The sequence below is a fragment of the Impatiens glandulifera genome, chromosome 4 (assembly GCF_907164915.1).
Source record: "Impatiens glandulifera chromosome 4, dImpGla2.1, whole genome shotgun sequence".
Lineage (NCBI taxonomy): Eukaryota > Viridiplantae > Streptophyta > Magnoliopsida > Ericales > Balsaminaceae > Impatiens > Impatiens glandulifera.
The window spans coordinates 43,392,228-43,464,316 of NC_061865.1; the positions used below are offsets into that span (position 1 = coordinate 43,392,228).

At 35.8% G+C, this 72,089-nt stretch overlaps 4 protein-coding genes across 4 annotated transcripts; all 4 read left to right on the plus strand.

Annotated features, from left to right (window-relative positions):
• The first annotated feature begins 21,014 nt into the window (after positions 1–21,014).
• Positions 21,015–24,567, plus strand: LOC124935177 (homeobox-leucine zipper protein PROTODERMAL FACTOR 2-like). The gene is made up of 7 exons (XM_047475627.1): positions 21,015–21,259; positions 21,587–21,660; positions 22,653–22,720; positions 23,099–23,127; positions 23,549–23,699; positions 23,777–23,881; positions 24,001–24,567. Exons 1-7 carry the CDS (start codon positions 21,015–21,017, stop codon positions 24,565–24,567), a joined length of 1,239 nt encoding a protein of 412 aa, XP_047331583.1.
• Positions 24,568–43,034: 18,467 nt separating this feature from the next.
• LOC124935178 (uncharacterized mitochondrial protein AtMg00810-like) lies at positions 43,035–43,466 on the plus strand. The gene has a single exon (XM_047475628.1). The coding sequence runs from the start codon at positions 43,035–43,037 to the stop codon at positions 43,464–43,466; it is 432 nt and encodes a 143-aa protein (XP_047331584.1).
• Positions 43,467–45,614: 2,148 nt separating this feature from the next.
• On the plus strand, positions 45,615–48,943 carry LOC124935179 (homeobox-leucine zipper protein MERISTEM L1-like). The gene is made up of 4 exons (XM_047475629.1): positions 45,615–45,815; positions 45,893–45,990; positions 46,155–46,679; positions 48,607–48,943. The coding sequence occupies exons 1-4, from the start codon at positions 45,615–45,617 to the stop codon at positions 48,941–48,943; spliced, it is 1,161 nt and encodes a 386-aa protein (XP_047331585.1).
• A 16,680-nt stretch (positions 48,944–65,623) lies between these two features.
• LOC124935180 (homeobox-leucine zipper protein MERISTEM L1-like) lies at positions 65,624–67,600 on the plus strand. Its single transcript, XM_047475630.1, has 5 exons — positions 65,624–66,091; positions 66,182–66,286; positions 66,378–67,016; positions 67,093–67,191; positions 67,277–67,600. The coding sequence occupies exons 1-5, from the start codon at positions 65,624–65,626 to the stop codon at positions 67,598–67,600; spliced, it is 1,635 nt and encodes a 544-aa protein (XP_047331586.1).
• Positions 67,601–72,089: the final 4,489 nt, after the last annotated feature.

Here is a 72,089-nt window from a genome sequence, read left to right on the forward strand (position 1 = left end):
GTTCTAGAGGCGGTGAAAGCCTTCGGTGAATATAAAGAAGGCGAGGGTGAAGACAGAGACGAAGCAATCGTCGACGGCGAGGCCGACGAGGGAGAGAGCTCTAACAGGAGGAGGAGAAAAACTTATCATCGCCACACCCAATCACAGATTCATGAATTTGAGAAATATATTAATTTTTTCCCTTCAAATTATATCTCTTTACACACATTCTTAGAACATTAAATTAATTATTCATCATATTATTATATTTTTTTTATTGTTTGTACTTGCAAATATTTTTAAGGACTGTCCATGCCCTGATGACAAACAAAGGCGGATGTTGAGCCTCCAATTGGATATGGTGTAAGTTAAGTTCGGGTTTCAGAATAAACGGACTCAGGTGAAGGTATACTTTTATTTATTTATTTATTTATTTATATTTTCTTACATTTTGAACCATTTATTATCGATTGATATATGTAATATATATATGTTGGGAAAATCCTGACAGAAACATAAAAGAAGAAACACCTGAAAGAACACTAACAGAATTTGATAACAGAGTTCGGCCAAAATGTTGTCTACGTCTCCGAGCACTAAGACTATCAATTAATAAGGAAGAAGATATACAAATATTGGGTGCAATAAACCAAAGAGGAGAGAGTTTTTTTTATACACTAAGAAACTTCCTCTACTCCCATCATCTTCCGATGTGGAATTTATTCTAATTGTGAATATAGTTTTTTTATATACTAAGAAACTTCTTTCACTCTCATCATCTTCCGATTTGGGATTCTAATTGTGCCAAAAACAACAAATCTCCATCCAATTGGCGCTCTTCAGCGCCGACTCAAACGTGTAAGGTGTTTACCAAATCTAAACAATGTTTAGATTTGTTTTTTTACATGTCTTTCATATCAAACTCTTTACCCAATTGAGACTTTAAGTTGTCAATTTCATATTGGCTCTTTGATGCTATCAACATACCATCAACGTACAAGAGTAGATAAATGTAAGACTCATCTTTCAATTTGCGCAAATACACACATGAATTGAATCTGTTTCTTGTGTACTTGTGCTCCATCATAAACTTATCAAATCGCTTGTATTGTCTCGACAATTGCTTCAACCTGTACAATGATCTATTCAACTTGCAAACTCAATTTTGTTTATCAACAACTTTGAATCCATCTGGTTGATAAATGTAGATTTCCACGTTCAAATGACCGTGTATGTCTACGGTCTTCACATCTGGTTGAGCTAGCTCCAAATTCATCTGCGCTACCAAGGCCAACAAAATTTTAATGGAAGAGTGTTTAACAACATGACAAAGTACCTCATTATAATCAATCCTTCCTTCTGAGCGTATTCTTTAGCTACCAATGTTTCCTTGTAGCGAATATCAAATTTTTCGGAAAATCTTTCTTTCTTAGCAAAGATCCATTTACAACCAATATACTTCTTCTATTTTCGTAGATGCATCAACCTGCATGTCTCATTCTTCTAAATAGATTGCATCTCATCTTCCATAACACCTCTCCTTTTTCCATTTTTAGTATCATCTATGACTAGAAGTGCATAGGCCGACAAGTCAACAAACCGACCTGGTTTTTGAATAGCTCGTCTTGGTTTGTTTAAAAAATTGATTCACGTTGTTCTGAAGGTTCTTGAGCTAGAACCTCTTCCTCATTTAACTCTTCGTCTATCGTCGGAGAGTCACTTATAGTTGGGCTTATCTTTATCTGCTCAAACTCCACCTGTTGCGGAGTACAATCAATCGTGTCTGGTGTTACTTTATTCAACATTGAATAATAATCAAAAGTAACATCTCTACTGATAATGGTTTTCTTTGCATCCAAACACTAGAGGCGATATTCTTTAACTCCCATAATAAATCCCATAAAAAGAGCCTTCTTTTCTCGTGGATCCAACTTTGATTCAACTAAATGATAATATACAGTAGAACCAAAAATATGCAAAAAATAATAATCAGTTCCAGGTTTTCCAGACCATACCTTTAATGGAGTCTTGCCACCAAGTGCATATGGTGGTATGCGATTTACCAAATGTTGAGTGTATGACACAACTTCTGCCCAAAATTTCTTGTCTAACCCAGCATTAGACAACATACATCGAACTTTCTCCACCAATGTCCTATTCATACGTTCCGATACTCCATTCTGCTGTGGTGTTTTTCTAACTGTGAAGTGTCGAACTATGCCACACTTTTCACATAACTTCTGGAATGAATCATTCTTGTATTCTCCACCTTTATCAGTCTAGAGAATTTTGATCTTTCTTCCTGTCTCGTCTTCAACTTGAGTTTTTTATTTAACAAAAATCATGTATTCTTCATAGTAAACACTTCACCTTTATTCTTCATAGTAAACACCCATACTCTTCTAGAAAAATTATCAATAAAAGTAACAAAATAATGTTGACCTCTAAGAGAAGGAGTCTTGGCAGGTCCTCAGACATCTGAGTGCACATAATTCAAAATATCCTTGGTGTTATGGATAGTAGTGTCAAATTTTACTCGCCTTTGTTTTCCCAGAATACAATGTTCACAAAAATCTAATTTACAAACTTTTGTACCTTTCAACAATCATTGAATGACAAGAGTTTGCATAGATTTCTCACAAGCATGCCCCAATCGCATATGCCATATCTTTGTTGCCTTTAATTCCTTACTGCTCCCAAAAGTTGAAACACATGTTGTCCCATTACATGTACTACCTTGATAGTAATGCAAATTATTACTTTTCCTAGTAGCTTTCAACATCACAAACGCTCTAGAGGTTACCTTAAGAATTCCATTTTCCATTTTCACATGTAGACCTTCTGACTCTAAGGCCCCCAAAGAAATGAGATTCTTTTTCATATTCGGTGTGTACTGAACATCTCTGATAATTCTGGTGAATCCGTCAACATTTCTCAGCTTGATTGAACCTATCCTTTTTATTTTACATGAACTAGCACCTCCCATGTAAACAACTCCACCAAAAAGTTCCTTAAAGTCAAAGAACCAATTTCGAACTAGTGTCATATGATAAGTGTAGGCTGAGTCCAATATCCACGCCTCAGAATATGATGTTATGTGTGACATCGATAAAGAGTATTCAAAATCTGCAACACCTTTATTTTATGCAACATTCGCATCTTCAGAATCTTTCTCTATCTTCTTCAACATTGGGTAGTTAATCTTCCAATGTCCTTTCTCACGACAGAAAACACATTCATCTTTGACAACTCTACTTTCGGATCTTCTTCATTCCCTTTTGATTTGCTTTGCTGACGGCCTCTGACCATCAATGCTTAATCTGCTGTACCTATTTTCTTTTTCCTTTTGTCTTGATTTCTCAATTCATGACTATATAAAGCAGAACTTATAACATCAAAAGAAACATTTCCCTTCCCATGAAGTAACATTGTTTCTAAGTGTTCAAATTCATCAAGAAGAGACGATAGCAACATCAAAGCAAGATCTTCATCCTCAAACTTAACATCAAGGTTTAACAGATCTGCTACTAATTGGTTAAACTTATTAATATGTTCATTCATAGTAGTACCTGATTGGTAATCAAACCGGAACAATCGTTTCTTCATAAGGAGCTTATTCTGACCTCTCTTCTTCATAAATTTGTCCTCCAATGCTTGCCATAGTTTTTGTGTAGAAGTTTCATTCTTCACAACATATTTCTACTTCTAGACAAGCACGATCGAATTGTTCATCACGCTAATCGATTAATGATACTCCACTCTTTTTCTTCAATATCATTTGGCTTTCCGACCTCAATAGCAACATCTAGACCCTACTGAAAAAGACAATCTAGAACCTCACCTTGCCACATGCCAAAATTCCCAGTTCCATCAAAGATTTCCACTACAAACTTCAAATTCGACATCGATGTCCTCGTCCAGGATGACGAAGGAGTTGACGCTCCTTTTGAAGACTCCACCATGCCAAGGACGAACCTTCGGCTCTGATACCACTTGTTAGGAAAACCTGACAGAAACACAAAAAAAGAAAACAACTGAAAGAACACTAATAGAATTTGATAACGGAGTTCGGCCAAAATGTTTCCTACGTCTCCGAGAACTAAGGCTATCAATTAATAAGGAAGAAGAGAAACAAATATTGGGTGTAATAAACCAAAGAGGGGAGAGTTTCTTTTATACACTAAGAAACTTCTCCAACTCTCATCATCTTCCAATGTGGGATTTTAATTGTACCAAAAACAACAATATATATATAGGGAAATAATAGATAGAGGGAAAGAATTGACAGGAATATGTAGGGAAATGATGTTTCAACTCTTTATTGGATTGAAAATGTAATAGGAGAGAGAATTTAAAAATTTTCAATCAAATAGAAGGATGACACGTCATTTCCCTACATATTCCTGTCAATTTTTTCTCACTCTTTGTCCTATCCCTAAAATTTTATTTGCAAAACAAAACAAAAAATTAAATGTTTAGATCCTAGCAAAATAAAAAAAAATATGATATATATATATATATATATATATATTAATGTAATTGAAATATAATATTTGTGCTTCATTGCATAATTATTTGAAATCACACTTTTTGTGATTCTTGTAATATAAATCATTTTAAAAAAATAGTTAATATTAATAAATCATTTTAAGACAATTAATTAATTTTAGCTTTTAGATAATTACTCATAATAAAAAATGTGACGAGAATGGTCAACTGGGTAATGAAAATAGAAACTAAATGTAGACAATTTGAGGTACAAAAATTTAATAAAGAATTCCTTGTGTTATAAACCAGCAATGAACACACAGAGATCTCAACGGAGGAGGAGCAACTTTTGATCGCGAACAACGAGCGCATAAGAGAAGAAGTAAGAGTTTATTTGAATTGAAATCATGTATTATTCTTTAATTAATTTTTTGATCACGACTTAAAATCATTTCATTAAAGAAACAAAAAAATCGGTGAGAATCCGAAATGAGTCAAAATTAAAGCTAGACAAACCCTAGTTTTGATTAAATCAAATGAGTAAAAGCCAGAAAGCATACAAAACCTGTGAGTTTAAGTATTGATTGTCAAAAAATTGAAAGTTGTAGGCCTTTATTGTTGTTAGTGTAAATAATATAATAATATATTATATTGATATATTATTATATTATATAATATAATATATTATATTCTTATATTGTTTTTATACCATTAGGGTTTATTTAATTATTAATGGGATTGGGTCTGTATGTATAATCAATTTAGGGTTTTAGGCTAATTACTCCTATATAAGGTGTTAGATAAATTAGACCGGTTAAAAATAAGAACTTAACAAAACAAATTTTCTGTGCAGGAACGGTCAAGAACCAGGAACGGTCAAGAATTTGACCGGTCAAGAATCTAACCGATCAAAGAATCTAACCGGTTAGAAGAAGAAGTAGATGATGTATTCAAAACCAGAAAGTTATCCGGTTAACCTGAAGCTATGAACAACCGGTAGACATCTTAAACCGAAATGCATCCAACCGGAAAACCGGTGAAGAGACTACTTAGAGAAAGAAGCGAAGAATATCAAACTAAGTATAGTTTACAAATCGGTGCAAACAGATACTTTGAGTATCTGCGGAAGATGATACCAAAAGAACAGACTGTAACATTGTCATATCCATACAAGTCCGATGATACTCTGCAGGCTGTAGAAGATTGCCTTAAGAGATCTTTCCCCTCTGGGATAAGTCAGAGGCGCAACCTTCCAGGTGCAGACAACTGTCCAACCGACAGTTGCTATATTAAGTAAAAGACAAACCTAGCCGGTTTGACCTATGCCTTGGAAGATTAAACCGCTAGTACTGCAACACTAAACCTCTGCTCAACCAATCAGATTCAAGGATTACCCTAAAGGTATCCGTTGAAGAAATGTGACCATTGACACATTTCATCTATAAAAGGAGCTTAAGAGGCAAAACATACAAGATACGAAAAACAAAGATACAAGACAAGATAAATTAAGTGTGTTTATCTCTCTACAAGATTCAGAGCTTAAGTGTGATTACAATTTCTGTGAGAATTGTAAGAGTGGTTATCGAGTAGTAAATAAGTCTCGATCGTGTATTTGTGTTTGTGTATTCTTTAGTGAATATCCTTCTCGCGGTTTCGAGGAGAAGGGGTGACGTAGGAGTTTTATCTCCGAACATCCATAAAAACCTTTCTTGTGTTCTTTTTTTTCTGTCAAGTCTATTTTCCAACCGACTTAATATCCTAACCGACTCATACTAACTGACTTACATCGTTCTAACCGATTCACTAAACCTTAAACCGACCTCCTAATTTCCAAACTGATATTCTCCAGATTCTATCTTTATTCTTCCTGTGTGTGTGTTGCTTCAACCTAAAACAAACCACTTCCGCACTTGAACTCGGTTCAAGGGTTTGTGACAGTTTGTGTAGTATTGAAACCCGGTGTTAATCTCTAACCGGATTAGCGCCAACCGTTGAGTGAAAGTACTAACCGGTTAGACCCCGATTCCCCACCCACGATCTAGATCCTAACAATTGGTATCAGAGTAGTTAGTTTCAATACTCAAGCAACCCGAAGCAAGCAAGCATGACTTTCGAGAAGCCTCTAATGCTAGAAGGTGATGATTTCGCCAACTGGAAGATATGCATGCACTTGCACCTAATCACTATGGATGATGAGATGTCGCTCATTCTGTCTGAAGGACCGGTAATAATTGATAAGGATAGAAAAGATTGAACAGCTGAGGATAAGAGAAGAAACAATCTGGACAATCACGTCAGAAAACATATCTTCAACGGTTTGGACAGAAACACCTTCTATAAGGTCAGAGATTGCAAAACCTCAAAGGAAGTATGAGAAACGATGATTCAACTTCATGAGGGAAATGAAAGAACCAGGGAAACAAGATAATGGTGGCTACCCAGAAATTTGAAAACATCAAGATGAAGGTAGGAGAAACCATGAGGGAGTAAAGTGACCGGTTTACAAATGTGATAAATGAGCTCTCAACTCTTGGAAAGAATTATGATAACAAGGAAACTATCATCAAAGCTTTAAGATCTCTTCCGAGTGCATGGAACATAAAGACGATGGTGATGAGGGAATCAAACTGCCTAAGCAAGATGAAGCTACACGATGTATTCGAAGATCTGAAGGCATATGAGTTTGAAATGAGATATAGGATTGAAGATGAAGCATCAGCCTCAACCGCTACTAAGGCATTAGTCACATCCATGGAACCGGTTGCTCCTGCACCGATCAAAACCGCTGAATCTGAGGATGCTATGACAATGCTTGCATAGAAGTTTGGCAGATTCATGAAGAAAATCCAACCGACAAACAACAACTATAACTACGGTGATAAATCTAATATTAGATATTATAATTGCAATTGTTTGGGACATTTCAGGTGGGAATGCAGAAAACCAAGACGGGATGACCGGAAACCGGATGATCAGAACCAAAGAAACAACAACTATTCACAAACCTGTGAAGGAAGGGAAGTTCAGAAAGCACTGATAGCCGATGATGGAGGAAGTTTATGGGCTCACATTAACAGCGATGATGAACTCACCTGTCTCATGGCAAACGAAGAACATGTATTTGATACTTCTTGTGAAGAATTTACTAAAGATGAGTTATTTAATGCACTAAATGACATGGTAGTAGAGTACAAGAATCTATTAACCTTAATACCAACCCGACTTAACTTTGGAACCGAACCCATAGCACCAACCCTGTTCGAACCTGAAACCAATAGTATTCAACCTGATGAAATCTTAGAAACTGAGGCAGCACCTGAACTATCCTCTAAGACTAAACAGCTCAAGGAGCTAGTTCAAGAGTTGACCGAAGAAGTAGATGCACGAACCCGGTATCGAATAGCCGCATCGAAAAGGTCCAGTGAAATGGTGAACCAGTTGTCTAAGTATAAAAGACATCCCAAATGCAAATTTGGTCTTGGATACAAAAACAACAAATCTGACAACCGGAACCATTCCGACAAGATGAAGCTCACAAAAGACAATCTTCCCTTTTGTAAGATTTGTCAAGAGCTCTTCAACCGACGAAAGTGACTCAAAACCGGAAGAAGAAATAACCTATGTAAGTCCAACAGACTCCGAAAAATGGCTTCATCCTAAGAGAAGGAAAGCCAACCGGCCAAAAGGTAAACAAACCGATCCACGACCACATAGAATAAACCAAAGGCCATAACAAAATAAGGCACTCTTAGGACAACAGAAAGATGTCAGACCGAGTACAGGAAAACTAGTTAGAACTATAACCGGAAAATTTGTCCGACTTATCAAAGTCTTATACCCAAGGGACTAATCAATTGTGGACCCAAGTAAATGTGGGTACCAAATGGTTGTAAATATGTATATTTTATAGGATATGAAGAAACGGCTAGGAAATTCTGAGTGGTACCTGGATAGCGGTTGCTCCAGACACATGACTGGAAACATCAACCTTCTAACCGACATCAAAATAGAAACCTGTGCAATGATTGTCTTCGGTGACAAATTAAGAGGTAGAACTGTGGGCAAGGGTAAGATTGTCCATGGTAATTTAATAATTGACAATGTACTTCTAGTTGAAAATCTACATTTTAACCTGCTATGTATTAGTCAGATGTGTGATGCTGGATATACTATAGAATTTCTTAGGCATGCATGCTTAGTTAAAAACTCTCAGGGTAACACACTACTAACCGGAAATAGGTTAGGAAATATATACAAAGTAAACTAGAGAAATGAAGTGGAACATCCTGTTTGCATGGTAGCTAAAACCGATCAAACCTGGCTATGACATAAAAAGGCTAAACCATCTAAATCTCAAAACCTTAAACTATATCCGTGGTAAAAAGCTAGTTGAAGGAATTCCTGATATAGTATTTAATAAGGATAAGGTGTGTTCAGCATGTCAAATGGGTAAACAAACTAAATCAATCTTTAAGAGTAAAGGACACATTTAGTCTAACCGATGCTTAGATCTTCTTCACATGAATTTATTTGGACCGATTAGGGTCACCAGCCTAGGTGGTATGCTTTACAATATGGTTGTTGTTGATGATTATTCTAGGTATACATGGGTCACATTTTTGGCATCTAAACGTGAAACCGCATCAAATTTAATTACATTGCTTAAACGTTTACAAAATGAAAAATCAACACGCATAAACAGCATTAGAAGTGATAGAGGAACCGAATTTACAAATAGTACTCTAAATGCATTTCTTGATGAATCCGGCATTAGACACGAGTTGTCTAGTGGTAGAACTCCTCAACAGAACGGCATGGTTGAGAGAAGAAACCGAACTCTCAAGGAAGCCGCGAGATCTATGATAGCCGATTCGGGTGTTGGTCAGAAAGTTTGGGCTGAAGCTATCAATACTGCATGTTATACACAAAACCGGTCTTTGATTAACAAATTTCATAACAAAACACCGTATGAAGTGTATTTTGATAGGATTCCTAACATTCAGTATCTTAAAATTTTCGGTTGTAAATGTTACATTCACATTAATGGCAAAAACTACTTATCTGCTTTTGATGCAAAATCCGATATTGGGATCATGCTAGGTTACTCAGCAGTTAGTAAAGCATATAGAGTATATAATACTAGAATTTTAACCGTGGAAGAATCTCTTCATGTTGTATTCGATGAATCTGTTGAAAGTAACACTACATCATCCTTTGATCTACACAACATATTGAAAAATAATAATATTCATTCTGATAGTGAAGATGAGGTTCCGGTTTTTAGATGGTTTGTCCATGACCAAATGGGTGTTGTTGAAACCCAGCCGGATCAAGCTGCCACACAGTAGGAAGCTAACACCTCGGTTCAAACTGAGGAAATCAGTCGGTCTGACACTATTGATCAGCCTACCGATATGTCTAGTCTTGATCAAACAAACGGTCTTTTGGTAGACACTTCTGAACCGAATCTCAAAAGGAATACAAATCATCCTCCTAAGCTTATTATAAGTGACCCTTCAAAACTCGTCCAAACTAGGCGACAAAAACTGGAGGAATACTTTAATTCCGCTTTCATATCCCAGATTAAGTCGAAAAGGGTGGATGAAGCATTGTCGGATCCGGACTGGATCTTGGCAATCCAAGAAGAGTTAAACTAGTTTGAGAGTAATAAAGTCTGGTATCTAGTCCCTAGACCGAAAGATCAACAGGTCATAGGAACAAGATGGGTATTCAGAAATAAACTCAATGAAGACGGTTCGGTTACGAGGAACAAAGCTAGATTAGTGGCACAATGATACAAACAGGAAGAAGGCATTGATTTTGAAGAATCATTTGCTCCTGTAGCTAGAATCGAAGCCATTAGGATTTTTCTAGCCTTTGCTGCATTCAAAAATTTAAAGTTTTCCAAATGGATGTTAAAAGTGCATTTTTAAATGGTGACCTACGTGAAGAAGTATACGTTGAGCAACCACCCGGTTTTTAAAATGATGATCTGCCTAATCACGTATATCGTCTAAATAAAGCACTGTACGGTTTAAAACAAGCTCCTAGAGCTTGGTATGATACATTAACCGCATTTTTGATACATCATGATTTTATCATAGGTTCAGTAGATAAAACCCTATTTAAATTTGAGGAAAAGGGACACATTCTACTTGTTCTAATATATGTGGATGATATCATTTTCGGATCAACCGATCCTAAGCTATGTGATAAATTCTCAATCTTGATGACTAACAAATTTGAAATGAGTATGATGGGAGAATTAAGCTTCTTCCTAGGTCTTCAGGTTAAACAACTCGAAGGAGGAACTTTCATCAGTCAGCCCAAATACACAAAGGAACTTCTAAAGAAATTTGGGATGGAGACATGCTCATCTGCCGCCACGCCAATGAGCTCATCAATCAAGCTGGATAAAGATGATGACGGTCAGGGAGTAGACCTGACCGCCTATCGTGGAATCATCGGTTCACTTTTATACTTGACAACAAGTAGACCGGACATACTATTTGCAGTCGGAGTGTGTGGAAGATTTCAGGCTAATCCTAAACAGTCTCATTATACAGCCGCTAAACGAATCCTGAAATATCTAAAGGGAACCCTAAAGTCGGTCTGTGGTATCCAAAGGACTCATCTTTTAACCTCACAAGTTATTCTGACGCAGACTATGCAGGTTGTAAAGTTGACAGAAAAAGTACCAACGGAACATGCCAATTCCTAGGTGATCGGCTTGTTTCTTGGAACAGCAAGAAGCAAACATCGGTTGCTATATCAACCGCAGAGGCTGAATATCTAACAGCCGGAAGTTGTTGTTCACAACTCCTATTGATTCAACAACAACTAAAGGACTTCGTTATCACCGCCGAAGAGTCTCCTATTTTCTGTGACAACACAAGTGCCATAGCAATTACATACAATCCGGTTTTACACTCTAGAACCAAGCACATCGACATAAGGCATCACTTCATTCGGGAACATGTCTTGCAGAAGCATATCCGACTGGAATATGTATTAATTGATCAACAAGTAGCCGATATCTTCACAAAGCCCCTGCAGGAAGCTAAGTTTTCTTATTTCAGAAATATTCTCTGTTTAACCGATATTAATCAACTCATTTTTTAAACCTCTGAGTTCTAAAGGGAAAAATCGGTTCGGACAGACAAAGCCGGCAATTCTTCCTAAAATGTCGGAAACTGAATTCACCATCGTATTTATTGAAGAACCGCTTTGTCTATCAGTTACAGTAAACCGACCAGTTACTTAGTACCTACACTAATTAACTGCATCGGGACCAATGACTGAAAACCAGCCGGTTTGAATATAATATATTCAGAAATATTTGGCTTCCTTACAAAAATGGAACAATTGTCTGTGTTTAGACGTATCTGTTCTAACAAGATACCTTTTCAAAACAAAGCAGTCATGCCTCAAAAGACGTGAAGATATGATATCTCTCACCGTCCAGACCTATGACTCACACCCTTAGACTGTAAAACATACCTAATTCATGCAAGATGTTTTATCCTATGGTTAATAAACTAAATTACCTGCTACCCTCTGGATAATACTATTCATGTACATCACCCTTCAACTAATATATAAGTTAGATGAACATCGGACAAATATCCACAATATCAACCCATCATCTCACTAAGACAAAAATGTCTCAGTTCCAAATTATCCTTCAAGTTGATTTTGACTCGACACATGGGACACAACACTACGAGATCTTTAAAATGATTAAGTCCCTGGAAAGTATCGGTCTGAAGTCTTTCCTAGATGACAAACATGTTATCTTTCCTGAGACCGTAACTGAATTTTTCCATAATGCTAGAGTCTTCTGTGGTACGCCATTCTTTGATACCCTTATCCAATCTAGGGTAAGAGGAACGATGTTTGACTTCTCTGAGCGAGATTTCGCTCGGTGCTTCGACCTTCCGAAGGAAGGTCTTACTGACCTAAATGTCTCGACTGAACAGAAAGCCGAGATATATTTGGAATTCTCTCGCTCCAACTCTCCGGTCGATGACCACGGAGCTCGGTCATCATTGAGGGTTGAATATCAGCTTCTCAACCACATCATCGGTAGGGCCATCCTGGGAAAGGATGTAACCAACACCTACTGCACCACAGTCTTCAACACCATGACCATCATCACAACCGATACTCCGGTCAATTGGTCTAAGCTGCTGTTTGACATCTTGATCTGGATGATCAATACCCGTCATACCAGCTTCATTCCTAAAATCAACTCTCTACTTATCGAACTCGGGGTTCCGCTCTGTCCAGGCGAAGGGCTGAACCAATTCTGGGTCTTGACCAGGGATTCCGCTGATTCCTTCTATGAGCGGTTTGAGAAAGCTTGGAAGAAGAAGAACAAACACCTCACCTCCTCCGGCAATTAGTCACTCCTTCGGACAACCGGTCATTTTGCCTCACGCACCAGTTGTATTTTTATCCTACTCGATTATGATTCCTCTCGGTCTAATTTACGTTTCCTCTCGGTTCAATGTAATCCACTTTTCATTAATGAAAATCTAGTAACTTTGAATTCCAACAGCATGGGAAATTACACAAACTTAGTTAGTTCCCAACTAGATTCTCAGCCTCGGTCTCCGTAACCGGTCAAAAACGCCACTTCCCAAGGCGTTTTGAAAACATAAATATTCCTAACATTAATGAGACAAAAAGGAATATTAACATTAAATGCTCTTACTTTCCCTCCCATTTCAAATCTATTTAAGAAACCTCTCCATTTCATCCCAACACACTTCAAAACAACATATTTTAAATCTCTATCTCTCTAAGCAAGATCTGAAAAATGTCTCATCGCACTCTCAGAAACTATCTTTGCATTGATTTCGATTCTGTACTCGACATGGAAGACGTCAAAACAAGGAAACTAATCTTTGAATCCCTAGACGAAACCGGACTTCGTGATTTCCTAGAAGAATCCGGACCTCTATTTATTCCAGAGGTACTGGAATTTTTCAACAATGCATATATGCTCAACGGTGCCATTGTATCCACCGTGAAAAACAATGTCATCGTTCTCCTTGAGAGCGGACTCGCCAGGATGTTCAATCTTCTGACCGAGGGGTTCTCGGACTTTCCTTCAAGGGTGGGCAGGGCAGCTGTTGATTACGCTGAACTATTCTCCGGATCCGAAACACCGGTGGAAAATCATGGCCTTAACGCCAATCTTGCTCCCCATATCCAACTCCTGCATGAGATCGTTAACTGGTCGATCATCTGCCAATCTCCTAATCAAAACTACTCCAGAAGAGCTTTCGACATGATGACCTATATCGTCAGCTCAACCCCCATCAACTGGGCATCGGTCATCTTCAACAACTTGAAACCATGGTTGAAACGAAGAAACGGTTCGGCTATGCTCCTCAACTGAGTCGTGTCATTCAGGCCTGGATTCCAAATCTTGGACCGGGTACACCGGTGAATCTCTCAAACGTCCTCAACGAGGAAATGGCGGATGACAAACTCTCTAAAATGATTTAGGTTCTAGGACAGTTAATCTTACCCTTGTAATTGTATTTCAATCCGATTTTCATATCGGTTCTATTATGTCTTCTTCGTTAATCAAATATGAATTTAAATTATAAAGTTCAAAAATTGGTTCAAAATTACAAAGTTCAAATATCGGTTTAAATTCTCAACCGGTTAAAATCGCTTACCGACTTATTATTTACCGGTTAAATTAAATCACCGCTTCCTTAATTACCGGTTAAAAGGTTAATCGCTTTAATAACTTCCTGCCAAAAAAACTCCCGCCAAAAGGCTCCCGCCCAAAGACTTACCGCCAACACGTTTTGGAGGGAAAATTGTCATCCTTTCTTGATGTGACGGTTCGCGTCGGTTCGCATTCCAGGCCGCGACCTATAAATACCTTCATTCGCCATTTTATTTCCCTCTTCCGCGAATCTGCTTACTCTCTTTAACATTCAACTTATTCTTAAGCTCTCAATCTTTCCAACTTCCGGTCTCTCTAAGCAAATTGGGTCGCAATTCTGTGCTCTTCACTCACATTTTCCAAGTGAATTTCGAAGAAATTCGAACCAACGGATCGACGGAGGCAAAACAAGTATTGAATCTTATATCTACCTCGGGTCTTGAACACTTTCTGAATGGACCGTTCGTCTTGTATCAAGACGCGGTCACGGAATTTTTCCAAACCGCCGTACTCAATGAAGGAATTATATCCGCAACAATCGGTGGAGTACCTTTTAAAATCACAAAAGAATTGGTTGCTGAAGTTCTCCGCTTACCGACGGAAGGGAGTGACTTCTTCGTGGAAACAAACGAGGACGAACTCCTTCCGGTTCGCTTTGATGTATCAGATACTAACCAACCGATAATGGTTTCCGGTAAGAAAACAAACTTAAACCGGAATTCAGGCCACTTTGCGAGATTCTCTCAAAGTCGGTCCAAGGAAGAGGAGGCAACTATGATAGCCCCATACGTTCGAAAATTGAGATGCTGGCCGGCTTGGTCAGAGGCATTAAGGTCAACTGGGCCAAGGTTGTTTTCTCCAATCTGTGTGAGATGGTGGATCCGTCTTCAAAACGGTCTTGGAGATACGTCGTTCCTCTCGGCAAGCTGATGCGCCACTCAAATGCCGAAACCGGCCCGGGTGTTATTATTCCTTCCAGCAAGATAATAAGATCCACCCATTTTCTGAAAACAGCGGCCAAACCAGGAAGAGTGAAGGTCTCAGTCGGTAAACAACCAACCACTCGTCGTAGGAAATGGCAGCCTAGAAAGAAAAAGGCTCCGGCGGATGAACAATTCGGAAGCAATGCGGTTCCGCACACGTCCAGATCGTCTAATATTCAAGCCGACAATCCTAATCTGGAGGACTCCGAAACTAGATCTAGCCGGACCAACTCCAATAACGGCGAGGAAAATCGGTTAGACAAAGGGAAAGGGAAGGCCATCAATGAAGAACAACCGTCCAGAAACGTCAATGATGGAACCGGTTCAGCCAGACGACCGGAGGTATTTGAAACCGCGGACGACAACGTTCGGCAATTGAGAGAGGAACTTGTCTCCCAAATAATAGAACAACTTTTCAAGCAGGCTCATGTTGTGAGCAATGTCTATTATCAATGGGCTCTGGAACGGCATGAAGTCTGTTATGCCGACATGTTACCAGAGCATCCCGCTCATCAGAGATATGAAAAACTGGTGGAGAAGGAAAGGTCGGTACTCGACCTTACAAAGACTAAAAGCGTGGTCACCGCTCTTCGAAGAGGAAGGATGGTTGAACCGCACGCCCGGTTGATAGAACTCACCGGCCACATCCGTCACCTTCGTGAAAAGAATGTCCCTGAAGAGGAGAAAACCTAGCTCGATGTATTGGTGTTGGAAATATTAACGGCTAAGGAACGGGAGCTAACCGATGAGATGACGCGGTTGGAATCGGATCCCGCTCAACAAGAAGCTTCACACTTTTCCAGATCTCATCCTGAAGGTGATGACAGTCACGAATCCAACGGCGGTCCGAATCCGAATGAGGCCGAAAATGCCCCTCCTCCACCGGGACCCACAGTCAACAACATTGAAACCGAAACGGATACTCTGCTCACCGATCGGCCCGGGACTCCACAATCCGACAAAACGCCGGTGCCTTCTCTAACCGAGGACAAGGTCATGGACTTAATCGATGAATTTTTTAATGATGTCATCATGCCGTGGTAGAAGAAAATGAAGGAAAGAGCGAAGAAATCCAACCGGTTGATTGAGTCTACTGGTGAAAAACTGAATTCTTCGGTTCAACGGCTTATAGCCGTTGAAGATAACTACGGCCTGACCGACCAACTATTCAGCTACACGACAGAAAGAACTACAAATCTGGAGAACGGTCTTGCTCAAACCGACCAGCGGCTCGGTTTAATGGATCAAAGGCTAATGACTCTTGAAGAGGGTCACAACAATACCACCAAACAACTTACGACAATAGATCAAAGGATGGCATTTCTTGAAGAGGGTCTGTTCCAATCCGGCAACCAGGCCAATTCAATACTTGAAAGAATGGCAGCGCTTGAAGAAAGGCATGCCCAGACCCAAGCCGAACTAAAAACGGTATCCGAACAGCTGGCGGAGATGATAACGGCCAAGTTAGCAGCCGACGAGGCGCTTGAGAAAGCGAACGAGATCGCGGCTCAAAAGATCCAAGAAGCTGAAAACGAGAAAATTCGGCTTCAGAAGGAAAGGGAACAGAAGGATGCAGCCCTGGCCAAACATGTTCAAGTGATGAAAGATGCCGCTCCGGAACAAGCAGTTCAAGCAAATGAGGATTCGGCTCGGCTATTCTAACAACATCTGATATTAGAGGATATCGCTGATGCAAATAAGAAATGAAAGGCGGTTGCTCCATCAACCGGTCCGACAACCAAAAAGAGAAAGGCCTCCAAGAAAGCAGCGGCTAAACAGACTAAACACCTGTTGGATGACATTGCTGAACCGACTGTTGCTCCTCCACCCAACCCGGTTTCACCAGAAGTTGAAGAGGTCGAGAAAGAAGGATATACCACTGCACAAAAGCACATGGGGTATCGAGGCGGTTCCAATCAGATCGGTTCCCTCACAGGTTTCACCATTCACCGGAACCTCGGGCGGTCAATCATCTTCCTCCGGAGTTGGCGTCGATCCCTGCAATCTGGGAAAGGGATTGATGGATGAATATCTACGGGAAAGATACATGCCTAAGAAGAGGGAATACAATTTTTAATTATCTTTTATTTATGTTAACTTTATTTCCTACTTTTATATATATAAAGTATTTTTGGAAACCGGCCTACAATTTACTTCTTACATTGTTTTGAATATTTTAAATAAAATAATCAAAAAGGGAGAAATTGATAAGATAAAATTTTTGTTCAAAGACAAATTTTTTCCAAAAAATGTTTTTCCAAAATTTTTCAAAAAATTTTCCCAAGTCATTTTCAAAAATCCGATCAAACAAAATTTTAAAACAACCGGCCTACTTCTTACTTCTTTCATGATTTTGAATATTTTAAATAAAATAATCAAAAAGGGAGAAATTGTTAGATAAATTAGACCGATTAAAAATAAGAACTTAACAAAACAAACTTCCTGTGCAGGAACGGTCAAGAATTTGACCGGTCAAGAATTTGACCGGTCAAGAATCCAACCGATCAAAGAATCTAAACGGTTAGAAGAAGAAGCAGAGGATGTATTCAAAACCGGAAAGCTATCCGGTTAACCTAAAGCTATGAACAACTGGTAGACATCTTAAACCGAAATGCATCCAACCGGAAAACTGGTGAAGAGACTACTTAGAGAAAGAAGACAAGAATATCAAACTAAGTACAACTTACAAATCGGTGCAAACAGATACTTTGAGTATCTGCAGAAGATGATACTAGAGGAACAGACTGTAACATTGCCATATCCATATAAGTCCGATGATACTCTGCAGGCTGCAGAAGATTGCCTGAAGAGATCTTTCCCCTCTGGGATAAGTTAGAGGCGCAACCTTCCAAGTGCAGGCAACTGTCCAACCGACAGTTGCTATATTAAGTAAAAGACAAACCTAGCCGGTTTGACCTATGCCTTGGAAGATTAAACCGCCAATACTGCAACACTGAACATCTGCTCAACCAATCAGATTCAAGGATTATCCTGAAGGTATCCATTGAAGAAATGTGACCGTTGGCACATTTCATCTATAAAAGGAGTTGAAGAGGCAAAGCATACAAGATACGAAAAACAAAGATACAAGACAAGATAAATTAAGTGTGTTTATCTCTCTACAAGATTGAGAGCTTAAGTGTGATTACAATTTTTGTGAGAATTGTAAGAGTGGTTATCGAGTAGTAAATAAGTCTCGATCGTGTATTTATGTTTGTATATTCCTTAGTAAATATCTTTCTCGCGGTTTCGAGAAGAAGGGGTGACGTAGGAGTTTTATCTCCGAACATCCATAAAAACCTGTCTTGTGTTCTTTTTTTTCTGTCACGTCTATTTTCCAACCGACTCAATATCCTAACCGACTCATACTAACCGACTTACATCGTTTTAACCGATTCACTAAACCTTAAACCGACCTCCTAATTTCCAAACCGATATTCTCCAGATTCTATATTTATTCATCTTGTGTGTGTGTTGCTTCAACCTGAAACAAACTACTTCCGCACTTGAACTTGGTTCAAGGGTTTGTGACAGTTTGTGTAGTATTGAAACCCGGTGTTAATCTCTAACCGGATTAGCGCCAACCATTGAGTGAAAGTACTAACCGGCCAGACCCCGGTTCCCCACCCGCGATCTAGATCCTAACATAAGGATTATTTGTAAAGGTTGAATATACAACACTTCAGATTTTCAAGACTTTTTTCTTCTTTAGCAAATATCTATTTTCCATAGTTTCATATCTTCATAGTTTTTTTTAGAAAGATCCAATAGTCAAAGCCAACATTTGGTATCAGAGCTAGATTGAAGAACAAGTCGTTGACAAGATCAACCAGAGATGCGGCGGCAATGAAGATTGGAAGAGAAAGGAACATGACGCTCTCCTATCCGTTACTCACGAAGAGTAACTACTCGGTTTGGGCATTGAAGATGCGGGTAAACTTACAAGCACAATGAGTTTGGGAAGCCGTGATGCTCGAAGATGTCGAAGAACGAATGGATAGAATGGCTGAGAAGGATTCCATTAATATAGCATGGGAGACGCTAAAGACAATGCATGTTGGAGTGGAGAGAGTCAAGGAGGAAAAAGTGCAAACCTTGAAGACACAATTTGAGGCGATTCGTATGAAGAATGGGGAATCGGTGGATGATTTCTCCATAAAATTGACATCCATCGTGACTGGTATCCGCTCGTTGGGAGAGAAGGTGGAGGAGATCTCCGTCGTCAAGAAGTTCCTTAGAGCCTTACCACAAACATACATGCAGATCGTTACAGCGATCGAGCAATTTGGTGACCTCAAGAATATGACCGTCGAGGAGATCGTCGGTCATCTCAAAGTCCACGAGGAGAGACTTTGCGGCTATGAATACCAAGAGGAGGAGCACCTATTGCTCACGCATGATGAATGGATGTCACGAATGAAGAAAAAGGAGAAGCCAATTTTTCTTCTGGATCGTCGAGTCGTAGCGGCAACGGTGGAGATAACTGTGGTCGTGGAAAAGTACAAGGTCAAGGGCGAGGTTATGCAGAAAGCTCACCTCAACAAGAAGATACTAAGCCCCGCAAAGACAAGAGCACAATGAAGTGTTACGCTTGTCAAAAGTATGGGAACTACGTGTCTAACTTCCCTAACAATAGGTCTGACGATGAGGCAAACCTCACTAGCTTCTATGATGAGGAGTCAGCATTAATGTTTATTGAGGTAGTGACGAAAGCTTTACCCGAAGACGATGATGCAAACCTCGCTAGCTTTTATGACGAGGAGCCAGTATTAATGTTTGCTGAGGGAGACGAGAAGACAAACCTTGAAGAGTTCATGCAAGAACCGTCCAAGGAGGAACTAGAAGTGGTGATGTTCAATGAAGAAAAAGTCATAGAGAAACTCCTCGCAAGTGGTGATGAGTGTAATCACATCGATGTGTGGTACCCTTACAATGGAGCAAGAAACCATATAAAGGGCCATTGTGAGAAGCTCAATGAGCTCGACGAGAAAATTACAGAAAATGTGAAGTTCGAAGACGGAAGCAAGGCGCACAAGTTTCTTAATCCAGCTTACGGAAAAAACTATGTGAGCAGAGATGCCGTGTTCGAGGAGGAGAAGAAGTGGGAGTGGTGCAACGACAACAACAAGCTCGTACAAAATTCAAGGGAGTTCAGAATCTTACGAGATGTCTACACGGAGGCACCACTAGTGGAGATGGATCTTTATGAATTGTTGTTAATCACAACCGACGAGCTAACAACATATCACGAGGCGGTAGTTGAAGAGTCGTGGAATGAGGCCATGAACAAAGAGCTCGAGTCTATGAGGAAGAACAAGACATGGGAGCTCACCGATTTACCATCCAGTCACAAGACTATCGGGTTAAAGTGGTTTTTCAAGTTGAAAAGAGACAGCAAAGGAAACATCCTCAAGCACAAAGCTAGATTGCTAGTAAAAGGCTATGTGCAGAAGCAAGGCGTTGACTTTGAGGAGACATTTGCACCGGTGGCGAAACTTGACACAGTTAGGTTAATTCTTGCCATCGTAGCTCACCGTGGATGGGAGATTCACAATTTGGATGTCAAATCAGTATTTCTCAATGGTGACATCGAAGAAGAAGTCTGTCTCCCAACCTAAATGCTTCATCATCAAGAATAAAGAGCACAAGGTGTACAGGTTATACAAGGCTCTCTACGGACTACGTCAAGCACCAAGGGCGTGGAACACTTACCTCAACAAGAGAATGATGAGTCTTGGTTTCGTGAAGTATTCTCAAGAGCAAGCCGTGTACACGAGAAACCATGGAGAAGAAGTACTCATTGTCTGTGTATATGTCGACGACTTGATTGTGATAGGATCAAGCATCAAGGGTGTTGAGGAGTTCAAAAACAGATGATGAAGGAGTTCGAGATGAGTGATCTTGGGCTACTCTTGTATTATATGAGTATCGAGGTGGACCGGAAGATAGATAGCATCGAGGTGAAACATGAAACTTATGTGAAGAAGGTGTTGAAACAGTTTGCAATGGAGGATTGTAACTCGAGTAAGTATCCAATGGAAGCAAAGTTGCAGCTCAGAAAGGATGTGGAAGGAAGCATAGTGGATCTGAAGGAGTATAGGCGTATCATCGGGTGTCTCAAGTACTTGACGCACACTCGACCCGATATTTCCTATGTAGTTGGCATAGTGAGTCGATACATGGAGAAGCCTACCACTCTACACCAACAAACAATAAAACACATTCTTCGTTACGTGAAGGGAACGACGAGTTATGGGATTAAGTTAAGAAGAGGACGAGAAGTTGAAGAACTCGTTGGTTTTTACTGACAATGACCTAGCTGGTGACATAGACGACAGAAAAAGTACTGGAGGGATGGTGTTTTATCTCAACGGGAATCTGATCACGTGGCAATCTCAAAAGCAACGAATTGTTGCTTTATCTTCATGTGAGGCGGAGTTTATGGCAGCTACTGCAGCGTCGTGCCATGGACTTTGGCTAAGAAACTTGTTGAGCGAGGTGCTCGGATGCGAGCCGAGGCCGGTAACCCTCTATGTTGACAACAAGTACGCAATAGAATTAATGAAAAACCCAGTGTTTCATGGACGTAGCAAACACATCGACACTCGGTTCCATTTTATTCATGAATGCGTCGAGAATTGACAGATCGTTGTAGAGTTAGTAAGCACTAGAGAGCAGCGTACATACATTATCACTAAGGCACTATCAAGAGTCAAATTTGCAGAGATGCGAGAGCTTCTCAACGTGAAGAATCTCGAACCAAATCAAGCTTATGGGGGAGATTGTGAGTTTAAGCATTGATTTTCAGAAAATTGAAAGTTGTAGGCCTTTATTGTTGTTAGTGTATATAATATAATAATATATTATATTCTTATATTGTTTTTATACCATTAGGGTTTATTTAATTATTAATAGGTTTGGGCTTGTATGTATAAGCAATTTAGGGTTCTAGGCTAATTACTCCTATATAAGGATTGTTTGTAAAGGTTGAATATACAACACTTAAGATTTTCAAGACTTTTTTCTTCTTTAGAAAATATCTATTTTCAAGAGTTTCATATCTTCATAGATGTTCTTAGAAAGATCCAATAGTCTAAGCCAACAAAACCTAAAACATTAATAGTCTAATTCAAATGAGAAATTCCATATTTGACTAAGCTTCATTGCATTCAAAACGTTGTTAATCATTTTCTTTTATGTATTTTCCTCTTTCTTTTGTGAATAATTCGAACACCCTTATTTTTCTTATGTTTAACACTCTTTATCATAATTAGTGATTGGAATGTTTCATTTGATGATAACTTTTTGTGATCAATGATTACCTAATTTCTTAGAACTTTCTCAATAAACTTCCCTTTAATTGTATCAGAACTTAACTGGAAAATAAAGATTTTGTTTCAGTATGTCATTATGTTAGTATGTCAAGGGATATTTGTTACTACTCATAGCGTTATCAATTATTGCATCCTTGCTTGTTCCAACTTTGCCTTTACTTGTGCATTTACTTACTTCAGCTTTATCTAAGTCTGCTTTCCTCTTCTCATCTATACTTCCATCCCCTGATATTCCATCTTGGTTTTCGGTAGTATTCTTGGGAATCTAACTATCAACTTCTTTGTTACTACCCTTTCCTTTCTTTCCATTTGTCTGAACTGCTTCTAATTTACCCAGTGATTACTCTTTTATCTCTTCTGTTGTGTTCTTGGGTTTTTTTATATTTCGTCTCATTCCTGATTCTTCAGTTCATTTTCTAGACCATTATGATCTTGAGATTTTTGGCATTTATGCTTTTCTTCGATTGTTTTTGCGCATTTAACGATGGAATGTTCAAAGGTATCGCAAACAACACATGTATATGTTCTCAATTCATATATGATGCCTATGATATAAGAATCATCATTTATGTGTCAATTAATGTCCTATTCTTTAATTTGATCAATTCAATTTTAAATGGTTGCAGGTTGCTAGAGTTTCTAATATAGTTTCCTGGTACGTATTAATTTATTGAATTAATTCATACATTCATTTTGTTTATATATCTTATAAATGAATAAAAATGTATATTAATAAATAATGCAATATGTGACAGAAGTAGGAACATGTGGACTAGTCCTAACAACAATTACATGGTCCAAGGGCAGTCTTCAAGAATGGGATCAGAGGAAAACTAGATAAGAGCAACAGTAGTGATTCCGGGACAAGGTGGTAGCATGTCTAGGGCCTGGATGAATCATCCACATCATCATCATGTTCATCATCAGCAGCACCAGTAGACACCACAGCAGCTGCTGCCAAGGGATTAAATAGGCAGGAGTATGATTTGGCAGATTGCAATGATATCCATGGAAGAGGTTGTTAAAATGGCTGAAATGGGGGAACCTCTGTGGATCCCAAATCGTTCTGATTGTAGTATCGGGTTAAAGTTGAATGAGGATGAGTATTTTCAGATTTTCCCCATAAGATTTGGACCTCGCCCTGAAAGTCTTTACTGCGAGTCCTCTTGCCACTCCACCACCCTTAATATTAGTTCCCATTCTCTTCTGGATTTTTTTATGTGTCAGGTACGTACTAGCTAGCTAGAATATATTATTATTATTAATAATTATTAAATAAAAAATATACTGATGATGATGATCAGGCTAATTGGAAGTGCTTTTTGAGTGTCATTGTGTCAAAAGCGACATGTTTGGAAATCTTGTCGAGTGGATTGTCTCCAGGAAATTATAATGGTGCATTGCAAGTGGTAATTAATTACGTGTTTGTTTAATTATATATAATGGTTGGTTGCATTATTTCATATAGTTTATATGAATGAATGAATGACATTGGCTATTGTAGATCTCTATAGAGACGCATGCGTAGACTCCTTTTGTTCATATCCGTGACAACCTGTTGGCAAGGTACTGCAGGCAAGTGGGTGAAAAAAATTGGGTAGTGGTGGACGTTTCTCTTGACATATTTCGGGAATTCCATCTAATGAAATCGAGGAAAAGGCCTTATGGGTGCATAATTGAAGATATGCCCAACAGATTCACAAACGTGACATGGATAGAGCACGTTGAAGCACAACACGTGACTGATGTTCATCCAATTTACAAGGCTCTGGTCAGTTCCGGGTTAGCTTTTGGCACCAAACGTTGGCTTGTTATTCTCCAGAGCCAAATTGATCGTCTCTTCAGTGTCATGTCCAACACCCTACCTTTTTCCGATATCACTGTGGCGATGAGTACGGAAAGTAAAAGGAGACATACTTGGTTGTCTGATAGGATGGTAGGGATCTTTAATACGGGAGTGAGTGTGACTACAGGGAATGTTTGGAATATAATTCCATACAGTGGCCCAAATAAAATTAGAGTTCTCAAGATCAGTAACACAGATATTCCCGGTCGTCCTGTAGGGGTCATCCTTGTCGCTACATATTCCAAGTAAAGGAAAAAAGGAAAGCAAACTAAAATAGAGGTGACCATCAAGAAGAAGGAATGAATAAGGGAACAAAAGAAAATTAGTGTTGGGTTGGAAGAAATTAAGGTTGGAATCAAATGTCAGAATAATGTAGAAAACAAGAAAGTAGGGGAAATAAGGGAAACCAAATAGAAGGAAAAAGGAAAATGGAGGGTGGATTTCAATGAGAGGGCAAACTTTAAAGGGATGAGAAACCAAATTTTAAGGATGCTGATGCAAGCTAAGAATGGAGAAATTATTCTAAACAAAGAAAGGGCTCAACAAATCACTATTCAGCTAAACCTACACTGCCTTCAAGATTGGAACCTTCTAAAAAAAGAGGAGTATGACGTTATTGTTAACTGGTCCGTCAACACAATAAAAGAGTTGACAAAATGTACCAAGACAAAGGTTAATACTCTGAAGAAGAACCCAAATTGGAAGGTTGATCAAGTCTGGAAGAAGAATCTAGAGACAAAGTAAAGTCAAAACTTAGCAAAAGAAAGTGAAAACAAAATCCCAGAAAAGGGACAAATTTTCCTAGGTCCATTCAAAACAAAGGTGGAAAAACTCAAAAATCCCTTTGAGTTCAAGCTACGATCAGATGTGGAAGAAAAATTTGTTCAATCATGGGAACAGGTTACATTGAGTAATTATATTGGGAAAGAACATGCCACTTTTGAAGCCACCAAGGAAGAACTCATGAATCAATGGGAAAAAGCAGGTCTAATGAAGGTCACCTCTAACAGTCGTGGCATGTATTTTATGAAATTCAATCAAGTGACTAATTTTGAAAAAATTTTGGAGCTGCTACATACACACATGGGGAAAGAATGCACGTATATCTAAAAATCGAAGGAGGGTACGAACTATGACAGTATTCCAAAAGAAATGGTGCAAATCTGGTTCAAGTTACAAAATATCCCTCCCCACATGTACAACCCGGAAGCCTTAAGCAATTTTGCTAGCCTTCTAGGAAAAAGCAGGTCTAATGAAGGTCACCTCTAACCGTCAAGGCATGTATTTTATGAAATTCAATCAAGTGACTAATTTTGAAATTTTTTTGGAGCTGGTACATACACACGTGGGGAAAGAATGCACGAAGATCTAAAAATGGAAGGAGGGTACGTACTATGACAGTATTCCAAAAGAAATAGTGTAAATCTGGTTCAAGTTAAAAAATATTCCTCCCCGCATGTACAACGCGGAAGCCTTAAGCCATTTTGCTAGTCTTCTAGGAAACCCGCTATACATGGAAAAAATTACTAAGGAAAGTGAAAATCTCACATATTCTAGGATGAGCATTGAAGTTCAACCCTGAAGGGCAATGCTACGAAGATGGGCATACACTATGAATGGCGATCGTACGGATGCGTGAACTGCAATACCTTCAAGCATTCTGTAGTGAGATGACCTTAATTAATGGTCAACCAGAAAGAAAACCAGGAACAACAAATGTAGAATAGAGAAGTCAAGCAACAAAAGGTTCATAGTACAAATGAAATAGTGATGGAAAAACAAGCAACAAAAGAAAGCAATTACACAAAGGAAAAGAAGTTCAGAACTCGGGTGAAGGAACAAAAAGAAATCAAACTCGAGAAGAGGGAAGTAAGACATGAAAAGAAAATGTGGAAGGGCGAGAAGAAGAACCAAAGAAAACAGAAAATGTAGAGAAAGGTAACCTGGAAACAAAGCAGGTCCCAACAGATACATGAAACAAAGAACCTGTAGGAGAATGAACATCCAACTCCTCTTCTAACGAAACTAGATCTGTAATTCCATACAAACCACAAATATGGAGGAAGATTGCAGGGAAAAGGAAAGGAAGGAATAAGCACGTTGTCAACCTTTCTTCATGAATATAATGACCTGGAATATTAGGGATCTCAACGAGCCCAACAAAAGGAAGGAAGTCAAAAGAATAATTGAAATGTAGGAAATCATTATTATGGGTATACTGGAGACGAGAGTAAGACACAATCAAATCGATATTGTCAGTAAAGACTATTTTGGAAGCGACTTGTCTTATATTCATAATTCAGATAAGTGTAAAAGTAGAATCTGGGTTGGCTAGAATAATAGTTTAGTTGAAGTCAAAAAGTTATTCGATAGTAAGCAGGTCATCATGGTGGAGATTGTTAGTAGGATAACAAAGGCGGAATACTATTTTATTGTTATCTATGGAAGCGATGTAGCAGGAGAAAGAAAACATTTATGGAGAGAGCTCAAGAGTAAAATCAATGATGATAATCCTTGGATCCACATGGGTGACTTCAATGTCACAAGATTTTTCCAAGAAAGATAACCAGAAATGGGGATCACACAACACATGTTGGACTTCAATGAATGCATTAAAGACATCAACTATATCGAACCTTCTAATTCAGGTAATCTATTTTAATGGTTAGCTACTAGAGGGTCAAAAGAATTGAGGAAGAGTCACATTGATTGTGGGTTGATCAACGAGAAATTGGCAGATCTCTACCCGAGAAGACTAAAGATTTTGAGTAAAGATCTCTACAGTTCGGAATCTCTAATCATTGCCTTTTTAATGTTTGGATGAAAGATGAAGAATTTAAAGGACTACTGATAGAAACCTGGAATACCAGTATCAACGGGACAAAGATGTTTAAATTTTGCAAAAATCTTAAGATCCTGAAAGGTAAACTCAACAAGTTAGACATAAAGAATTACAACGGTATATCAAAAAGGGTAGAGGAAGCACGAGTAAAATTGGAGAATATTCAAAAGAAAATTCTTGAAAATGTAGAACCTACCTAACAATCAAGCCAAGGAGAAAGAAGGACTAACAAGTTTCAAAGATCTTTACTCAAAAGAATAAAGTTTCTTCAAGCAGAAGTCTAGAGAAAGTTGGCTTTCTTTGTGAGACAAAAATACTACCGTCTTCTATTGGAAATGCACGGTTCGAAACTTCAGGAACCAATTCATCAAATTGAAAGATTGTAATGGGAAAATGATTCAGGGACATGAAGAAGTTCAAAAGGAAGCTACCAGTTATTATAAGGGTCTTATTATAGCAAAACTGAGTAACGAAGGACTCAATGCCAGACTTGGGGTGTTGCAACAAATTGTTCTAAGAATAATCGACAACGAGGATGATGTTAAGTTGATAGAAAGGGTCAGTCAAGAAGAGATTAGGAATGCTCTGTTTACGATGAAAGGAGGTAAAAGTCTAGGGCCAGATGGATACAATGCGACTTTCTTCAAGGAAAATTGGGATATAATTTGGAATGATGTAAGTGAATGGGTCTTGGAATTATTTCAAAATAGGAAAATACTTAATCAATGGAACATTATAGTATTGAATCTAATTCCCAAAATCTTACTTCCGGAAAATATTCAGGACTTTCGTCCTATTTCATGATGTAACATAATCTATAAAATCATCTATAAATTTTTTTTTGCAAAAATTTAAAACTGTTATTTCAAAATTAATTAGTTTAAGGAAATCAACTTTTATTCTTAATCGCTCTATCTCTCATAACATACTTCTTATGCAGAGTTTATTGAAAAGTTATGGGAAGAAAGTTAAATATCCGAGAGTGACTTTCAAAATTAACATTCGAAATGCTTTTGACTGGGCAAGATAGGAATCTATTTATGAATTTCTTTATGTTGTCAGTTTCCCTAACATTTTTATCGAGTGGTTAATGTTGTGTATTTCGACCCCTCACTTCATTGTCAGAGTGAATGGCATACATAGTGGCTTCTTTAAGGGTGAAAGGGGAGTAAGGCAAGGAGATCCTCTCTCATCTTACCTCTTCGTTCTTATTATGGATATCCTGGACTGCATCTTTAAAATACTCCTTAGGAACCATAAATTCAAATTTTACTCATACTACAACGAACAAGTAATAACACACATTTGTTTCACTGATAATTTGTACTTAGTGGCTCACACATATGTTGAATCTGTTAGTACAATCAAGGAAGCACTGAAAATGTTTTCTAGTATTACAGGTTTATTCATTAATGAATATAAAAGCTATGCTTTCTATGGAGGAGGAGTGAAAGAGGATTTGAAGCATAGTATATTTCATATCATGGGAATAAAAGAAGTAACGCTTCCAGTCAAATATCTTGGAGTCCCCTTATCAGCAAATCAACTTCAAAGATCACATTTTTGTCCACTTATTGAAAATGTCAGAAATTCTATCTTGGGTTGGGCTACAAAAAACATTTCTTACGCAGGAAAAATAGAGCTTGTGAAAAGAGTTACTGTTGGAATCATTGGCTACTGGGCACAACAAATTGTCTTTCCCAAAAAAGTGATGAATTTATGCTTAATTCTCACATGTAGTGCTGCCTAGCATGGAGAGCGGCATGCAGTTGATAGAAGGTTACAACAATTATTAGCGATTAAACCATATTATAAGCATGCATATAACTAATGATCACTTGTAAGTTTGCAAAGATAAATAAAAACACACAAGTGACAAAATAAAAAGAGACCCTACTTACGAATATAATCGTAATAAAGTAACAAAACAAACAACAATTCAAAAGACAATGTCATATGCTTAAACTAAAATTATGAATCGAGTTTGGATAGTTCTACAGCTAGAATGGTCACTCCAAACAATATCCATTTCATTTTCCTATATGTTTTTAACATACGCTCACCAAAGCAAATATAATAAACAAGCAATCACTTCAAGGCTTGCATACGTGCTAAAAATATAAAATATATAGCTTACAAAACTTCAAAGAAGAATCGAATACATGCATTCAATATAATCGTTAAATACATTCAAATAAATAGAACATGATGTATAAACTTCGTCTTCCAACATTATTAACATAATATCCAACCTCATATGGAGGACGAGTTCTCTCATCACAAGAAAACACAACAACAACAATATAACTCTAGATTATACGACCGTGAATGAAATGCGATTTGTATAGATATGGAAGGGGAAGAAGGTCAAAATTGAAGAAGTTGATAAGGATATTAAATGATTACCGTAAGTAGAAGAGTGATGTAGTGTGAAGAATATCGGAGATTGAAGATTTGACTGAGATGAATATTTTACATATATACATAAAAAGAGACCGGCACTAGTCTCTTAAAAAATATATATAATTAGTCTTTGACTTTTCTACATATCTACACTAATTCCAAATTTTAAAAATATACAAGTTTAATTAATTTACTTTTAGTTTATATTATTTTTTACTCTTGATTTAATTAAATTTAAATAATAATTAAATAAAAGATAGATGTTAATAAAAAATTTTAACAATGCTATAAAAAATTTAAAAATTATGTTACATAAAAAATAATAATTAAATTTTAATATTAATACAAATTTTAAATTTAATTTAATTTAAAAAAATTTAAAATAGTGAATTAAAATATTTTTAAAGTTTAAAAATAAAATATAAAAATATATTGAAATTTAAAATAGTTAAATTATAAGGTTTTTAACCAAGTTTATATATATATAAAAAAATTAATGTGATTATAAAGGTATAAAAGTTGAAAAAAAAATTATTTATACTCACGTTTAATATTTGTTGGCGTATAAGGTAAATATGTTTTGTTATATAGTGTGTTGGCATATAAAGATAGTTGAAAATATATTTTGTTAGTGTCTTATCTATGTATCTTATAATGCTTAAAATTAAAATCACCATAATAATCAACTTAAAATAATTCCACAATAATTCAACGCAATTCTCTTTCTTAATATATATATATATATATATATATATATATATATATATATATATATATATATATATATATATATATATATATATATATATATATAAATAGGACTAGAAATTTTAGATGAGCTTTACATTTATTTTACCAATCGTTTGTTGTCTCTTAGGTGTCATTTTCTTTAATTTATTTTTGTATTACCAATTATTTTTTACTACATAATTTATATTTTTATCCTGTATCTCCCTCACTCCCTTCACAAATTCTCTCTCCATCCATAATTTCTACAAAATAAATAAGGATATTCATCGAACACCATCTGTGCATCATTTATTAAACCAACTTTTGCATACATATCCACCAGCGGATTGCTTACGAAAACATACGATTCAAACCCACATCTCACAATCAACAGAACCTTCGTTTATATGATAAAATGATCATAGTTAAGAAAGTAATACGATTCAAATATTCAGGACCGTCTTTCAACATGAGCTTGTACTAGTCAAACTGGTAGACGCATACCCCGGATAGAATTGCGTTACAGGAAACTCCATCTCTCCTGGTATTCGAGTAAAGATATCACGCATCTCACGGAGCTTGCCGGACATGGAATATACAGAAATGATGGTGTTCTAGGAGCAAAGATTTGAATATGGAATTTCATCGATCACTCGGTGTTCATCAGTAAGATGATTGAGTTTTGCCTAAGAACTGATGACATTATTCCAAAGGAATATCTCGGGAATTAAAATGCAATGAAGGATCTTTGCTTGTGAATTCTTACCAGCTTCACAACAATGCTTGTAATAATTAGAAATATAAGCTAAGGGAAAACAATCCAATGAAATTTGGTCTTTCAGAATCGGTTGGTCATTCATTGAGGCAAAAACAAAGAAGCCTTCACTTGAACTTCATCTCTCTTCGTTTACTATGCAGGTAGAAGATATCGAATCCTCCTCTTCCCCTGAAAAATGTCGCCTAGTTCAGTGAATTCAGCAAGGCAAAGTACTTTGTAGGCTTTGAACGGTGGACGATCGTCGGGCATCAAATTCAAAGTGCCACAGAATTTGAATTTGGAAAGAGGTGCAGGATAGAAATATAAATTATTTAAATTATGTAGAAAAAATAAATGATTTGGTAATATAAAAATGAGGAGTGATAGAGAGAGAATTTGGTAAGGGAATGACTTGACATCACATTGATTGGAAAATGTAAAAGTGAGAGAAAAAAGAGAAAAGAGAGAAATTATTTGATTCTTTCAGCGAATAAGATTATGCCAAGTTATTCATTCACCAAATTCCCTCACAAATTCCTTTACCTAATCATTTCTCTAAAAATAAATAAAAGAAAATGACACATAAGACACACCTAAATGTAAAGTTCGATTCTGGTATGGCTCATTTACAAGTTCGAGCCATAAACCATCAAAATGACCCAAATTGGAGACTCATACGGTAATTGAATATATATATATATATATTACTCTCCATTTCTTAATTAACTTTATTTTTTCTAAATATATATATATATATATATATAAAATAATTATATAATATTATATATAAATATAAAATTTATGAATAATAATATATATATTTTTATATAATTAGTGAAACAATATATACATAATTAGTGAAACAATATATACCGTGTAGACTCTCGATAAAATAATATTCGATAAAATTATAAATCGATAAAGTAATAAATTCATATAGTACCGACTGGGGCGAATAACTAAAGTAATAATTTCGATAAATTTATTAATTAATATAATTTTTTAGCGCATATAGGTCTCAACCGTTATATAAAGTAATAATATATTTTTTTAATAATTCATAGTACCTTAGTGAAATATGAGTCCAACGTTGTCTGTTTTGTATGAAAAATTTATATCCATTTGAATCACATCCCTCACTTTTTATAAAGTTTTATGAAATTGTGGAGTGTTTCTATCATATTGTTAAAGAAAACCAATAAGTTTCATTACTTCTCTAATTGCTTCTTCGCGAGAAACATACTTTAAAACACGACTATCATCCTCATTGTCTTCATCATGATTGTTTTCTCTAATTAAAACCCTCAATCATTTTTTCATCTTACAAATAGTAGAAGAGAAGATAGAAGAGTTGTAGAAGATTGTGTACTGTATATATGTACTTGAAGATGAATATTTTGAAATGAAAATAATCCTACAACATAGGATATTACACCATTTACATATTAAATGACTTTAAGAATAAAAAGAGATTTTACAATTGATTATACTTTAATAACTTATACAATAAATGAACACTACTATATAGAATTTGAATTTTGAAATTCAACAATATTCAATAATATTATATTTTATTATTATACATGTAAAATAATAAATTATTACTTTATCGATTCAATAATATTTCGATAATATAATTTATAAATATATATATAGATTAAATGTAGTTACATTATATATATTACGCTATATTATATTTCATTATTAATTTTATATAAATACATTTTATCTTTTATCATACATTTTTTCTCTCATCATATATTTATATATATATAATATTTTATTTATGAAAATAAATAATTTGTTGATTAATATAAAAATTAACTAATTGATAATAAATATTAAATATAAAATATATATACATACACAAAATAATAAAATTATTTCAACAATCTTAAATGATCTAGAGATTAAAGTGTTAACATTTAATACTTAAGATTAGGGTTCAAATTTCAAGATATGCAAATTTAATTTTTCAAAAATGCATTCTTGACTATAAATATATTTTTTTCTATCACTAATTTTATAAAATATATATTGTCTTAAAAATAATTATATATATAATAACCCTATAATATATATATATATAAAGTTTTATAAATGATAATTAATAGTAATTATTATTTTCTCTCTCATTAATTATATATATATATATATATATATATATATATATATATATTCTCATTAATCATATAAAATATATAATTTTTTTTATCAATAATTTAAATATATATACACACAAAAAATAATAAAATTATTTCAACAATCTCAAGTGGTCTACCCGTTAAAGTGTTCACATTTCATGTTTAAAACCTGGTTCGAATCCCAAAATATGCAAATTTAAATTTTTAGGAATACATTCTTGACTATAATATCTGGTGGCACAACTTTTAAACAAAGATTACGAGACATCTAAAGTGTGAGGCCGAAATTAGTGGTTGGTTTGTCGAGCATTTTAAAGTGTGAGGTCACAAGATAGAGGTTGAGTGGTGGGTGATTTGTCGAGTGTGAGGTTAGAAATAGTGGTTGATTTGGCGAGCATTTGAAAGTGTGAGGTCACGAGATGGAGGTCGGGTGACGGATAGTTTGTCTAGTGTCAGGTCGGAATTAGTGGTTAGTTTGACAAATATTTGAAAGTGTGAGGTCCCGAGATGAAGATCAGGTGATGGTTAGTGATAGGTTTGACGTTGGATAAGAGATATGTGATTAATTGAGATTAGTTGTTGATTTGTTGAAGTGGAAGTAAAAAAGAGGTCGACTAAAATTGGTGAGTGGTTTGTCGATGGATAAAGAAACATATGAAAAGTGTGAGTCACAAGTTTATGGTGAGTGGGTGGTTTGCCGAGGGGATAAAGAGACATATGAAAAAATGTAAGTTATAAGATGAGGGTCAATTGGGGGATTAATAGTTGAGTTTGACGAGAGTTAAGATGTGTGTCATGGTCAATTGTGGGATTAAGTGGGTGTCAATGGTATAAATTATATGTTAACATTAAGTTTAAAATTAAACTTAATTTTTACAAACTAAAACCAATTTTAAAATAATTAGATTTGAATAATATTAATTTTATCAAAAATATTTATAAATAAATAATTTTTTTATATATATTTGTCCGTGCAAATACACGATATTCATGTTAGTTTAATTAATATTATTAACTAAAGGTGAACTATATAATATTTTTATATAACTAAATTTAATCACATTTGCTTAATTTTATTTATTAACATAATAATAAGTGGGTGGTACGCCATTCTTTGATACCCTTATCCAATCTAGGGTAAGAGGAACGGTGTTTGACTTCTCCGAGCGAGATTTCGCTCGGTGCTTTAGACCTTCCGAAGGAAGGTCTTACTAACCTAAATGTCTCGGCTGAACAGAAAGCCGAGATATCTCTGGAATTCTCTCGCTCCAACTCTCCGGTCGATGACCACGGAGCTCGGTCATCATTGAGGGTTGAATATCAGCTTTTCAACGACATCATCGGTAGGGCCATCTTGGGAAAGGATGTAACCAACACCTACTGCACCACAGTCTTCAACATCATGACCGCCATCACAACCGATACTCCGGTCAATTGGTCTAGGCTGCTGTTGACATCCTGATCTAGATGATCAATACTCGTCATACCGGCTTCATTCCTCAAATCAGCTCTCTACTTATCGAACTCGGGGTTCCGCTCTGTCCAGGCGAAGGGCTGAACCAATCCTAGGTCTTGACCAGGGATTCCGCCGATTCTTTCTATGAGCGGTTTGAGAAAGCTTGGAAGAAGAAGAACAGACACCTCACCTCCTCCGGCAATTAGTCACTCCTTCGGACAACCGGTCATTTTGCCTCCCGCATCGGTTGTATTTTTATCCTACTCGATTATGATTCCTCTCGGTCTAATTTACGTTTCCTCTCGGTTCAATGTAATCCAATTTTCATTAATGAAAATCTAGTAACTTTGAATTCCAACAGCATGAGAAATTACACAAACTTAGTTAGTTCCCAACTAGATTCTTAGCATCGGTCTCCGTAACCGGTCAAAAATGCCACTTCCCAAGGCGTTTTGAAAATATAAATATTCCCAACATTAATGAGACAAAAATGAATATTAACATTAAATGCTCTTACTTTCCCTCCCATTTCAAATCTATTTAAGAAACCTCTCCCTTTCGTCCCAACACACTTCAAAACAACATATTTTAAATCTCTATCTCTCTAAGGAAGATCTGAAAAATGTCTCATCGCACTCTCAGAAACTATCTTTGCACTGATTTCGTTTCTGTACTCGACATGGAAGACGTCGAAACAAGGGAACTAATCTTTCAATCCCTAGACGAAACCGGACTTCGTGATTTCCTAGAAGAATCCGGATCTCTATTTATTCCAGAGGTACTGGAATTTTTCAACACTGCATATATGCTCAACGGTGCCATTGTATCCACCGTGAAAAACAATGTCATCGTTCTTCTTGAGAGCGGACTCGCCGGGATGTTCAATCTTCCGACCGAGGGGTTCTCGGACTTTCCTTCAAGGGTGGGCAGGGCAGCTGTTGATTACGCCGAACTATTCTCCGGATCCGAAACACCGGTGGAAAATCATGGCCTTAACGTCAATCTTGCTCCCCACATCCAACTCCTGCATGAGATCGTTAACTGGTCGATCATCTGCCAATCTCCAAATCAAAACTACTCCAGAAGAGCTTTCGACATGATGACCTATATCGTTAGCTCAACCCCCATCAACTGGGTATCGGTCATCTTCAACAACTTGAAAACCATGGTCGAAACGAAGAAACGGTTCGGCTATGCTCCTCAACTGAGCCGGGTCATTCAGGCTTGCATTCCAAATCTTGTACCGGATACACCGGTGAATCTCTCAAACGTCCTCAACGAGGAAATGGCGGATGACAAACTCTCTAGAATGATTTATGTTCTAGGACAGTTAATCTTACCCTTGTATTTGTATTTCAAACTGATTTTCATATCGGTTCTATTATGTCTTTATCGTTAATCAAATATAAATTTAAATTATAAAGTTCAAAAATCGGTTCAAAATTACAAAGTTCAAATATCGGTTTAAATTCTCAGCCGGTTAAAATCGCTTACAGACTTATTATTTACCGGTTAAATTAAATCACCGCTTCCTTAATTATCGGTTAAAAGGTTAACCGCTCTAATAACTTCATGCCAAAAGAACTCCCGCCAAAAGGCTCCCGCCCAAAGGCTTACTGCCAACACGTTTTGGAGGGAAAATTGCCGCCCTTTCTTGATGTGACGGTTCGCGTCGGTTCGCATTTCAGGCTGCGGCCGATAAATACCTTCATTCGCCATTTTATTTCCCTTTTCCGCGAATCTGCTTTCTCTCTATAGCATTCAACTTATTCTTAAGCTCTCAATCTTTCCAACTTTCGGTCTCTCTAAGCAAAATGGGTAGCGATTCTATGTTCTTCACTCACATTTTCCAAGTGGATTTCGAAGAAATTCGAACCAACGGATCGACGGAGGCAAAACAAGTGCTGAATCTCATATCTGCCTCGGGTCTTGAACACTTTCTGAATGGACCATTCGTCCTGTATCAAGACGCGGTCACGAAATTTTTCCAAACCGCCGTACTCAATGAAGGAATTATATCCGCAACAGTCGGTGGAGTACCTTTTAAAATCACAAAAGAATTGGTTGTTGAAGTTCTCCGCTTACCGACGGAAGAGAGTGACTTCTCCGTGGAAACAAACGAGGACGAACTCCTTGCGGTTCGCTATGATGTATCGGATACTAACCAACCGATAATGGTGTCCGGTAAGAAAACGGACCTCAAACCGGAATTCAGGCCACTTTGCGAGATTCTCTCAAATTCGGTCCAAGGAAGAGGAGGCAACTACGATAGCCCCACACGTTCGAAAATTGAGATGCTGTCCGGCTTGGTCAGAGGCATTAATGTCAACTGGGCCAAGGTTGTTTTCTCCAATCTGTGTGAGATGGTGGATCCGTCTTCAAAACGGTCTTCGGGATACGTCGTTCCACTCGGCAAGCTGATGCGCCACTCAAATACCGAAACTGGCCCGGGTGTTATTATTTCTTCCAGCTAGATAATAAGATCCACCCACTTTCTGAAAACAGTGGCCAAACCAGGCAGAGTGAAGGTCTCAGCCGGTAAACAACCAACCACTCGTCCTAGGAAATCGCAGCCTAGAAAGTAAAAGGCTCCGGCGGATGAACAATTCAGAAGTAAGGCGGTTCTGCACACGTCGAATCGGCTAATATTCAAGCCGACAATCCTAATCCGGAGGACTCCGAAACTAGCTCTAGCCGGACCAACTCCAATAACACCGAGGAAAATCGGTTAGACAAAGGGAAAGGGAAGGCCATCAATGAAGAACAACCGGCCAGAAACGTCAATGATGGAACCGGTTCAGCCAGACGACCAGAGGTATTTGAAACCGCGGACGACAACGTTCGGCAATTGGGAGAGGAACTTGTCTCCCAAATAATAGAACAACTTTTCAAGCAGGCTAATGTTGTGAGCAATGTCTATTATCAATGGGCTCTGGAACGGCAGGAAGTCTGTTATGCCGACATCTTACCAGAGCATCCCGCTCATCAGAGATATGAAAAACTGGTGGAGATGGAAAGGTCGGTGCTCGACCTTACAAAGACTAAGAGCGTGGTCACCGCTCTTCGAAGAGGAAGGATGGTTGAACCGCACACCCAGTTGATAGAACTCACCGGCCACATCCGTCACCTTCGTGAAAAGAATGTCCCTGAAGAGGAGAAAACTCAGCTCGATGTATTGGTGTTGGAAATGTTAACAGCTAAGGAACGGGAGCTAACCGATGAGATGACGCGGTTGGAATCGGATCCCGCTCATCAAGAAGCTTCACACTTTTCCAGATCTCATCTTGAAGGTGATGACGGTCACGAATCCAACGGCGGTCCGAATCCGAATGAGGCCGAGAATGCCCCTCCTCCACCGGGACCCACGGTCAACAACATTGAAACCAAAACGGATAGTTTGCTCACCGATCGGCCCGGGTCTCCACAATCGGACAAAACGCCGGTGCCTTCTCTAACCGAGGACAAGGTCATGGACATAATCGAGGAATTTTGTAATGATGCCATCATGCCGTGGCAGAATAAAATGAAGGAAAGAGCGAAGAAATCTAACTGGTTGATTGAGTCTACCGGTAAAAAACTGAATTCTGCGGTTCAACAGCTTATAGCCGTTGAAGATAACTACGACCTGACCGACCAACTATTCATCTCCACGACAGAAAGAACTACAAATCTGGAGAACGGTCTTGCTCAAACCCACCAGCGGCTCAGTTTAATGGATCAAAGGCTAATGACTCTTGAAGAGGGTCACAACAATACCGCCCAACAACTTACGACAACAGATCAAATGATGGCATTTCTTGAAGAGGGTCTGTTCCAATCCGGCAACCAGGCCGATTCAATACTTGAAAGAATGGCAACGCTTGAATAAAAGCATGCCCAGACCCAAGCCGAACTAAAAACAGTATCCGAACAGCTGGCGGAGATGATAGCGGCCAAGTTAGCAGCCGACGAGGCGCTTGAGAAAGCGAACGAGATCGCGGCTCAAAAGATCCAAGAAGCCGAAGACGAGAAAATACGGCTTCAGAAGGAAAGGGAACAGAAGGATGCAGCCCTGGCCAAACATGTTCAAGTGATGAAAGATGTCGCACCGGAACAAGCGGTTCAAGCAAATGAGGATTCGGCTCGGCTATTCCAACAACATCTGATATTAGAAGATATCGCTGATGCAAATAAGAAATCAAAGGCGGCTGCTCCATCAACCGATCCGGCAACCAGAAAGAGAAAGGCCTCCAAGAAAGCAACGGCTAAACAAACTAAACAGATGTTGGATGACATTGCTGAACCGACTACTGCTCCTCCACCCAACCCGGTTTCACTAGAAGTTGAAGAGGTCGAGGAAGAAGATATACCACTGCACAAAAGAACACGGGGTATCGAGGCGGTTCCAATCAGATCGGTTCCTCACAGGTTTCACAATTCACTGGAACCTCGGGTGGTGAAGCCTCTTCCTCTAGAGTTAGCGTCGATCCCTACAATCCGGGAAAGGGAGTGATGGATGAATACCTACGGGAAAGATACATGCCTAAGAAGAGGGAATAAACTTTTTAATTATCTGTTATTTATGTTAACTTTATTTCCTACTTTTATATATATAAAGTATTTTTGGAAACCGGCCCACAATTTACTTTTTACATTGTTTTGAATATTATAAATAAAATAATCAAAAAGGGAGAAATTGATAAGATAAAATTTTTGTTCAAAGACAAATTTTTCAAAAATTTTTCTAAAATTTTTCCTAAGTCTTTTTCAAAAATCCGATCAAACAAAATTTTAAAACAACCGGCCTACTTCTTACTTCTTACATGATTTTGAATATTTTAAATAAAATAATAAAAAAGGGAGAAATTGTTAAATAAATTAGACCGATTAAAAATAAGAACTTAACAAAACAAATTTCCTGTGCAGGAACGGTCAAGAACTAGGAATGGTCAATAATTTGACCGGTCAAGAATCCAACCGATCAAAGAATCTAACCGGTTAGAAGAAGAAGTAGAGGATGTATTCAAAACCGGAAAGCTATCCGGTTAACCTGAAGCTATGAACAACCGGTAGACATCTTAAACCGAAATGCATCCAACCGGAAAACCGGTGAAGAGACTACTTAGAGAAAGAAGCAAGGAATATCAAACTAAGTACAACTTACAAATCGGTGCGAATAGATACTTTGAGTATCTGCGGAAGATGATACCAAAGGAACAGACTGTAACATTGCCATATCCATATAAGTTCGATGATACTCTACAGGATGCAGAAGATTGCCTGAAGAGATCTTTCCCCTCTGGGATAAGTTAGAGGTGCAACCTTCCAGGTACAGGCAACTGTCCAACCGACAGTTGCTATATTAAGTAAAAGACAAACCTAGCCGGTTTGACCTATGCCTTGGAAGATTAAACCGCCAGTACTGCAACACTGAACCTCTGCTCAACCAATCAGATTCAAGGATTACCCTTAAAGTATTCGTTGAAGAAATGTGACCGTTGGCACATTTCATCTATAAAAAGATCTGAAGAGGCAAAGCATACAAGATACGAAAAACAAAGATACAAGACAAGATAAATTAAGTTTGTTTATCTCTCTACAAGATTGAGAGCTTAAGTGTGATTACAATTTCTGTGAGAATTGTAAAAGTGGTTATCGAGTAGTAAATAAGTCTCGATCGTGTATTTGTGTTTGTGTATTCCTTAGTAAATATCCTTCTCGCGGTTTCGAGAAGAAGGGGTGACGTAGAAGTTTTATCTCCGAACATCCATAAAAACCTGTCTTGTGTTCTTTTTTTTCTGTCAGCTCTATTTTCCAACCGACTCAATATCCTAACCGACTCATACTAACCGACTTACATCGTTTTAACCGATTAACTAAACCTTAAACCGACCTCCTAATTTCTAAACCGATATTCTCCAGATTCTATCTTTATTCATCCTATGTGTGTGTTGCTTCAACCTGAAACAAACCACTTCCGCACTTGAACTCGGTTCAAGTGTTTATGATAGTTTGTGTAGTATTGAAACCCGGTGTTAATCTCTAACCGGATTAGCGCCAACCGTTGAGTGAAAGTACTAACCGGCCAGACCCCGGTTCCCCACCCGCGATCTAGATCCTAACATAAGGATTGTTTGTAAAGGTTGAATATACAACACTTAAGATTTTCAAGACTTTTTTCTTCTTTAGCAAATATCTATTTTCCAGAGTTTCATATCTTCATAGTTGTTCTTAGAAAGATCCAATAGTCAAAGCCAACATTTGGTATCAGAGCTAGATTGAAGAACATGTCGTTGACAAGATCAACCAGAGATGCGGCGGCAATGAAGATTGGAAGAGAAGGGAACATGACGCTCTCCTATCCGTTACTCAAGAAGAGTAACTACTCGGTTTGGGCATTGAAGATGCGGGTAAACTTATAAGCACAAGGAGTTTGGGAAGCTGTGATGCTCGAAGATGTCGACAAACGAATGGATAGAATGGATCTCGCTGCCATCTATCAAGCACTCCCTGAGGACGTCCTTATCATGGTGGCTGAGAAGGATTCCATTAAGCTAGAATGGGAGACGCTAAAGACAATGCATGTTGGAGTGGAGAGAGTCAAGGAGGCAAAAGTGCAAACCTTGAAGACACAATTTGAGGCGATTCGTATGAAGAATGGGGAATCGGTGGATGATTTCTCCATGAAATTGACATCCATCGTGACTGGTATCCGCTCGTTGGGAGAGAAGGTGGAAGAGATCTTCGTCGTCAAGAAGTTCCTTAGAGCCTTACCACAAACATACATGCAGATCGTTACAGCGATCGAGCAATTTGGTGACCTCAAGAATATGACCGTCGAGGAGATCGTCGGTCATCTCAAAGTCCACGAGGAGAGACTTCGCGGCTATGAATACCAAGAGGAGGAGCACCTATTGCTCACGCATGATGAATGAATGTCACGAATGAAGAAAAAGGAGAAGCCAATTTTTCTTCTGGATCGTCGAGTCGTAGCGGCAACGGTGGAGATAACTGAGGTCATGGAAAAGTACAAGGTCAAGGGCAAGGTTATGCAGAAAGCTCACCTCAACAAGAAGATACCAAGCCCCGCAAAGACAAGAGCACGGTGAAGTGTTACGCTTGTCAAAAGTATGGGAACTACGTGTCTAACTTCCCTAACAATAGGTCTGACGATGAGGCAAACCTCACTAGCTTCTATAATGAGGAGTCAGCATTAATGTTTGTTGAGGTAGTGATGAAAGCTTTACCCGAAGACGATGATGCAAACCTTGCTAGCTTTTATAACAAAGAGCCAGTATTAATGTTTGCTGAGGGAGACGAGAAGACAAACCTTGAAGAGTTCATGTAAGAACTGTCCAAGGAGGAACTAGAGGTGGTGATGTTCAATGAAAAGAAAGTCATAGAGAAACTCCTCTCAAGTGGTGATGAGTGTAATCACATCGATGTGTGGTACCTTTACAATGGAGCAAGAAACCATATAAAGGGCCATTGAGAGAAGCTCAATGAGCTCGACGAGAAAATTACAGGAAATGTGAAGTTCGAAGACGGAAGCAAGGCGCACAAGTTTCTTTATCCAGCTTGCATAAAAAACTATGTGAGCAGAGATGTCGTGTTCGAGGAGGAGAAGAAGTGGGAGTGGTGCAACGACAACAACAAGCTCGTACAAAATTCAAGGGAGTTAGGAATCTTACGAGATGTCTACGTGGAGGCACCACTAATGGAGATGGATCTTGATGAATTGTTGTTATTCACAACCGACGAGCTAACAACATATCACGAGGCGGTAGTTGAAGAGTTGTGGAATGAGACCATGAACAAAGAGCTCGAGTCTATTAGGAAGAACAAGACATGGGAGCTCACCGATTTACCATCCAGTCACAAGACTATCGGGTTAAAGTGATTTTTTAAGTTGAATAGAGACAGCAAAGGCACCATCCTCAAGCACAAAGCGAGATTGGTAGTAAAAGGCTATGTGCAAAAGCAAGGCGTTGACTTTGAGGAGACATTTGCACCGGTGGCGAAACTTGACACAGTTAGGTTAATTCTTGCCATCGCAGCTCACCGTGGATGGGAGATTCACCATTTGGATGTCAAATCAGCATTTCTCAATGGTGACATCGAAGAAGAAGTCTATGTCTCCCAACCTGAAGGCTTCATTATCAAGAATAAAGAGCACAAGGTGTACAGGTTATACAAGGCTCTATACGGACTACGTCAAGCACCAAGGGCGTGGAACACTTACCTCAACAAGAGAATGATGAGTCTTGGTTTCGTGAAGTGTTCTCAAGAGCAAGCTGTGTACACGAGAAACCATGGAGAAGAAGTACTCATTGTCTGTGTATATGTCGATGACTTGATTGTGATAGGATCAAGCATCAAGGGTGTTGAGGAGTTCAAAAACAGATGATGAAGGAGTTCGAGATGAGTGATCTTGGGCTACTCTTGTATTATATGGGTATCGAGGTGGACCGGAAGATAGATAGCATCGAGGTGAAACATGAAACTTATGTGAAGAAGGTGTTGAAACAGTTTGCAATGGAGGATTGTAACTCGAGTAAGTATCCAATGGAAGCGAAGTTGCAGCTCAAAAAGGATGTGGAAGGAAGCATAGTGGATCTGAAGGAGTATAGGCGTATTATCGAGTGTCTCAGGCACTTGACGCACACTCGACCCGATATCTCCTATATAGTTGGCATAGTGAGTCGATACATGGAGAAACCTACCACTTTACACCAACAGACAATAAAACACATTCTTCGTTACATGAAGGGAACGACGAGTTATGGGATTCAGTTAAGAAGAGGACGAGAAGTTGAAGAACGCGTTGGTTTTTACTGACAACGACCTAGCTGGTGACATAGACGACAGAAAAAGTACTAGAGGGATGGTGTTTTATCTCAACGGGAATCTGATCACGTGGCAAGCTCAGAAGCAACGAACTATTGCTTTATCTTCATGTGAGGCGGAGTTTATGGCAGCTACTGTAGCGTCGTGCCAAGGACTTTGGCTAAGAAACTTGTTGAGCGAGGTGCTCGGATGCGAGACGAGGCCGGTAACCCTCTATGTTGACAACAAGTCCGCAATAGAATTAATGAAAAACCCAGTGTTTCATGGACGTAACAAACACATCGACACTCGGTTCCATTTTATCCGTGAATGCGTCGAGAATCGACAGATCGTTCTAGAGTTTGTAAGCACTAGAGAGCAGCGTACATACATTATCACTAAGGCACTATCAAGAGTCAAATTTGCAGAGATGCGCGAGCTGCTCAACGTGAAGAATCTCGAACCAAATCAAGCTTATGGGGGAGATTGTGAGTTTAACCATTGATTGTCAGAAAATTGAAAGTTGTAGGACTTTATTGTTGTTAGTGTATATAATATAATAATATATTATATTCTTATATTGTTTTTATACCATTAGGGTTTATTTAATTATTAATGGGTTTGGGCCTGTATGTATAAGCAATTTAGGGTTCTAGGCTAATTACTCCTATATAAGGATTGTTTGTAAAGGTTGAATATACAACACTTAAGATTTTCAAGACTTTTTTCTTCTTTAGCAAATATCTATTTTCAAGAGTTTCATATCTTCATAGATGTTCTTAGAAAGATCCAATAGTCAAAGCCAACAAAACCTAAAACATTACTAGTCTAATTCAAATGAGAAATTCCATATTTGACTAAGCTTCATTGCATTCAAAACGTTGTTAATCATTTTCTTTTATCTATTTTCCTCTATCTTTTGTGAATATATTGTTTTTCAGCATCAACGTCAATTTTTCTTTACTGTTCATCTGAATCTCTATATTCGTTTTACTTTTTCACTGTTTGCAAGTAATAGTGATAATTCGAACACCCTTATTTTTCTTATGTTTAACACTCTTTATCATAATTAGTGATTGGAATGTTTCATTTGATGATAACTTTTTGTGATCAATGATTACCTAATTTCTTAGAACTTTCTTAATAAACTTCCCTTTAATTGTATCAGAACTTAACTGGAAAACAAAGATTTTGTTTCAGTATGTCAGTATGTCAGTATGTCAAGGGATATTTGTTATTACTCGTAGCGTTATCAATTATTGCATCCTTGCTTGTTCCAACTTTGCCTTTACTTGTGCATTTACTTACTTCAACTTTATCTAAGTCTGCTTTTCTCTTCTCATATACACTTCCATCCCCTGATATTCCATCTTGGTTTTCGGTAGTATTCTTGGGAATCTGACTATCAACTTCTTTGTTACTACCCTTTCCTTTCTTTCCATTTGTCTGAACTGCTTCTAATTTACCCAGTGATTACTCTTTTATCTCTTCTGTTGTGTTCTTGGATTTTTTTATATGTCGTCTCATTCCTGATTCTTCAGTTCATTTTCTAGACCATTATGATCTTGAGATTTTTGGCATTTATGCTTTTCTTCGATTGTTTTTGCGCATTTAACGATGGAATGTTCAAAGGTATCGCAAACAACACATGTATATGTTCCCAATTCATATATGATGCCTATGATATAAGAATCATCATTTATGTGTCAATTAATGTCCTATTCTTTAATTTGATCAATTCAATTTTAAATGGTTGCAGGTTGCTAGAGTTTCTAATATAGTTTCCTGGTACGTATTAATTTAGTGAATTAATTCATACATTCATTTTGTTTATATATCTTAAATGAATAAAAATGTATATTAATAAATAATACAATATGTGACAGAAGTAGGAACATGTGGACTAGTCCTAATAACAATTACATTGTCCAAGGGCAGTCTTCAAGAATGGGATCAGAGGAAAACTAGATAAGAGCAACAGTAGTGATTCCGGGACAAGGTGGTAGCATCTCTAAGGCCTGGATGAATCATCCACATCATCATCATGTTCAGCAGCAACAGCACCAGTAGACACCACAGCAGCAGCTGCTGCCAAGGGATAAAATAGGAAGGAGTATGATTTGGCAGATTGCAATGATATCCATGGAAGAGGTTGTTAAAATGGCTGAAATGGGGGAACCTCTGTGGATCCCAAATCGTTCTGATTGTAGTATCGGGTTCAAGCTGAATGAGGATGAGTATTTTCAGATTTTCCCCATAGGATTTGGACCTCGCCCTGAAAGTCTTTACTGCGAGTCCTCTCGCCACTCCACCACCCTTAATATTAGTTCCCATTCTCTTCTGGATTTTTTTATGTGTCAGGTACGTACTAGCTAGCTAGAATATATTATTATTATTATTAATTATTAAATAAAAAATATACTGATGATGATGATCAGGCTAATTGGAAGTGCTTCTTCAGTGCCATTGTGTCAAAAGCGACATGTTTGGAAATCTTGTCGAATGGATTGTCTCCCGGAAATTATAATGGTGCATTGTAAGTGGTAATTAATTAAGTGTTTGTTTAATTATATATAATGGTTGGTTGCATTATTTCATATAGTTTATATGAATGAATGAATGACATTGGCTGTTGTAGATCTCTATAGAGACTCATGCGTAGACTCCTTTTGTTCATATCTGTGACAACCTGTTGGCAAGGTACTACAGGCAAGTGGGTGAAAAAAAGTGGGTAGTGGTGGACATTTCTCTTGACATATTTCGGGAATTCCATCTAGTGAAATCGAGGAAAAGGCCTTCCGGGTGCATAATTGAAGATATGCCCAACAGATTCACAAACGTGACATGGATAGAGCACGTTGAAGCACAACACGTGACTGATGTTCATCCAATCTATAAGACTCTGGTCAGTTCCGGGTTAGCTTTTCGCGCCAAACGTTGGCTTGGTATTCTCCAGAGCCAAACTGATCGTCTCTTCAGTGTCATGTCCAACACCCTGCCCTTTTCCGATATCACTGTGGCGATGAGTACGGAAAGTAAAAGGAGCCTTACTCTGTTGTCTGAGAGGATGGTAGGGATGTTTAATACGGGAGTGAGTGTGGCTATAGGGAATGTTTGGAATATAATTCCATACAGTGGCCCAAATAAAATTAGAGTTCTCAAGATCAGGAACACAGATATTCCCGGTCGTCCTGTAGGGGTCATCCTTGTCGCTACATATTCCAAGTAAAGGAAAAAAGGAAAGCAAACTAAAATAGAGGTCACCTCTAACCGTCAAGGCATGTATTTTATGAAATTCAATCAAGTGACTAATTTTGAAATTTTTTTGGAGCTGGTACATACACACGTGGGGAAAGAATGCACGAAGATCTAAAAATGGAAGGAGGGTACGTACTATGACAGTATTCCAAAAGAAATAGTGTAAATCTGGTTCAAGTTAAAAAATATTCCTCCCCGCATGTACAACGCGGAAGCCTTAAGCCATTTTGCTAGTCTTCTAGGAAACCCGCTATACATGGAAAAAATTACTAAGGAAAGTGAAAATCTCACATATTCTAGGATGAGCATTGAAGTTCAACCCTGAAGGGCAATGCTACGAAGATGGGCATACACTATGAATGACGATTTTACGGATGCGTGAACTGCAATACCTTCAAACATTCTATAGTGAGATGACCGTAATTAATGGCCAACTAGAAACAAAACCAGGAACAACAAATGTAGAATAGAGAAGTCAAGCAACAAAAGGTTCCTAGTACAAATGAAATAGTGATGGAACAAGAAAGAAATTACACAAAGGAAAAGAAGTTCAGAACTCGGGTGAAGGAACAAAAATAAATCAAACTCAAGAAGAGGGAAGTAAGACATGAAAAGAAAATGTGGAAGGGCGAGAAGAAGAACCAAAGAAAACAGAAAATTCTGAGAAAGGTAACCTGGAAACAAAGCAGGTCCCAACAGATACATGAAACAAAGAACCTGTAGGCGAATGAACATCCAACTCCTCTTCTAACGAAACTAGATCTGTAATTCCATACAAACCACAAATATGGAGGAAGATTACAGGGAAAAGGAAAGGAAGGAATAAGCACGTTGTCAACCTTTCTTCATGAATATAATGACCTGGAATATTAGGGATCTCAACGAGCCCAACAAAAGGAAGGAAGTCAAAAGAATTATTGAAATGTAGGAAATCAATATTATGGGTATACTAGAGACGAGAGTAAGGCACAATCAAATCGATATTATAAGTAAAGACTATTTTGGAAGCGACTTGTCTTATATTCACAATTCAGATAAGTGTAAAAGTAGAATCTGGGTTGGCTAGAATAATAGTTTAGTTGAAGTAAGAAAGTTATTCGATAGTAAGCAGGTCATCATGGTGGAGATTGTTAGTAGGATAACAAAGGCGGGATATTATTTTGTTGTTATCTATGGAAGCGATGTAGCAGGAGAAAGAAAACATTTATGGAGAGAGCTCAAGAGTAAAATCAATGATGATGAGCCTTGGATCCTCATGGGCGACTTCAATGTCACAAGATTTTTCCAAGAAAGATAACCGGAAATGGGGATCACACAAGACATGTTGGACTTCAATGAATGCATTAGAGACATCAACTATATCGAATATTCTAATTCAGGTAATCTATTTTAATGGTTAGCTACTAGAGGGTCAAAAGAAATGAGGAAGAGTCTCATTGATTGTGGGTTGATCAACGAGAAATTGGCAGATCTCTACCCGAGAAGACTAAAGATTTTGAGTACTGATGGTTAACTATATCGAATTGCCTTTTTAATGTTTGGATGAAAGATGAAGAATTTAAAGGAGTACTGATAGAAACCTGGAATACCAGTATCAACGGGAAAAGATTTTAAATTTTGCAAAAATCTTAAGATCCTGAAAGGTAAACTCAACAAGCTAGACATAAAGAATTACAGCGGTATATCAAAAAGGGTAGAGGAAGCACGTGTAAAATTGGAAAATACTCAAAAGAAAATTCTAGAAAATGCAGAACCTACCTAACAATCAAGCCAAGGAGAAAGAAGGACTAACAATTTTCAAAGATCTTTACTCAAAAGAAGAAAATTTCTTCAAGCTGAAGTTTAGAGAAAGTTGGCTTTCTTTGTGAGACAAAAATACTATCGTCTTCTATAGGAAATGCGCGGTTCGAAACTTCAGGAACCAAGTCATCAAATTGAAAGATTGTAATGGAAAAATGCTTCATGGACATGAAGAAGTTCAAAAGGAAGCTACCAGTTATTATAAGGGTCTTATTATAGCAAAACTGAGTAACGAAGGACTCAATGCCAGACTTGGGGTGTTGCAACAAATTGTTCTAAGAACAATCGACAATGAGGATGATGTTAAGTTGATAGAAATGGTCAGTCAAGAAGAGATTAAGAATGCTCTGTTTATGATGAAAGGAGGTAAAAGTCTAGGGCCAAATGGATACAATGCGACTTTCTTCAAGGAAAACTGGGATATAATTTGAAATGATGTAAGTGAATGGGTCTTGGAATTCTTTCAAAATAGTAAAATGCTTAATCAATGGAACATAATAGTATTGAATCTAATTCCCAAAATCTCACTTCCGGAAAATATTCAGGACTTTCGTCCTATTTCATGATGTAACATAATCTATAAAATCATCTATAAATTTTGTTTTACAAAAATTTAAAACTGTTATTTCAAAATTAATTAGTTTAAGGAAATCAACTTTTTTTCTAAATCGCTCTATCTCTCATAACATACTTCTTATGCAGAGTTTATTGAAAAGTTATGGGAAGAAAGTTAAATATCCGAGAGTGACTTTCAAAATTAACATTCGGAATGCTTTGACTGGGCAAGATGGGAATCTATTTATGAATTTCTTTATGTTGTCAGTTTCCCTAACATTTTTATCGAGTGGTTAATTTTGTGTGTTTCGACCCCTCACTTCATTGTTAGAGTGAATGGCATACATAGTGGCTTCTTTAAGGGTGAAAGGGGAGTAGGGCAAGGAGATCCTCTCTCATCTTACATCTTCGTTCTTATTATGGATATCCTGGACTGAATCTTTAAAATACTCCTTAGGAACCATAAATTCAAATTTTACTCATACTACAACGAACAAGTAATAACACACATTTGTTTCACTGATAATTTGTACTTAGTGGCTCACGCATATTTTGAATCTGTTAGTACAATCAAGGAAGCACTGAAAATGTTTTCTAGTATTACAGGTTTATTCATTAATGAATACAAAATCTATGCTTTCTATGGAGGAGGAGTGAAAGAGGATTTGAAGCATAGTATATTTCATATCATGGGAATAAAAGAAGTAACGCTTCCAGTCAAATATCTTGGAGTCCCCTTATCTGCAAATCAACTTCAAAGATCACATTTTTGTCCACTTATTGAAAAGGTCAGAAATTCTATCTTGGGTTGGGCTACAAAAAAACATTTCTTACGCAGGAAGAATAAAGCTTGTGAAAAGAGTTACTGTTGGAATCATTGGCTACTGGGCACAACAAATTGTCTTTCTCAAAAAAGTGATGAATTTATGCTTAATTCTCACATGTAGTGTTGCCTAGCATGGAGAGTGACATGCAGTTGATAGAAGGTTACAACAATTATTAGCGATTAAACCATATTATAAGCATGCATATAACTAATGATCACTTGTAAGTTTGCAAAGATAAATAAAAACACACAAGTGACAAAACAAAAAGAGACCCTACTTACGAATATAATCGTAATAAAGTAACAAAACAAACAACAGTTCAAAAGACAATGTCATATGCTTAAACTAAAATTATGAATCGAGTTTGGATAGTTCTACAGCTAGAATGGTCACTCCAAACAATATCCATTTCATTTTCCTATATGTTCTTAACATACGCTCACCAAAGTTAATAGAATAAACAAGCAATCACTTCAAAGCTTGCATACGTGCTAAAAATATAAAATATATAGCTTACAAAACTTCAAAGAAGAATCGAATACATACATTCAATATAATCGTTAAATACATTCAAATAAATAGAACATGATGTATAAACTTCGTCTTCCAACATTATTAACATAATATCCAGCCTCATATGAAGGACGAGTTCTCTCATCACAAGAAAATACAACAACAATATAACTCTAGAGTATACGACCGTGAATGATCCGCATCTGTGAATGAAATGCGATTTGTATAGATATGGAAGGGAAAAAGGTCAAAATTGAAGAAGTTGATAAGGATATTAAATGATTACCGTATGTAAAAGAGTGATGTAGTGTGAAGAATATCGGAGATTGAAGATTTGACTGAGATGAATATTTTACATATATACATAGAAAGAGACCGGCACTGGTCTCTTAAAAAATATATATAATTAGTCTTTGACTTTTCTACATATCTACACTAATTCCTAATTTTAAAAATATACAAGTTTAATTAATTTACTTTTAGTTTGTATTATTTTTTACTCTTAATTTAATTAAATTTAAATAATAATTAAATAAAAGATAGATGTTAATAAAAAAAATTAACAATGCTATAAAAAATTTAAAAATTATGTTACATAAAAAATAATAATTAAATTTTAATATTAATACAAATTTTAAATTTAATTTAATTTAAAAAAAATTAAATAGTGAATTAAAATATTTTTAAAGTTTAAAAATAAAATATAAAAATATATTGAAATTTAAAATAGTTAAATTATAAGGTTTTTAACCAAGTTTATATATATATAAAAAAAATTAATGTGATTGTATAGGTATAAAAATTGAAAAAAAAATTATTTATACTTACGTTTAATATTTGTTGGCGTATAAGGTAACTGAAAATATGTTTTGTTATACAGTGTGTTGGCATATAAAGATAGTTGAAAATATGTTTTGTTATAGTGTCTTATCTATATGTATCTTATAATGCTTAAAATTAAAATCACCATAACAATCAACTTAAAATAGTTCCACAATAATTCACGTAATTCTCTTTCTTAATATATATATAAATAAATAAATAGGACTAGAAATTTTAGATGAGCTTTACATTTATTTTACCAACCGTTTGTTGTCTCTTAGGTCTCATTTTCTTTAATTTATTTTTGTATTACCAATTATTTTTTACTACATAATTTATATTTTTATACTGCATCTCCCTCACTCCCTTCACAAATTCTCTCTCCATCCATAATTTCTTCAAAATAAATAAGGATATTCATCGAACACCATCTGTGCATCATTTATTAAACCAACTTTTGCATACATATCTGTTAGGATCGGGGACACCCTTGGAGGACCGGGGTGTTTTTCCGGTTTCGGTAAGGGTGGCCGCTTACAACACACACACTTTTTGGTGATAGTCCGGTTAGAGACTAAAACCGCTCTTAACACTACACAGATTGTCACAGACTCTTGAACCGAGTTCAAGTGCGGAAATGTCCGTTTCAATCTGATGCAACGAATACGATTCGGATGAAGAGTATTTAGGAGGAGTCGGTTATAATGGATAAATGGACCGGTTTTGATTATTGGAGTAGGATTATTTTTCGGTTAATGTATTTCGGTTTTGGAGTAAATAAGCGGGAAATAAATAAAAGACACGAGACAAGATTTTTTATGGATGTTCGGAGCAAACCCTCCTACGTCACCCCTTCTTCCCAGGTTATGAGAAAGATCTCCACTAACTCTTTAGAGTTACAACAATACTGCCGGTCGAGCCCAACTTCGCTACTCGCCGGTTACACCAAACTCACACTTTGATGTAATACAACAACTCAACACAACAACACACAAAAAAGTTTCCGGTTTTAGGCAAACCGGTTTTTGGAATATATGACTTTATCTCTCTAACTTAATGATTTTCTTAAAAAGATGTGATTGATATTTTTCGCTTGATCACTGCTGCGTTTCTAACTTGCTACGTTAAATGAAGACGTCTCGTCTTCCTTTTATAGCTGAGAGGACACAACGGTCATATTTTCTCTCTCCTGGTAATGATCAAGAGGCTTGCACGCCTTCCCTCTTGGACAGATCAATTTGGACACATGGCAGACATGCGCTTTAGCCGGTTTGCATGTTGGACACATGGCAGACATGCACTTAGCCGGTTTGCATTTTGGACACATGGCAGCTCTTAGCCGGCCGCCTGACAGCTACCTGCTGCCTGGAGATTGCTTCTGGATTTGGACAAGCATGCCTGACAGCTACTTGCTGCCTGGAGATTGCTTCTGGATTTAGATTACTCATTTAATCAACCGGAACATTTATGACTGAGCGGCTGCAGTTAATCAACCGGAACATTTATGACTGAGCGGCTGCAGTTAATCAACCGAAACATTTATGACTGAGCGGCTGCAGTTAATCAACCGAAACATTTATGACTGAGCGGCTGCAGTTAATCAACCGAAACATTTATGACTGGGCGGTTGCAGTTAATCAACCGGAACATTTATGACTGAGCGGCTGCAGTTAATCAACCGGAACATTTATGACTGAGCGGCTGCAGTTAATCAACCGGAATGTTTATGACTGAGCGGCTGCAGTTAATCAACCGGAATGTTTATGACTGAGCGGCTGCAGTTAATCAACCGGAACATTTATGACTGGGCGGCTGCAGTTAATCAACCGGAACATTTATGACTGAGCGGCTGCAGTTAATCAACCGGAACATTTATGACTGAGCGGCTGCAGTTAATCAACCCGAACATTTATGACTGGGCGGTTGCACTTAATCAACCGGAACATTTATAACTGGGCGGCTGCAGTTAATCAACCCAGAACATTTATGACTGGGCGGCTGCAGTTAATCAACCAGAGCATTTATGACTGAGCGGTTGCACTTAATCAACCGGAACATTTATGACTGGGCGGTTGCATTAAGTGTCGGTTGACCAATCCGGTTTGACTATACTTTACTGACCGGTTCCGGACTCCTTGACTGAACTCCGGTTGACCGAACTTTACTGACCGGTTCCGGACTCCTTGACTGAACTCCGGTTGACCAACCGGTTGACTGAACTTTACTGACCGGTTGCGGTTGCTTTTACTTCAAACCGAAGTCAAACAACCGGAACGGTATATATATACTTCCAACCGAATGGATTTTGCTCAATTTCCCTGAAACAGCAAAACTTTAAATATTATTTGCAGCCAGTGGGATTTGATCCCTGGTCACCTGTGTGACAGGCAGAGGCGTTTACCAATACGCTACAACAGCTTTTTGTTATATTTAAACCAATTAATATACTTGATATAACTTAGAGGTTTAACATATATATTTGAACTTAGTTTTATCTATTCATTAAACTTTTCATGAGTTATAACAATTATTTTTCTATCAATTTCTCCCTTTTTGATTATTTAGAATAAATATTCAAAACTTGTAATGTATGGCCGGTTTTAAAATTAATCTACTTAATTTTTCTATCAATTTATCCCTTTTTGATTATTTAGAATAAATATTCAAAACTTGTAATGTATGGCCGGTTTTAAAATTAATCTACTTAATTTTTCTATCAATTTCTCCCTTTTTGATTATTTAGAATAAATATTCAAAACTTGTAATGTGTGGCCGGTTTTTAAAATTAATCTACTTAATTTTTCTATCAATTTCTCCCTTTTTGATTATTTAGAATAAATATTCAAAACTTGTAATGTGTGGCCGGTTTTTAAAAATCTTATATTTGTTTGGCCGGTTTTAAAGAACTTACACTTGTTTGGCCGGTTTTTGAAGAACTTACACTTGTTTGGCCGGTTTTTGAAGAACTTACACTTGTTTGGCCGGTTTTTGAAAAACTTACACTTGTTTGGCCGGTTTTTGAAAAACTTACACTTGTTTGGCCGGTTTTTTGAAAAACTTACACTTGTTTGGCCGGTTTTTGAAAAACTTACACTTGTTTGGCCGGTTTTTTGAAAAACTTATATTTGTTTGGCCGGTTTTAAAGAGCTTACACTTGTTTGGCCAGTTTTTTGAAAAACTTATATTTGTTTGGCCGGTTTTAAAGAGCTTACACTTGTTTGGCCGGTTTTTGGAAAAACGGTTTCGTTTGAAATTTTTTTTTTTTTTTTTTTTTTTAACAAATTTTCTTCAAATTCTGTAATCTAACAATTCTAAAATATTTCTAAGGGAAGAAAACTTAGACTCGAGAAGTGGCTTTGTGAGGATGTTAGCCACTTCATGCTTGTTCCCTTCAAATGATGTGTTCGTCAGCAGCCGGCTGTCCGGATGCAATATTGTCTCTTCCAAGCTTCTGTCTTGATTTACCTGCATTCATAGACAGTAGAAAATCTGGTCCCCATTTTTCTTTGGGTCCGTGGCTTATTAGTCCTTTGGGAATCCAGACTTTAATAAGCCGGATAACTTTCCCGGTTATGGTTCTAATTATTTTTCCGGTGCTTGGCTTGACATCTTTATGTCTTAAGAGTGCCTTATTTTGTGGTGACTTTTGATTAATTTTATGTGAGTGTGTATCGGTTTGTTTACCTACTGGCCGGTTGGCTTTCCTTCTCTCAGGATGAAGCCATTTTTCCGAGTCAGTTGGACTTACATATTTTATTTCTTTTTCCGGTTTTGAGTCACATTGTGCCTCATTGTCGGTTGATGAACTCTTGACAAATCTTATGAAAGGAAGATTGTCTTTTGTGAGTTTCATCCCGTTGGAATGCTTGTGAGTGGCGGATTTGTTATAACCAATACCAAATTTACATTTGGGATGTCTTTGGTAATTAGACATCTGGCTTACCGCTTCACTAGATCTTTTCCAAGAAGCCGTGACATATTTAATTCTCTCATTTTCTTCGGTTAACGATTGGACTGTCTCCTTGAGCTTCTCATTCTCTAAGGATAGTCCAACCGGTTCGTAAGTCTCGGTTCCGCTTGGCTCACCAGCGGTACCAATTGACTCTCCGGTTTCATATTTTGTCCGGGTCGGTATTAAAACAGCCAATTTTTTGAACTCATCGACTATGTCGTTGAGTGCAATAACTAAGTCTTCTTTAGTAAATTCTTCAGAAGAGAAATCAAATACCTCAGATTCTTTCTCCACCGCAAAGCATGTATCAACTTTATCATCACCGTCACTGGATGATGAGTCGTCTGAATCGCTATCGGCCCATTTGCTATTGATTTCATAAGCTATCAGAGCCTTATGATCTTTCTGGTTCTCCTTTATTTGGTCGCTACCCTCACACAGTTGGATCAACTTCTCCCAAATTTCTTTAGCAGAAGAGCACAGTTTGATCTTACTAAACATGTTTTTGTCCAACGACTTGAACAAAATGTTTTTGGCAACATTATCCAAGTTATTCATCTTCTTATCTTCCGTCGTCCATTTGTATCTTGGCTTATCAATCTTTATCGGGCCATCGGTAATAACATACCACATGTCATCGTCTTGTGAGGCCAAATGCACTTCCATCCGTATCTTCCAATCAACATATTCTTCGATGCAGAACATAGGGGGCTCGTTGATGAAAGACATGATGATATTCGGTTGCTTGAGTGTTAAGAACCTTGCTCTGATACCACTTGTTAGGATCGGGGACGCCCTTGGAGGACCGGGGTGTTTTTCCGGTTTCGGTAAGGGTGGCCGCTTACAACACACACATTTTTTGGTGATAGTCCGGTTAGAGACTAAAACCGCTCTTAAAACTACACAGATTGTCACAGACTCTTGAACCGAGTTCAAGTGCGGAAATGTCCGTTTCAATCTGAAGCAACGAATACGATTCGGATGAAGAGTATTTAGGAGGAGTCGGTTATAATGGATAAATGGACCGGTTTTGATTATTGGAGTAGGATTATTTTTCGGTTAATGTATTTCGGTTTTGGAGTAAATAAGCGGGAAATAAATAAAAGACACGAGACAAGATTTTTTATGGATGTTCGGAGCAAACCCTCCTACGTCACCCCTTCTTCTCAGGTTATGAGAAGGATCTCCACTAACTCTTTAGAGTTACAACAATACTGCCGGTCGAGCCCAACTTCGCTACTCGTCGGTTACACCAAACTCACACTTTGATGTAATACAACAACTCAACACAACAACACACAAAAAAGTTTCCGGTTTTAGGCAAACCGGTTTTTGGAATATATGACTTTATCTCTCTAACTTAATGATTTTCTTAAAAAGATGTGATTGATATTTTTCGCTTGATCACTGCTGCGTTTCTAACTTGCTACGTTAAATGAAGACGTCTCGTCTTCCTTTTATAGCTGAGAGGACACAACGGTCATATTTATCTCTCTCCATCCATAATTTCTTCAAAATAAATAAGGATATTCATCGAACACCATCTGTGCATCATTTATTAAACCAACTTTTGCATACATATCCACCAGCGGATTGCCTACGAAAACATACAATTCAAACCCACATCTCACAATCTGCCCATGAATCTGTTATCTGCCCGCCTAAATCAACAGAACCTTCGTTTTTATGATAAAATGATCATAGTTGAGAAAGTAATACGATTCAAATATTCAGGACCGTCTTTCAACATGAGAATTGTGTTACAGGAAACTCCATCTCTCCTAGTATTTAGAGTAAAGATATCACGCATCTCACGGAGCTTGTCAGACATGGAATATACAGAAATGATGGTGTTCTAGGAGCAAAGATTTGAATATGGAATTTGATCGAACACTAGGTGTGCATCAGTAAGAAGATTGAGTTTTGCATAAGAACTGATGACATTATTCCACAGGAATATCTCGGGAATTAAAATGCAATGAAGGATCTCTGCTTGTGAATTCTTACCAGCTTCACAACAATGCTTGTAATAATTAGAAATATAAGCCAATATGGGATGCTAAGGGAAAATAATCCAATGAAATTTGGTCTTTCAGAATTGGTTGGTCATTCATTGAGGCAAAAACAAAGAAGCCTTCACTTGAACTTCATCTCTCTTCGTTTACTATGCAGGTAGAAGATATCGAATCCTCCTCTTCCCCTGAAAAATGTCGCCCAGTTCAGTGAATTCAGCAAGGCAAAGTATTTTGTAGGCTTCAATGAACGGTGGCTCATCGTCGGGCATCAAATTCAAAGTGCCACAGAATTTGAATTTGGAGAGAGGTGCAGGATAGAAATATAAATTATCTAAACTATGTAAGAAAAATAATGATTTGGTAATATATAAAAAATGAGGAGTGATAGAGAGAGAATTTGGTGAGGGAATGACTTGGCATCACCTTTATTGGTTGGAAAATGTAAATGTGGGAGGAAAGAGAGAAAAGAGAGAAATTATTTGATTCTTTCAGCGAATAAGATTATGCCAAGTCATTACCTCACCAAATTCCTTCACCTAATCATTTCTTTAAAACTAAGTAAAAGAAAATGACACATAAGACACAGCTAAATGTAAAGTTCGATCCTGGTATGGCTCATTTACAAGTTCGAGCCATAAACGATCAAAATGACCCAAATTCGAGGCTCATACGGTAATTGAATATATATATATATATATATTACTCTCCCTTTCTTAATTAACTTTTCTAAATATATATATATATATATATAATAATTATATAATATTATATATAAATATAAAATTTATGAATAATAATATATATATTTTTATATCATTAGTGAAACAATATATACATAATTAGTGAAACAATATATACAGTGTAGACTCTCGATAAAATAATATTTGATAAAATTATAAATCGATAAAGTAATAAATTCTTATAGTACCGACTAGGAGCTAATAACTAAAATAATAATTTCGATAAATTTATTAAGTAATATAATTTTTTGGCGCATATAGGTCTCAACCGTTATATAAAGTAATTATATATTTTTTTAATAATTCAGAGTACCTTAGTGAAATATGAGTCCAACGTTGTCTGTTTTGTATGAAAATTTTATATCCATTTGAATCTCATCCTTCACTTTTGTAAAGTTTTATGAAATTGTGGAGTGTTTCTATCATATTGTAAGAGAAAACCAATAAGTTTCATTACTTCTCTAATTGCTTCTTCGCGATAAACATACTCTAAAACTCGACTATCATCTTCATTGTCTTCATCATGATTATTTTCTCTAATTAAGACCCTCAATCATTTTTTCATCTTACAAATAGTAGAAGAGAAGATAGAAGAGTTGTAGAAGATTGTGTACGGTATATATGTACTTGAAGATGAATATTTTGAAATGAAAATAATCCTACAACATAGGATATTACACCATTTACATATTAAATGACTTTAAGAATAAAAAGAGATTTTACAATTGATTATACTTTAATAACTTATACAATAAATGAACACTACTATATAGAATTTGAATTTTGAAATTCAACAATATTCAATAATATTATATTTTATTATTATACATGTAAAATAATAAATTATTACTTTATCGATTCAATAATATTTCGATTCAATAATATTTCGATAATATAATTTATAAATATATATATAGATTAAATGTAGTTACATTATATATATTACAATATATTATATTTCATTATTAATTTTATATAAATACATTTTATCTTTTATCATACATTTTTTCTCTCATCATATATTTATATATATATATAATATTTTATTTATGAAAACAAATAATTTGTTGATTAATATAAAAATTAACTAATTGATAATAAATATTAAATATTAAATATAAAATATATATACATACACAAAATAATAAAATTATTTCAACAATCTTAAATGATCTAGAGATTAAAGTGTTAATATTTAATACTTATTAGGGTTCAAATTTCAAGATATGCAAATTTAATTTTTGAAAAATGCATTCTTGACTATAAATATATTTTTTTCTATCACTAATTTTATAAAATATATATTGTCTTAAAAATAATTATATATATAATAACCCTATAATATATATATAAAGTTTTATAAATGGTAATTAATAATAATAATAATAATTTTCTCTCTCATTAATTATATATATATATATATATTCTCATTAATCATATAAAATATATAATTTTTTTATCAATAATTTAAATATATATACACACACAAAATAATAAAATTATTTCAACAATCTCAAGTGATCTAACGGTTAAAGTTTTCACATTTCATGTTTAAAATCTGGTTCGAATCCCAAAATATGCAAATTTAAATTTTTAGGAATACATTCTTGACTATAATATCTGGTGGCACAACTTTTAAACAAACTTTTAAACAAAGATTATGAAACATCTAAAGTGTGAGGCCGAAATTAGTGCTTGGTTTGGCGAGCATTTTAAAGTGTGAGGTCACAAGATAGAGGTTGGGTGGTGGGTGATTTGTCGATTGTGAGGTTAGAAATAGTGTTTGATTTGGCGAGCATTTGAAAGTGTGAGGTCACGAGATGGAGGTCGGGTGACGGATAGTTTGTCTAGTGTCAGGTCGGAATTAATGGTTAGTTTGACAAACATTTGAAAGTGTGAGATCCCGAGATGAAGGTCAGGTGATGGTTAGTGATAGGTTTGACGTTGGATAAGAGATATGTGATTAATTGAGATTAGTTGTTGATTTGTTGAAGTGGAAGTAAAAAAGAGGTCGACTAAGATTGGTGAGTGGTTTGTCGATGGATAAAGAAACATATGAAAAGTGTGAGTCACAAGTTTATGGTGAGTGGGTGGTTTGCCGAGGGGATAAAGAGACATATGAAAAAATGTAAGTTATAAGATGAGGGTCAATTGGGGGATTAATAGTTGAGTTTGACGAGAGATAAGATGTGTGTCATGGTCAATTGTGGGATTAAGTGGGTGCCAATGGTATAAATTATATGTTAACATTAAGTTTAAAATTAAACTTAATTTTTACAAACTAAAATCGATTTTAAAATAATTAGATTTGAATAATATTAATTTTATCTAAAACATTTATAAATAAATATTTTTTTTATACATTTTTATCCGTGCAAATACACGATATTCATGTTAGTTTAATTAATATTATTAACTAAAGGTGAACTATATAATATTTCTATATAACTAAATTTAATCACATTTGCTTAATTTTATTTATTAACGTAATAATAATTAGTATTAAAAAATATTAATATAAATTGCAAGTGAATATGGTTAAATAATTCTTCTCTTCTTTTAATTAATAATATTTTACGCGTTAACCATTATAAGAAATGAATGGTCAAAAACATATTGTTATTAATTAGGTAAAATTTACAGATATACAGATTTAATGCAAAGTTTTAAATACGTGATTCGACCGGAAGTTCAACCGGTCTTACCTCGAAATGGTTGAATGGGCGACCCAACTTTTGACTTTTGTACGGTTACGTTTTGAACCAGCCAAAAACCGGTCCGACCGAATGGTTCGATTAGAAATCCGAACCAAAAATTTCCGGTTCGAAAGGTTATCCATTATTCTATTGGATCCATTATACTTTTATATATTTTTTCTCCTCGGTAGGCGACCTTGACTCTAATCATTTCCGCATATGCATTTTATCGTTTTGTGGTTAATCATTTTTAAAATTGTTTGTACCATGGTCAGACCAAAGTTCAACTAGTGGTAGACGGTGGCGGCGGATGTCTTCAAAGCATCTGATAACTCTTATCGATTTCTTTCTATGTTTGTTAAAACTGAAGATTGATATCTTGAAAGGATCGACGAGATTTCTCCATTTTGTAGAGAAAAAAGGTTCAAATGAAGGGGAGCGAGAGACCAAGAGATGGGAAGAAGAAATACAGAGATAAAAACATCAGTCCGGTCTCTAAACATTAGATCATTGGTGACTGCGGTTGTGTAAATTAAAGTTTAAAAAGTAACTATGATTATGTTAAAAATGGAGGGGTGGTTGTGTAAATTAAGGTTAAAAGAGTAATCATGATTAAGAGTAACTATGATTAAGTTAAGAAATGATTGATTTGGGAGGTAGAGTGTTTCTTTTGGTATTATCTTTTTAGTCATTGTAATTTATTACTTTAAATAATATAAAAATTAAAATCCGGTCTAACCACTAATATAACCGGTTGTGGTCGGACCAAAGTTCGCCGAAAAGATCGGGTTGTTGACCGGAACGGTTTTTAGAATAATTATTTAATGTTTAAATATATTAGGTAAATAATTCAACCTTTTTTATATTGGTAAATTAAAAAATAAATCAAATTAAGACATAAAATGAATGACTGCATAAAATAATTAGAATCAATTATCTTTATTTACTATTTTTGTTTTTGAAATGAAGGTCTCATGCTTCAAGAAAAAATAAAATTCTTCAATTATTTTTTAAATAGAATTCATTTATTTTATATTACAAATCTGAAAATTCATCAAGAAATTATTAAAAAAAAAAAAGTTAATTAAGAAAACAAAATAAAATAAAGTTAAAATTTATTAATTACTTTCATACCCAATAATATTTAATTTTTTATGCTTTCCATTATTATTATTTTTAAAACCTTAAGAATATATTAAAATTTCAAAAATATTTGATCAACAGACAAAAGTATATTAAAAATACATTTTTAAATAATTATTTATACATATATATGATTCTTATAAACAATTTAATCACCATAATATTTTACAACATTCGTTACCCTGGCTATAGTTTTAAGTATCCAATATCTATTTAAAATTGATTCAAACACAAATTAAATGTGAGTGCTCAAATATTAATGAAATTATAGAAGGAACCATATCACAAGGTTCATATATAAATATTTAATCTGTATAAAATTTCAAACGTGAGATCGAAATAAAAACTAAGCTGCACTTATTCTTCACATTAATTTGTTAAGAAATTTTATTGGCACTCTTAATTCAAACATAATCATTTAATTTTCAAATTATCTTAATTTAACAACGTTTAATTTTTTTAAAAAATAAAACGCGTGCGCCAAACAAATCTTAATACATTGTTAATATATTTTTTGAATTATTTTTTATATGATATGAACTCAAATAAAAAAATGTCAAACATTGTTTTTTAACATTTTTTATATTAGCCTCTATTTGATTTGTTTTAAAAACTAAATAAAAATACATTTTACCTTTTCATTCAATATTTTATACCATTTTAAATGAGTATTCTCCACCAATATTTTTATTTTTATTATTGTTTTACAGATGTTTATTTTTTTATTTTTTTAATGTGTTTTTTTAGTACTTATCTCTAGAGAAGTCCTATCCACAAGTATAAAAGGCATACCAATACACCATTTTCTAATCACCTCTTAAACAATTTCTCACAATAAAATTTTAATTTTGTGAATTTCTCTAATCTTTAATTCTTTTATTTTATATATATATATATATATATATATATATATATATATATATATATATATATATATATGCAATGCTTTTGTTTATGTTTATGTTTATCTTATTTATTTCGAAGTCTTTTATGATTGTATATACATAAATATTTGATAGGTCAATAGATAGTTAAGTTATATATCAAAATAGGGATAATATATAAAAACATACTTATTTTAATTTTTAGATCTGAGAGATTTTTTTCCATAGATTTATTTGATCTATTCATTTTGTATCACTTTAAATTATATATACTAAGATTAATTTTGTATAACCATAAATTATATGTGTTTGTATCTATATATTGAATATAGAAGGAAATATAATTATATATCATATATCTATATATTTATACATATATTTGTATTAAATTTTAAAAAAGAATGGTTTTAGATCTGATTTCTTTCATCGATTTCATCCTCTTAAATTATATATATATATATATATATATATATATATATATATATTTTGAAAAAGAGATGCAGATAAGGAAAAAAACTTGTATACATATTTATATTAATTTTTTATCCGACTAATTTAATGATAATCAATTTACTCTATTAATTTTATATTTAAAATTAATCTCTTATTCTTATTTTAAATCATTGATTTTAAGATCTCATTGTTAAAATGTGATTTAAATCATAATTTTAAATTAATTGTATTTACTTATAGTTTATAGTTCTGTTTGTATGTGATTTATATTTTACTTATACTTTCGATATGTGATTTATTCTAATTGTGAATATAATTTCTTTTATATACTAAGAAACTTCTTTCACTCACATCATCTTTCAATGTGGGATTCTAATTGTGCCAAAAATAAATAAATAAATAAATATATATATATATATATATATATATATATATATATAGGGAAATGATAGATAGCGGGAAAAAATTGACAGGAATATGTAGGGAAATGATGTGTCAACTCTTTATTAGATTGAAAATATAATAGGAGAGAGAATTTTAAAATTTTCAATCGAATAGAAGGATGACACATCATTTCCCTACATATTCCTATCATTTTTTTCTCGCTCTTTGTCCTATCCCTAAAATATAATTACAAAACAAAACAAAAAATTCAATGTTTAGATCCCAGCAAAATAAAAAATATATATGAAATTTATATATATATATATATATATATTTCATATTATTTTATTTTGCTGAGATGTAAACATAGAGTTTTTTTTTGTTTTGTTTTGCAAATAAAATTTTATTAAAAGCTGTTAAATTGTGATTCAATTATTTGATGGAATATTGGGATATATGATAAGAATAATTTATTTATTTATTTAACGAGAAAAAAAATTTATATTAATGTAATTGAAAAATGATATTTGTGCTTCATTACATAATTATTTGGAATCACACTTTTTGTGATTCTTGTAATATAAATCATTTGGAAAAATAATTAATATTAATAAATCATTTTAAGACAATTAATTAATTTTAGCTTTTAGATAATTACTCATAATAAAAAATGTGACGAGAATGGTCAACTGCGTAATGAAAATAGAAACTTAATGTAGACAATTTGAGGTACAAAAATTTCATAAAGAATTCCTTGTGTTATAAACCAGCAGTGAACACAATAGTGAACACAGAGAGATCTCAACGGAGGAGGAGCAGCTTTTGATCGCGAAGAACGAGCGCATAAGAGAAGAAGTAAGAGTTTATTTGAATTGAAATGAATTGAAATTATGTATTATTATTTAATTAATTTTTTGATTACGACTTAATGTCATTTCATTAAAAAAACAAAAAAAATCGGTGAGAATCCAAAATGAGTCAAAATCAAAGCTAGACAAACCCTAGTTTTTATTAAATCAAATGAGTAAAAGCCAGATAGTATACAAAACCTACAATATTAATAGTTTGATTCAAATGAGAAATTCTATCATTGACTAAGCTTCATTGCATTCAAAACGTTGTTAATTATTTTCTTTTATGTATTTTCCTCTTTCTTTTGTGAATATATTGTTTTTCAGCATCAACGCCAATTTTTCTTTACTGTTCATCTGAATCTCAATATTCGTTTTACTTTTTCTCTGTTTGCAAGTGATAGTGATAATTCGAACACCCTTATTTTTCTTCTGTTTAGCACTCTTTACCACAATTAGTGATTGGAATGTTTCATTTGATGATAACTTTTTGTGATCAATGATTACTTAATTTCTTGGAACTTTCTTAATAAACTTCCCTTTAGTTGTATCAGAACTTAACTGGAAAAAAAAGATTTTGTTACAGTATGTCAGTATGTCAAGGGATGTTTGTTACTACTCGTATTGTTATCAATTATTGCATCCTTGCTTGTCCCAACTTTACCTTTACTTGTGCATTTCCTTACTTCAGCTTTACCTAAATCTTCTTTCCTCTTCTCATCTACACTTCCATCCCCTGATATTCCATCTTGGTTTTCAGTAGTATTCTTGGGAATCTGACTATCAACTTCTTTGTTACTACCCTTTCATTTCTTTCCATTTGTCTGAACTGCTTCTAATTTCCCTAGTGGTTGCTCTTTTATCTCTTCTGTTGTGTTCTTGGCTTTTTTTATATATCGTCTCAATCCTGATTCTTCAGTTCATTTTCTAGACCATTATGATCTTGAGATTTCTGGCATTTATGCTTTTCTTCGATTGTTTTTGCATATTTAGCGATGAAATGTTCAAAGGTATCGCAAACAACACATGTATATGTTCTCAATTCATATATGATGCCTATGATATAAGAATCATCATTTATGTGTCAATTAATGTCCTATTCTTTAATTTGATCAATTCAATTTTAAATGGTTGCAGGTTGGTAGAGTTTTTAATATAGTTTCCGGGTACGTATTAATTTATTGAATTAATTCATACATTCATTTTGTTTATATATCTTATAAATTAATAAAAATGTATATTAATACATAATGCAATATGTGACAGAAGTAGGAACATGTGGACTAGTCCTAACAACAATTACATGGTCCAAGGGCAGTCTTCAAGAATGGGATCAGAACAAAACCAGATAAGAGCAACAATAGTGATGCCGGGACAAGGTGGTAGCATGTCTAGGGCCTGGATGAATCATCCATATCATCATCATCATGTTCATCAGCAGCAGCACCAGGAGACACCACAGCAGCAGCTGCTTCCAGGGGATAAAATAAGCACGAGTATGATTTGGAAGATTGCAATGATATCCATGGAAGAGGTTGTTAAAATGGCCGAGATGGGGGAACCTCTGTGGATCCCAAATCGTTCTGATTGTGGTATCGGGTTAAAGTTGAATGAGGATGAGTATTTTCGGATTTTCCCCATAGGATTTGGACCTCGCCCTGGAAGTCTTTACTGCGAGTCATCTCGCCACTCCACCACCCTTAATATTAGTTCCCATTCTCTTCTAGATATTTTCATGAGTCTGGTACGTACTAGCTAGCTAGAATATATTATTGTTATTATTATTATTATTAATTATTAAATAAAAAAATGTACTGATGATGATGATGTTCAGGCTACTTGGAAGTGCTTCTTCAGTGCCATTGTGTCAAAAGCAACGTGTTTGGAAATCTTGTCGAGTGGATTGTCTCCAGGAAATTATAATGGTGCATTGCAAGTGGTAATTAATTAAGTTTTTGTTTAATTACATATAATGATTGGTTGCATTATTTCATATAGTTTATATGAATGAATGAAATTGGCTGATGCAGATCTCTATAGAGACGCATGCGCAGACTCCTTTTGTTCCTATCCGTGACAACGTGTTGGCAAGGTACTGCAGGCAAGTGGGTGAAAAGAAGTGGGCAGTGGTGGACGTTTCTCTTGACATATTTCGGGAATTTAATCTAGTGAAATCGAGGAAAAGGCCTTCCGGGTGCATAATTGAAGATACGCCCAATGGATTCACAAACGTGACATGGATAGAGCACGTTGAAGCACAACACGTGACTGGTGTTCATCCAATCTACAAGGCTCTGGTCAGTTCCGGGTTAGCTTTTGGCGCCAAACGTTGGCTTGGTATTCTCCAGAGCCAAACCGATCGTCTCTTCAGTGTCATGTCCAACACCCTTCCCTTTTCTGATATCAACGTGGCGATAAGTACGGAAAGTAAAAGGAGCCATACTTTGTTGTCTGAGAGGATGGTAAGGATCTTTAATAAGGGAGTGAGGAATGTTGGGAATATAATTCCATACATTGGCCCAAATAAAATTAGAGTTCTCAAGATCAGGAACACAGATATTCCCGGTCGTCCTGTAGGGGTCATCCTTGTCGCTACATATTCCTTTTGGCTCAATGTCCCGCCCATCACTGTCTTTAAATTTATCCAAAACCAACAAACAAGGAGTCAGGTATTGTACCTCTTACAATTCTGTCTTTGTATATATCTTGACAAATTAATTAATTAATCTTGTCTTAAATAAACAGTGGGATGTTCTTACATCTTCTGAACAACCAGTTAAAGAAATCTTCCGCATTGTGATTGGCCGAGATTCTTCTAGCAGCATATCTATGCTACGACTTAATGTAACAAATCTTCTTAAGTCTTTTTCTGCTTATATAAATTATGAATTAATTGATTATTAAAAAGGCATATATGTATAATATGCAGCCTGAAGTACTGGTCCTGCAAGAGGAAAATTGGGATCCAATGGGAGCGTACATTGTATATGCCCCGGTTGACAGCACGGCGGTGAACCTGACTTTGGTCGGAGGGGATTCCGACTACGTGACAATGCTTCCTACTGGTTTTGTGATAGGTCCGGACGGTCTGGGCAATGGAAGTGATGGGGCCGGCTCATTGGTAACTTTATCCATCCAGATTTTGGTTGATTCTAATCCCAATATTGTGGTTGAACAGCCATCTGTGGACACTCTTACTAATTTGCTAAAAAGTACCGTGGATAGTCTCATGATTGCCTTAATGAACCAGTAAGATGTTTTCTCTATCTAGCTATTTGACTATTTTTTTTTTAAAGATCTAGCTCTTTGTTTCAATTGAATTCAGTTACTTTGGCAGCCTTCAATTCTATCTCATTTGCTGTGTTTTCTTTAACTTTTAAATATTATTTTTTATTATTTAATATATTTGATCATTTGCTATGGGTTTTTAACAAGTTTAGGACTCTTTGCAAGTTTAATCTAGATAGATAGTTAGTGATTACTTTGTAATTATTTAATTCAATATCCTTCATTTTATTATTCTTCATTTCCAAATATTTTGTTTAAAAAAAAAACAGAGTTTAATGTCTTAAAATTCCATATATTTTCATTTTTAATTTCTATCAAGTTTTATTTGGGAGTTTTAAATATTTTTTCTACATTGTTTAGGTTTTAAATATCATTTTTACTATATTTGTTTACATGTTAGATTATTTGGTAGTTTTAAATACATTTTCTACATTGTTTAGGTTTTAAATATCATTTTTACTATATTGGTTTACACGTATCTAACATTTGCTAAGGCCTCCTTGCAAGGTTAATCTAACTAGCATAGTACATAAATAAATTTTACATTTTTTATTCAACATATTATCATGGTCATTAATCGTGTGATCGTCTATATAAAAAAATGTAAAAATAAACTATCTCAATTTTAAATTAACTCTAAAATGTTTATACTTTTAAAAAGAAGTCATATCTAATAAATTGAATATAAAATAAACATATACAAAGTTGAAATATACGATACTCGTCTCTCTATCATCATCATCATCGCCGTCGTCATCATCATAATCATCATCAAAACATACTTTGTTTCCCAATGCACATCACTTTCACATTTTGGTCAACCAACCAACTCATTCACATATTTAACCACCAATATTTTTTATTTCTCAATGGCCTCTCATATTATTAATCTCGAGACATCACTTCGGGCATTTTGCACCACAACCATCTCATATCATTATCGCAAGATCTTACCCTCATTTCGGCAAATCACCACAATCCAAACAATCTCTCATCTCATATCTCACACTTTCATACTTCGGTTAAATACACATCTCAATTCATATATTCTTATATTTTAACCATCAATATCACTTAAGAGCACCACAAAACTGTCTCATCTCACCATGCCATAAACTTTCTAAATATCAAGATTGACATTGCATCTTGCCTTTGTCATTGCGTAGTCTTCACTAACTCAATTGAAATGGGAGACATATCATATGCTTCTTTCATTAAGAAAAAAATTTCTTCTTATTAGGAATCAAATCAATTACACCCTTTATTTTGTTAGTCATGATAGGTCGATACGAATAATTTACTTGAAGTTGTAAGTCATTCATATTGTTTTTTTCTAAAGTAATGCTAGGCTACTTTACACACTATTGCCAACATTTTAATCCCTTACCGTGAAATTTTTTACCCTAATTAAGCAAACCACCACAATCCAAACAATCTGTCATCTCATACATCACACTTTCACACTTCAGTCAAATACACATCTCAATTCATATATTCTTATATTTTTAACTACCAATATCACTTTAGAGAACCACGAAAATTGTCACATCTTACCATGTCATAAGCTTTCTAGATCTCAAGATTGACATTTCGTATTATCTTTGTGTAGTCCTCACTAACTCATTTGAAATGAGAGACATATCATATGCTTCTTCCATTAAGAAATACATATTTCTTTTTAGTAGGAATCAAATCAATTACACCATTTCTTTTGTTATTCATGATAGATCGATCTAGAGAATTTACTTGAAGTTGTAAGTCATCCATTTTTTTCTTATCTAAAGTAATGCTAGGCTACTTTACACACTATTACCGACATTTTAATCCCTTACCGCAACCTCTTTTACTCTAATTTGACAAACCAACCACCAATCACAATTCACCTCTTATACCGTGACCTCACACACCTTTTATTCCTCCACCAAACTAACCACCAAATCTTAATCGACCTATCATATCGCGACTTCACATTTTCACACACCTCTTATCCCTCGACAAACCAATCACTAATCCCAATCGACCTACCAATTCCCACATCTTCTAACTTTATTGACCAAATCAACTATCTATCACATTATTGATCTATTTTAGCATCACTTTGTCCCACCAATCATTTTCCACATTTATCCACCAATCTCAATATACAATATCATGATTTTACTTTCACTTTAACCACCATTATTTTTCATAAAAGTTACGCATAACGGGTTTTGAACCTTGGTCTTTTTTGAGAACGTTGGGTTCTACTGCTCCTAAGGAGTGCGACTAATCCCCACGGGTTAAGTACATAGCCCGCAAACACAGCTATTGATAAGATATAAAAATTTTCTTTAAAGATGAAAAAAATTCTCAAATTTTTCCAAAATTTTTCTAAATCTTTAAACAACCGGCCTACTTCTTACTTCTTACATGATTTTGAATATTTTAAATAAAATAATCAAAAAGGGAGAAATTGATAGATAAATTAGACCGGTTAAAATAAGAATTTAACAAAAACAAATTTCCTGTGCAGGAACGGTCAAGAACTTTGAACGGTCAAGAATCTAACCGGTAAAGTAATCAAACCGGTTAGAAGAAGAAGAAAAGGATGTATCCAAAACCGGAAGTTATCTGGTTAACCTGAAGCTATAAATAACCGGTAGACATCCTAAACTGAAATGCAGTATTCAACCTAAAACCGACGAAGAGACTACTTAAAGAAAGAAGTCAAGATTATCAAACTAAGTACAATCTACAAATTGATGCAAACGAACACTTTGAGTATCTGTGGAAGATGATATTAAAGGGTCAGACTATGACATTACCATATCCATACAAGTTTGATGATACTCCGAAGGCTGCAGAAGATTGCCTGAAGAAATAGTTACCATTTTGGTACAAGTCAAATGTGCAGTTCTCCAGATGCAGGTAACTGGTCAACCGACAGTTTCCATATTAAGTAAAAGATAAATGAAGCCGGTCTGCTCCATGCCTTGGAAGCTTAAACCGCAATTAATTAATGCTGAACCTCTACTCAACCAATCAGATTCAAGGATTACCCTGAAGGTATCCGTTGAAGAAATGTGACTGTTGGCACATCTCACCTATAAAAGAAGGAGCTAAAGAGGAGTACAATAGAGTTCTAACAATCACAAGTTGTGTTTATCTCTCTACAAGATTCAAAGTTTAAGTGTGCATTTTAAATGTGATTACAATTTCTGTGAGAATTGTACGAGTGTTCATCGAGCAGTAAATAAGTCTCGATTGTGTAGTGTGGTTAAGTATTCCTTAGTGAATATCCTTCTCGCGGTTTGAGAAGAAGGGGTGACGTAGGAGTTTTATCTCCGAACATCCATAAAAACATGTGTCTTGTTCTTTACTTTCCGCTGGTTCCGCCTTCTAACCGACTCGCATTGTCATAACCGACTTACATCATTTTAACTGACTCATTAAACCTCAAACCGACTTTCTCCAAACTCTATCTCTATTCATCCTGTGTGTGTTGCTTCAGTTTGAAACAAACCACTTCCGCACTTGAACTCGGTTCAAGGGTTTGTAGTAGCCTGTGTAGTATTGAAACCGGTGTTAATCTTTAACCGGATTAAACGCCAACCGTTGAGTATTGTAGTGTCAGACGGACCCCGGTCCGCCATCCGCGATCTAGATCCTAACAATTGGTATCAGAGCAGTTAGTTTCAATACTCAAGCAACCCGAAACAAGCAAGCATGACTTTCGAGAAGCCTCCAATGCTAGAAGGTGATGATTTCGCCAACTAGAAGATATGCATGCATCTGCACCTAATCACTATGGATGATGAGATGTCGTTCATCCTGTCTGAAGGACCGATAAAGATTGATAAAGATAGAAATGATTGGACAGCTGAGGATAAGAGGAGAAACAATCTGGATAATCACGCCCAAAACCATATCTTCAAAGGTTTGGACATAAATACCTTCTATAAGGTCAGAGATTGCAAAACCTCAAAGGAAGTATGGGAAACAGTGATTCAACTTCATGAGGGAAATGAAAGAACCAAGGAAAACAAGATAATGGTGGCTACCCAGAAGTTTGAAAACATCAAGATGAAGCCAGGAGAAACCATGAGGGAGTATAGTGACCGGTTTACAAATGTGATAAATGAGCTATCAACTCTTGGAAAGAAGTACGATAACAAGGAAACAATCATCAAAGCTTTAAGATCTCTTCCGAGTGCATGGGACATAAAGACAATGGTGATGAGAGAATCAAACTTCCTAAACAAGATGAAGCTACACGATGTATTCGAAGATCTAAAGGCATATGAGTTTGAAATGAGATCCAGGATCGAAGATGAAGTATTAACCTCAACTGCTACTAAGGCACTAGTCACATCTATAGAACATGTAGCTGTCACACCGATCAAATCCGCTGAACAATTCACTGAAGATGCAATGGCAATGCTTGCACAGAAGTTTGGCAGATTCATGAAGAAAAG

Bases quoted from the DNA above. Each gene is read 5' to 3' on its own strand.
- LOC124935179 (XM_047475629.1), top strand. From the start codon at position 45,615: ATGGCTGAAATGGGGGAACCTCTGTGGATCCCAAATCGTTCTGATTGT. The intron at 45,991-46,154 runs GTAAGTGGTAAT...CCTGTTGGCAAG, and splicing joins GGAAATTATAATGGTGCATT to GTACTACAGGCAAGTGGGTG. The intron at 46,680-48,606 runs GTAAAGGAAAAA...CGTCTTCTATAG, and splicing joins CTTGTCGCTACATATTCCAA to GAAATGCGCGGTTCGAAACT.
- LOC124935178 (XM_047475628.1), top strand. From the start codon at position 43,035: ATGAAGGAGTTCGAGATGAGTGATCTTGGGCTACTCTTGTATTATATG.
- LOC124935180 (XM_047475630.1), top strand. From the start codon at position 65,624: ATGTGGACTAGTCCTAACAACAATTACATGGTCCAAGGGCAGTCTTCA. The intron at 66,092-66,181 runs GTACGTACTAGC...GATGATGTTCAG, and splicing joins TAGATATTTTCATGAGTCTG to GCTACTTGGAAGTGCTTCTT. The intron at 67,017-67,092 runs GTATTGTACCTC...TTAAATAAACAG, and splicing joins ACCAACAAACAAGGAGTCAG to TGGGATGTTCTTACATCTTC.
- LOC124935177 (XM_047475627.1), top strand. From the start codon at position 21,015: ATGAAGGAGTTCGAGATGAGTGATCTTGGGCTACTCTTGTATTATATG. The intron at 21,260-21,586 runs GTACTTGACGCA...AGTTTATGGCAG, and splicing joins CGTATCATCGGGTGTCTCAA to CTACTGCAGCGTCGTGCCAT. The intron at 23,882-24,000 runs GTAATTAATTAC...ACGCATGCGTAG, and splicing joins ATAATGGTGCATTGCAAGTG to ACTCCTTTTGTTCATATCCG.